Source organism: Tasmannia lanceolata, unplaced genomic scaffold (genome assembly GCF_043159265.1).
Source record: "Tasmannia lanceolata isolate RefF3 unplaced genomic scaffold, GAP_Taslan_0.1 ptg000011l, whole genome shotgun sequence".
Taxonomy (NCBI): Eukaryota; Viridiplantae; Streptophyta; class Magnoliopsida; order Canellales; family Winteraceae; genus Tasmannia; species Tasmannia lanceolata.
The window spans coordinates 23985829-24053441 of record NW_027518688.1 but is presented as its reverse complement, the minus strand read 5'-3'; the positions used below and the strand labels follow the sequence as shown (position 1 = coordinate 24053441).

The window sequence follows — 67613 nt, the reverse complement described above, 5'->3', positions numbered from 1 at the left end:
AGCCAGGAAGAATTTAATAGGGAGGAGCGTATTTTGGTCAAAAAAGGAAATTTCAAAAAATAGGCACCTGTATAAAGTAATAATGACGTAGTCAGAAATTTTATCTCATGGTTCCGTAATTAGAAAAGAATACACCATGTTGGCGTTTTTATATTCGCACCCCTTTGACATTACTCGGTTGGATGTAATAAAATTAAAAGCTTACCTTTTTTAGGTGGTTATTAGTGAGGGCCCACCAAATCTAGGGTAAATCTCGAAGGGATTTTATATTTGCCCCCTTTTCTTTCCTGGGACACCTAGATTTAGTGTATTTTTGGGTTGATATTTACAAGGTGGTTCTTACATCTGTATCTGACTTCTGGCCCAAGCCTTTTTTACGTAGGGCCTGACAAATGTAACGTAGGATTATATATTTGCACCCTTTTCTTCCCTGGGTCACCCAGTTTTAGCGATTTTTGGGTTGATATTTGCAAGGTCGTTCTTAGTACTTCTTACATCTGTATGTCACTGTGGGCCTACGCTTTTACAAAGGGCCCGACAAGTGTGAGGTAACTTTTTGGGGAATATACTATTATTCGCACCTTTTCTTCCGTGGGCCAGTATTTTGGGGTTGACATTGACAAGGTCGTTCTTACATCTGTATATGGGCCCACCAATTTAAAAAGGTCCCTGGAGTGGGCCTGCCAAATGTATGGTAAACTTTTGGGGAAGATATATTCACCCCTTTTCTTCCCAGGGCCACCTGCGTGTAGTGTATACGGAGCATATCACTTCCCAATTTTAGGCCCAAAAAGTTTTGGGACACCCTTTTTTTTTTATGTTATGCTAAGCAAGCAGGGATCGAACCTCTAAGGAAAAAAAAACATTGACTAGTTGAACTAGAGGCTTGACCCCGACAGAATTTTTTATTGGGTCTCATACAAGGCGAGTTTGATTTAATGTTGTTGATCTTACTTCGATTAGATGATCCTAGCTGCTTAGTTGTGTATAATGAAAATTTTGTCAAGGGGAAGAAAATTAAATTATGATTGCTTCCACATTGATCTAGCCGATCATATCTTCATCCAGCATGAGATTAAGACATGTTGTGTTGATCGAAAGATCGTCATCTGACCTCTACATGGTACAATCAAAATACAGTAAGTAGGGAGCTAATACTCATTAGGGATGCAATTTGGGTAGGGTCTGGTTACACTTTTGCTAAAAAATGAATTGGAATCAACCCTAAACTGATCCCATTTTATGGTAAAATCCCAAATAAAATTCCTACAGATCGACCCGAGTTGGAACCCTAATAGTGAACAGCTTGTAAGACATCTGGTAGAAGTTAGAACTAGGTTTCCTTATTTAGATTGTTTTTCCTTATTTATGTTATTTCTATATTCTAGTAGATTTCCTTAATTTCCTTTCCCTATTTTGCTGATATATATCTCTTACTTTACATTCTCAGTTTCTACATAATGTAGATGTTGAATGGATATACAGCAATAAATAATCATGTTTTGTGTTGTAGCACTTTGGAGGATGAGTCTACTCGAATTAACTCACTATTTTTCTCCATTCTCTTCCTTTTCCATTCTTCTTCTTCTCTATATTTCTGTTTTGATAGAACATAGTTTTATCAACATCTCATCTTGATGAATGGAGATGATCATGACCGGGTGGACACGTGGCATATGTGTTCGGTGATCATGACCGTTGATTTCATAGGCTATTACAGGGTGACCTAGAGTCTCCGGGTCGGAAGTCCGAGGTTGAGCCATCATCTTATTCATATTTCATAACATCGAGGCAAGCAAAAAATCAACAGCTTTAGAATCTATTAGAGGACTTATTTTTCATCAAACTTGAAATAGGTCACATTTGTGGTAGCCAACAATTTCTATGGACCAGATCAATGAAGATGTGGCAATGGGTTCATTCATACATCGGTTATTATTTTAATGAAACAATGTTCATCGCAAAAGATTTTTCGATATTCGTAGATAGAATATTTGTGATAGCCAACAAATCTAAGGACTTTGTCAAATTTATGGTAGCCAACCAATGACGTTTAAGGAATCACCCTCCTCTATAAAATTATCCATTTCTCTCTCTCTCTCTCTCTCTCTCTCTCTCTCTCTCTCTCTCTCTCTCTCTCTCTCTCAGACAACTGCCTAATGCTTGAGGATAGCTCTCACTTCCGCTTCATTAGTAGGGGCGCAACCAGAGTCGGGCAGAACCCGAACCCGACGGGTTTAGCCCGATTTTGGCTTGGGTTGATTTGGCATTTTCTTGGCTTGGTTTTGGTTAAGGTTGGAAAAAGCCATCCTGATTTAATTTCGGGTTTGGTTAGGGTTGAGGCCTTCGAGACCCGACCCGACCCGAATCTAACCTCTGTCATCTAATTTTTTTATGATTTTCTTAGGATTATATTTTTCTTTCTTGTATTTTACTGTTTGGCACTAGATGAACCCAACTTGACTCAACCCAAACCCAATCCGACCCGATTTGGAGGCGAGCTGGGTTAGGGTTGAACATCCCCAACCCGAGGCTCGGGTTAGGGTTGAGGGAATGCTATCTCAGGTTGGGTTAGGGTTTGCCTCAACCCGACCCGAGTTGCACTCCTATTCATTAGAGTTTGCAATCCCTATCGGTCCTGAGAAGGCCTACTTTTGTGGAACTTTTCTCATCTCTAGGAACACTACATTTGATTGCCGGAATTTTTTTGGTTCTTGGGATTTTTGTGGAACAAAAAATTTCCTGGGAGATTGGTGGGAAAAAAAACTCCCTGGAAGTATCCCGCTAAAATAGCAATCCCATCGGCATGAGCGAGCACAAGACCGGGCACTTGATGAGGAAGGGAAAGCGACGGAACGTAATGAACAACTGACCGGGGGGGAATCTTTCTGTCATTTATGTTCGGTCCTACCGTCGTTGAGATTGAAGGAGGGACCTCCTCTGGTAGTACCAATAAAGATGTGGGCCACTCTACCCAAGGGTGAATGTATCGGTTCTTGGGAGAATCAGCTATCGATGGAGGGTAGGGTTTCCTTTGACGAAAGGAAAGAGTTTGATTTAGGCTTCTAAAAAAAATATTGCTCAGCATGCAAGTCTTTGGTCGCGGGGCTAGGGGTCCCAAACATCCAGTTGACAGCGAGGTTTCTACCTTGATTATCTGCAGTTCCCAGCTTGAGCTGGTCAGCCAGGGCCAGGCTCCAATAAGGGGCTTCCACCTCAGCCTATTGGTGGCCCATCCAATGTTAGCATTCGAATCGGACTATGGTGGGAAAAAAATGCTTTGTTTGGTTGCTTGAACTGTTGGGAAGAAAAAAAATCTTCTGCAAGCTTATTTTTGGTTCCTGGGAGTTTTTTTTTTTTGTTTTCCTTCCTGGGGTTTCGTGCGGGGTTATTTTGGTTCCTGGGATTATTTTGGACCCACCAACCAAACGTGGGTTTCCTGCGGAAATTCCACAAAAGTCCCAAGAATAAAAAAAATTTCGGCAACCAAACGTAGAGAGAATTGTATTGGGGAGTGCCATTATTAAAAATGGGAGTGTGAATAGAGGTTTAATCTTCTTAATTGAGAAACAATTGATCCGTATTCAGTGAAGAGGACCATAAACTATAGCTTGGCATCAAATACTTAACACTGAAACGTTGATGACTAAGGGTGTGTTTGGCGTACCGTTTGAAATAGCATTTAAAACGCCGTTTTGCAAAACGGCATTTTGGTTCAAAACGGCGTTTTCATGTTTGGTTCGCCAGATCAAAACGGCAAACGGAGGTAATGTGTGTTTGGTTGCAAATGCCCCAAAACGGAGTTTTAGTGGTAAAATGACCAAAAAGGGCATTGTTTGGTTGGCCTCAATGTAACTCAACTACTCTCTCATTAGGCACAATATTAAAAGGTCATTAGGATCTCATTCAAACACTATTAAAATTAAACATCATTGCCAAAAAAAAAGGCTATACCTTTGGGGTTCTTCTCCTTCTTCTTCTTAACGGCCGGATTTGACGGATGAGTGGAGGCGCTGAGGCAGTGAGGCAGACGAGTGGGTTTGCAACTTTGCAAAGTAGATGAAGAAAGTAAGAAACTAGGGTTTCTTTTAATTCTTTTGTCATTAAAAAATCAAAATTAAGAGATCATATAATGATATCAGCAGCCTCATTGTTTTGAATTAAATATTAACAATTTAACAAATTTGTGTCCTCAAGAATGATATTAATACCCCCACTTTTTTGGTATTTGACGTAACGCATAAAGTCGCACGCATATATGTAAAAATGGGTTTTGGTGAGGGCAAACACGTAAAAACCCACAGCCCAAACGGTGTTTCAAACGGCGTTTCAAACGATGGCTGCGCATCCAAACACTCTCAAACGGCCGTTTGGCCGCAAAACGGTGTTTCAAACGCCAAACAGTGTTTTAAACTGTACGCCAAACACACACTAAATCTTAAGATAGTGATTATTATAACATCATAGCATTGGTTTTTACATTTATTGTAACCCTATTTACATTTACACGGTTGATAATCTCTACCCGAGAAGTTTCCATACTGGGAAGTTATCAATGGCCAACTATTTATTTCGACGCCGTTTTGAAGGTAGGAAAAAGAAAATTTTATGTGAAAATTTTTTTGATGGTAAAAGAATTCCGGGTTCTAGCTAAGTTGCAATTTTCCAATAAATAGTGTTTTGTTCGAATTTGTCACATTCAAGAAAAAGCGCGTATTTTCAAAAAGCATTCATACTTTTCAAAATTTCCCGATTACTTCCAAGAAAACGTAATTTTTTTAAGGATTTGCTAGGCAATTTAGCGAAAATCCATTTGGAGCTTATTTTTGCATGAGAGAGCGACATAGGCTCACTTTTTATCAGATTTTGTCTTATTTATTTAATTCAGGTGAGGTGGTTGTTCTCTATCTCCTGCAAAATTGAGCCGTGAAATGGCTTTCCACGAAATTGCTTAGCAAATCCCTTTCTTATAAGAATTATGTTTCTAGGCATAGTTATTTCGTTCAGAGGATGTAGTTAACACTTTGAAAGCTTGATGGATCCATCATAAAAAAGAAAGGAGGATATGAGATGATTATACCTCTCCGGAGAATGGCTCAATTGTGTTCAGAGCTTAGGGTTCCAACCACTTTTAAGCCCGGCCTCTATGGTTACATGTCTAGTCACAGGTATGAGAGAGGCAGTTTCACCTCCATCGTGACTAATTTCATCGCCCAGAAATCAGCCTTTCACTCTGTTGTGAAGGGCTGAGATTAATCTCATTGAAGGGAGTTTTTATATGTTGTGTCTATGTGAAGTCCAATATTTTTAGAAAAGTACAGTGATGCCCACTTCATAGATCAAATGTTGGGCCACAACATAAATAGGTTGTGCCCCATAAATCGCCTCCATAGGATTACCCTAACCCTCCGATCCATAGCGGTTTCTATAATCTCTGCAATCGCTATACAAATTGGAGGGTTAGGATCATCCTATGGAGATAATCTATAGTGTATAGCCTATTTACATTTTTTCCCCGAAATTTATCTAGGAACCGGGGCGCACCTCAAAATTTTATTGATAGAATAAAAAAAAGTATAAGAGGGAGGCATACCACCTTACCTCAAAACCAAAACAAAAGGGAAATTACATGCACCGAATACCTAGAATGCCCAAAGAGTCACATCTTAAGGTGCACCTAGCCCTTCTAGGAAGGTCCTTCCACTACCAGGCAAAATTAGCTAAAGAGGCAGCAACCTGATTAGCTTCTCCAAATTGATGAGACACTTTTGGCCTCAACTCTAAAACCAAATATTGAAGTTCCTGCCAATAATATTTAGGGAAAACTACTAATAACGCCCTAGATCAAAACATATATGAAAAAAACCCCCCCAAAATTTTTATAATTACCAATACTAATCATTTTCTGCCTTAAATAACTTTTGGGTTTTTCTTTACCGATTTTACCCTTCATTACTTACCATAGCAAAAGGTAAATCCCTTAAATCTCTGGCTCAATTCCGCCAGACTAAATGGTTTTGAATACAAAACAATCCTCTCTCTCTCTCTCTGTTTAATGACATTTGAACTCTCAAGGTCTTTTGATCTATCGACTTCACCGGAAAACTTGTCTTTCTTCTTGCTTTAAAATTCATTTGCAACATCTTTTGAGAAAATGGCACTTTGGAGGGTAGCTTGAAATCCAGCAATTGGGTTTTTGTTTCTTAAGCTGTTGCTACCAATAATATCATCCCTACATGCCTTCTTTGTGTCATCTATATTGATGTTCTCATTGAAAATAAAAGATGTTGATAACTTGTTTCAGATCGATACGATAGATTGATCACAGCCGTTCAAGCTGTTGATTCTATTGAGACTCGTACACCTAAAACTGCCCAGTTCATCCCATTGGACTCTATTGAAGATCTCTATCTTTTCTTCGGCTAATATCATGCAGAATTCTTATGTGTTCTTACTAGTATTACTTATGCTAGTGATATATAGAGCGAAAAAGAGAGAGATGATTTAAAATGATTGATGGAAAGAGGGAGAGATTTTAGGCATAAATTTTTTTGTTTCTCATCAAAAGTAACATTTTCTAAAATTAATTGTAAGGGTAAGGGTAAAATCAGTAAAGAAAAACCTGAAAGTTATTTAAGGCAAAAAATGATTAGTACTGGTAATTAAAAAATTTTGGGAAATGATATTTACGCCCCTTTTATCACCAGGGACACCCATTTGCCAGTGTACTTTGCAATCAAAGCCTCTGGATTTTTCCGACATAAAGTACATGAGCCCCCTTTTTGCCATTGATAGGTGTCCCTGGTGATGAAAAAGGGGCGTAAATATCACTTCCCAATTTTTTTGGGGGCTTTCTTGCCGATAAGTTTTGATATAGGGGTTTTTAGTAGTTTTCCCTAATATTTAATAGGCCATGGGGGATCCTTCTTGTCAATGACCATATCAATCAAGGTTTTACTGTCTGCTTCAAACCCTCCCAGCTTTTATTTTCTAGCAGCACTCCTGTGCTCGATCTACGCCGTAGGGTCCCGCCCCTTGGGGATGTTGAAAATGCATCTACACGGTGAGATGAAGAATCCACATTTATAGCCCAACAATCGTCTCTCCCTATCCGATGTGGGATCTTACACTCCTCATTCGCAATGGTTAAAGGTTATAGGCCTCTGTCCCTAAAAGCCAATAGGGTGTCGGGCCTCGTAAATGTAATTTGTCACACAAAAAGTTCTGCACCATTAGAATTTGGCTCCTGTCACAGAATTAGAGTAGCACCCCTTTTGGCAAATAACAGTTGGTTCCACAAATAAAGATGAATCATTTCAACTTTTGGCAATAATCTAAAAGGAGGAAGACGTGATTGTTAGAGCAAAAATCGTATAAGGGAGCAGAACCACCCAAAATTTGGGTTGATCGGTTACCGAAGAGGGGAGCTTTGGTCCGTTCGGACCCCTCTCTCTAGGATGGTTTCCGGGCGGACTGCACACCCCCCCCCCCCCCCCCCCCCCCCCAAAATCTCCAAGTTCCATGGCGCTAAGTTCCATCCCACTATCCCAGAGTTGCTCGATGTTCATTTTTTTGAGTCCAACTCCAACCAAGGAAATGTGCCTTTCCTCATCTGTTTTATTGTTATTAGTTTTCCTTGTTTTTTATTCCCTCTACTTACTTGCCTATTGAGAATACTAAAAGCAGTACACAATGAGTACAACCCTCCCACTGCAGAAGCCCCGCAAGAACAAAATACCCGAAGTCCAAGACGAGGAGAGTCCCTAGGGTCAATCAGAATGAAATGGAAACAGGGTGCATCTGTGTGTTTCCATATGGGCGTTGGGTCCATGGCTCAAGTCCAAGCTCGCCCCTAAATGCCCTCAACCACTTCAAAAAGAGGACGAGCAAGTCTGCATGACTTTATCAAACCCTGTCGCTAGTGCCCTTAAGAATAGGGCTTCCTCCCACTTGCTTAAGAGCTTATTAATATAATATATATAGTATGTATGTTTTTTTTCGGAATTGTTGTTAAGTGATGATTGACTTGGCAAATGACACGCTCCAGTCCCTTGAATGAGGGAAGCATCCCTCCATTAAAAATGAAGAGCGGAAAGTAAAAGGTCTAGTTTTTGTTTTGGTGGTTTGGTTCTTTTAGGATTTTTTCGTTAGGTTGCCAGTAGGGGAGTGATAAAATCGATTCCCCAAATTGATAAATCGACTCCCCATGTGTCTTTCTCTCTCCTCTAGGTTAGAGAGAGAAAAAGGAGAGAGATAGACATTTGGGGAGTCGATTTATCACTGCCCTATTTTTATCCTAGGGAGTTTTTAATCCAAACAGTGAAGTCAAGGGGATTTGCTAGGTTTTTTTTTTTTCTTACAATTTCAAAAGTTCCTGCCAAAATTTAGGGGTGTCATTACCAAATATGGGAAGGGAGAAGAGAGGGAAGAGAGAAAGAGAGAGGACATCATTCCCTAGGAAAGAGAAAGAGGGGACACGGAGTCTATGTCATCCACATAAGCAATCATTACAAGAGTGAGATTAAAAAAATTCTAGTGCTGAAAGGCAACCAAACATGAGATGGGACGAAAATTTTACTAAAAACTTCCTAGGATAAAATTTTTACTCCCCCCCCCACCCCCGCCACTCGCCCACACGTAGGATAATGCGCCCCCTTACGTGATTCGACGTCAAAAAGCGTTAAAGTCTTGCCACAATTCAAGTTAATAGAGTGGCTGTCCACGTGTCTTGATCAGTGAACCAACTAATAAGATACGTGGACAGCATGCATAACTAGTGGGCCAACCTTTACGTGTTCATACGCTCAGTCATCATATAATTATTGGAGATTATTTTTTCACCCCGCTTTAGGATTATGCGCCCCCCCTGTTAAAGTGAATCGTGGCAGACTGTAACCAAAAAAGATACTAACCAGAAAAAGGCGGGTCCCAGATCTACTAATCTAACCAACCAAAAAAAAAAAAAAAAAACCTATTTCTTTCTCTTTTTCTATTTTCTTCCTTTCTAGGATCTAATTTTTCTCATAGATGTATAAAATCCAAAAACAGATCAGCTCAGCACGTTCTACTCTCGTAGCTTATGCTCTTCATTTGGACCTGGTAACGTGATCTCTATTTTTCGATCCTTTTGACAGGTAGATTTGCAGAGACAGAGGAAAGACAAAAAAAAAAGAAAAAAAAATGATTTTAATAATAATCCTTAATTTTTCAAGTAATTTGATTTGTACTGTTGTAAACATCTCAGCAGTTGAAGATTTAAAAAAAATGTGGATTTTTTTACGGTTTTTGCCACTTTTGACGTTAGAAATCGGAATATTCCAGAAATCGTAGGGTTTTTTTTAATTCTATTCGAGAATCAGATATTTTACCTATTATTAAACAAATTCGAGTACGAAATGAGAGATTTTGGCTCTTGTGGAGGGATAGATTGGTGAAGATTCTAGAGATCGTTAGGTTTTCTTGTCACGAACTGAGGATTTACGGATTTTTTCTGTTTCGAGTAAAAAACAAGAGGTTTTAGCGGTAGAATTGTGAAGTTCGTGAAGGCATAAGTTTTTCTGTTGGAGACCAGTTGTTTTTGCAGATCGTTAGGTTTTCTTTTCAAGAACTGAGGATTTACGGATCTTTTTTGTTTCGATTAGAAAACGAGAGGTTTTAGCGGTAGAATTGTGAAGTTCACGAAGGCATAAGTTTTTATGTTGGAGATCAGTGTTTTTTTGCAGATCGATCGAGAAGAAAAACAGAGATTTTGGAGGTTTTTATGCTGATTCGAGCGGTGAAAAGCTGAAAACAGTAGTTTAAGTTAGGAAAAACAGACTTTTGGCGAGATTCTGACATATTTTGGCGGAAAATCCGAGGTTCAAGCGGTGAAAATCTGGAAATTCGAGATATCTTCTGCATTTAGTAGCGGAAAGCGAGGATCAAGACATTTTTGGTAATTTCCAGCTTAGAACATCAGATTTTGAATTTGAAATCTGTGTTATTTTTTAAATCAATGATTCTTTCCCATAGAAAATGTGCGAGATTTTAGATCGTAAGCGGTTTTTGATAAGATTCTTACTTTTTTTGGGTAGAAAACCCTAAGTCTGACCTAATCTGGGAACTTGACAAGGTTACAGTGAGAGGCTGAGGTGTCGATGAGGGAGGGGATCTCGGAAAAGATTCTCATGCTTTTTTTTTTTTTTTTTTGCATATATATTTTTTCCCTTGTGCTGTTTTGTCTGATATGAAACCCTGTCAAAAAGCCAGCTTGCCGTCTCGGTTTCTGTCTGTATCGACTTTAGGTTTTCAGACTCATCAAGGGTCGACGTTTGATCTGGTTTTGGTTTCTTGTTAGGTTTTTTGAATTATCCTTCTTGGAAGGTTGCAGTGTCGTTTTCAGATCATTGAAAGGTACGAGATCTCGCTCTCTGTAAGATTTAGAATAGGATTTGGTTAAATGAATGAGGGTGTTTGTTCGATTTTATATGTTTAGATGGGGCATTTACACTGTTTGCATCTACATTACATTCTTTGGTAGCTCGTAAAAACCTAGATTCTTGTTCAGACGAGTGAGTGTATCTACTTGGACTGATGATGATTTCCATCTTATTTTTTGTCTTCTGGTGAATTACTTTGATTTATTTCTTGGTGGATATATAATAGCTGGTAATTTATTATTTATTTACATTTTAGGTTTTTTTTTTTTTTTTTGGGAGGGGGGCTTCATTAATTGCAATTTAGTGAGCTATTGATGGATTGGCATTTCTTTTTTAATTTCTCTGGAGGGTGCGATGGCGAAAGACCAGTGTTTGATCCGTGATATGGAATTCTCGTTTGCAGGTTAGTCAGTCAGTGAATAGGAGTGTGCCATTTGTTGCAGGAAGATGAGAGGAGCTGTGCTTGTTGCTATTGCTGCTTCTATTGGAAACTTGTTGCAAGGATGGGATAATGCTACAATTGCAGGTGATTTGTTCTCTTATTTATGTAACAATGTCTAAAACCACTGGTTCAAACTAAAATTTTATTTCAAATATATGCTTAGATTGAGATTGAGCCCCTAGCTCAATGGTCAAGGTATTGTTCTTCAACCTGGAGGTTGGTGGTTCAATCCCAGCCTACCTATCAAAAAATATATATATTTAGATGTTTCACGGTTTCTGATTTGCATCAAGAGTCTTTTAAGTGTGCAACACTGTCTTTTGGCAACCATCAGCCAGTTATAGTCCTATATATGTAAGGAGTTCTTTGAACTATCATGTGGATTTGCATTATGGGTTGGGCCACAAGTTTTCTTCTTTCCTTTACATTCTTGTGTTTTTACAATAAAATATTATAATTTTTAATACCTTTAAAAGGGAAAAAGAGAATATGTTACTATTAGGCATCAAATTTTCAGCTGTGAAATACTTTTAATTATCTGCAGGGGCTGTACTTTACATAAAGAAGGAGTTCAAGTTGGAAAGTAATCCATTTGTGGAAGGACTAATCGTTGCGATGTCACTTATTGGAGCTACAGTTATAACGACATGCTCCGGGCCCATATCGGATTGGCTTGGTCGGCGTCCCATGCTGATAATCTCATCAGTTCTCTACTTTCTTAGTGGTTTGGTAATGCTGTGGTCCCCCAATGTTTACATCCTTCTCTTTGCTAGGCTAATCGATGGGTTTGGAATCGGCTTGGCTGTAACACTTATTCCTGCTTACATATCCGAGACGGCCCCATCGGAAATAAGGGGATTATTGAATACCCTTCCACAATTCAGTGGTTCTGGCGGCATGTTTTTATCATATTGTATGGTATTTGGGATGTCTTTAATGGATAATCCCAACTGGAGATTGATGCTTGGAGTTCTCTTCATTCCCTCTATTCTGTATTTTTTCTTGACAATATTCTATTTGCCTGAGTCTCCACGGTGGCTTGTAAGTAAAGGGCGGATGCTGGAGGCCAAACAAGTTTTGCAGAGGCTGCGGGGCAGGGAAGATGTCTCAGGTTTGTAATTCTTTAACATGTCTTCAGCAATTTTTTATAGCTTTAATAGGTTATTCTGTTGGATGGCCTTTGGGATTTTGGGTGCTTTGACTTATCTGTCTGTTAGATGGTATCCATGATATATCTGACATAATTATGGTTCCAGAGATTCCTGTTCATTGATTTTATTGTCTGTACATAAGACCCTTTTAGAGACGTCGGGAAATTGCTTGTGTCGATGCATTAGCATTCATACACAATATGTTTTTTTTTTCTCTGAGGAAAATATGGGTTGAGCACTCCGTAGTGTGTCTCATCATGGATGCATACTAAAGACGAGTTCTGGAGCTGCATCAAAAGAAACATCATTCGAAGCTCTATATTTCCTTTTGAGAGATGCTAGCAAAACAGAAACCCGTTTTGCTAAAAAATTGACTTCCTCGTTTTTCTACACGTGCAAAAATCCACATTGTGCCGACCTTTTGATCAATAGATGAAAACCAAGGAAGTGTGGAAATGAACTCTATGTCATTGATCATCTAGAGCACAAAGAAGCCAGATGCATACAAGGACGGATAGAGGAATTTCTCAGAAGTGATTAAAATCTTCCTCATGACTAATACGAATACAGTAATAAATGAAGAATTAAATAATTTTAAACTATTTATTACATGTATTAAAGAGAGTTTGATTTAGTGCGTCTTACAAATCTAAAATTAAAATCTACCCTATGGTGGTAATGCCTGGAATTCATTATAATATGCATTGTCACTGTCTATCGTTCAAAAAATAAAAAAGAAAACTCTATTGTTACCATCTAGTCTACTCTTTTTTGGTAGCTAGATAGTCTGCTTTTGATGTCAGATCTTACCCTACTGTAAAAAATTTCTATCTTTGCCTTCCCATGGTAACTTTTATTCAGTGTTGCATAGATTCGGATTCGTGTGTCGGGATCTCACACGGATTCGAGGTGTCGGATTCGGCAAACCCCAAAAGTAGGATTCGGATTCAGTAATTTTTAAATAAAATAAATTTTCAAAATTAAAAAAAAAAATTAAAAATAAAATAAAATAAAAATATAAATAAATATATATATATATATATATATATATATATATATATATATATATATATATATATATATATATATATATAGCAAAAGAGAAAATGAGAGAATTATTTGAATTTCTCCCAAAATTCTATGAGAATTACACATCACTTTTTTTGACTTTTTTTTAACAAAGGCACCCATTCAACCCACATATTTTTAATCCTACCCCCTCCTTTATGCTTTTTAACAAAGGCACCCATTAAAGCAACATAATTTCAATCCTAACCCCCCTCCTTTATGCTTTTTTAATTATGGAAACCTCTATAGATTGGAGGGCTAGGATGTATGTCCATGTTTCTGCCCATTTTTCCCCTCCACAAATGGTAGGGTTTGGATGATCCAATGGGGCTGATTTTTGGGCCACACCCTATCCATGGAAGGGCCTTCTAGGTGAATGCTTTGGACCCCCCAAAAATGTGGCCCCCCACCTTGTTTCTGCACTCGTGTGCAGAACCCTTTCTTCTCTCTCTCTCTCTCTCTATATATATATATATGTGTGTGTGTGTGTGTGTGTGTGTGTGTGTGTGTGTGTGTTATATATTCATGAAAAATTTGAGGGTAGAGGGTAGGGGCGAGTCTTGTATTAAGAGAGTTGAAGGAGGAACGGGGTCGATGTTTGAGCGTCAAGGCGCTAGGGTTTTTATGAAAAGAGTACAAGTTGTGCTTTCATATAAAAAAAATTAAGAAGAAATACGTTTAAAGGGAAAATATACAGGATTCACATTTCAAAAGAGAGAACGGTGAATTGGATTCGCCCGAAAAAACAGGATTCGTGCGGGACACGGCTATGACAAGAATCTGGGTGTGTCCCATGTGAATCCATGCCTGATTTGGATGCAGAGACGTGTCGACACGGATTCGGCATATGGGGGCAAAGAATCCATGCAACATAGCTTTTATTATGGAGCTATACTATCTCAACACTTTAAAGCATACTTGGGTTCATTTTTTCAAGCTCTTATCAAAGTTAAAAAACCAAAATATGTGAATTCAAAACAATTACTCAAATTTATGACAAGCTGGATTTCTGTTTCTATGCAGCAACTAGGTGGTTATATATTGCATTAAATTGTTACAGAGTGATTAATTTATTCCAGGGATCATGAAGAATAAGGCATGTTTTCTTTCCAGAAATAAAAAAATAGTCATCTCTCTTTTCTTTTCGTCATATTGGTATTAAAACATAGACAACTGTAATACATGACAAGGGATACTGATCATGCCTTGATCTACAGGAGAAATGGCTTTGCTGGTTGAAGGCCTGGGAGTTGGTGGTGAAACATCTATAGAGGAATACATAATAGGCCCAGCCAATGATCTTACTGATGACCATGAACTGATGGCCGACAAGGACAAGATCACGTTATATGGGCCTGAAGAGGGACTCTCCTGGGTTGCCAGACCTGTCACTGGACAAAGTACTCTTGGTCTTGTGTCTCGCCACGGGAGCATGGGAAGCCGAACTATGTCCCTTATGGACCCTATGGTCACTCTCTTTGGGAGTGTCCATGAGAAGCTGCCTGAGATGGGAAGCATGCGGAGCACACTTTTTCCTAACTTTGGCAGCATGTTCAGTACTGCAGATCACAATAAAAATGATCAATGGGATGAGGAGAGCCTCCAGAGGGAGGGTGAGGACTACCCATCTGATGAAGGGGGTGATTCCGATGACAATTTGCAGAGCCCTCTCATCTCACGTCAGACAACAAGCATGGAAGGGAAGGACATGGTCCCACCACAAGCTTCTCACGGGAGTGTTTTAAGCATGAGACGCCACAGCAGTCTCATGCAGGGGAACACTGAGGCAGTCAGTAGCATGGGTATTGGCGGAGGGTGGCAGCTGGCATGGAAATGGTCTGAGCGAGAAGGGGATGATGGAAGGAAGGAAGGAGGGTTCAAGAGGATTTATTTGCATCAGGAGGGAGCCCCTGGGTCACGGCGTGGCTCTCTTGTTTCGCTTCCTGGGGGTGATGTCCGGGAAGAAAGTGACTTCATCCAGGCTGCTGCTTTGGTGAGCCAACCAGCACTTTATTCCAAGGAGCTCTTGGAGCAGCATCCAGTTGGACCAGCTATGGTTCACCCATCTGAAACTGCGGTGAAAGGGCCGAGGTGGATGGATCTTTTTCAACCAGGGGTTAAGCATGCCTTGATGGTTGGGATTGGGATTCAAATTCTTGAGCAGGTAAAAATCAGTATTGAAATACTTTCTGTTAGCCTTTTAAATTATAACAGGTAGAGTAGTAGACTTCGTTGAACTTTTCTTATTTCCAGCATATTGGGTGATTGTGTATTCTTTCTTGCCAGAAATTTGATTTTCTTTTGATGTATTATTTCTTTATATTTTGTTTTAAATTTCCATTTACTGTAGCAAATTGTTTCTTCCTGTTATTTTTTCTTCATCTGTCCTTTTTCTTACCTGTAATCTGCTTTGTGTATGTTGATTCTCTTGCCTGATCCTGGCTCTCTTCTTCCTCCAATGCTATTTCTTTTCTGTGCATCTTTGCTTTTAATCAATATCAACTTTAAAATATTGTAATTTTCTTTTAATTATAAAAGTTTAAGTCAAGGATTCGATCTTTTGGTATGAGCTTAGTTTTGAACACACATCACATTTACTGCTGGACATGAAAGTGATCCTTTTGGAGAGAAAATAGGGAGCGATTTTCCTTTTTTTTAATCCCTTGGGTTTCTTGTGAAATTGGAAATCAAGATTAGGTTCTTTTAATCTTTTTCCTTTTCCTTCATTTTATCTTGTTTAATGCAAGATTAATACCGAATTTGAGTGTTCTTGCATCCCCTTGCAAGAATCGAGATTTTTCGCCAGAGGTCTGCTCGTGCTCCAAAAATTTCGAAGGCGCTTCCGCGCCCACCTGCATCACTCTAGTTTTCTTTCGCTCGCTCCTCGAACATTGCCTGCAACGGATGATCAAGGCACGAAGCCCGACATGCTATTCCATGTATTCATTTCATTTTCCTTTTACTTTCTATAGCTTATTTCTTCCACAATCTCACCCTTGAACATTCCCCTTTCTTTTTCCTTAGCCAACCATTTTCATCAGTTGTTACACCCTCATTTAATCTTATTAGCCATACCTTGTCCCCACACCCCTCCCCGATCCTACATCACCCTCTGATTCTCTTACCCCATATGATAATATTTGGGTCATAGTTGACGGAAATCTGATTTTATTCATTAGAAAGTTGTTTTTTAACTTGGAAATATTGTATGCAACCTTATTGGATGAATTTAATTTCTCTTAAGTTTAGATTTCCTTTGAAAATCCTTGCCGTATCTGGATTGTGCTGATTTGGGAATACATATTGTTGCATTGAGTTGGAACCCATATATTGCTCGTAAATTACCATAAAGTCTTCTGTGAACCTTAGGTTTGCGCTGTTGTCCGTAGTTTTACAGGATTTCCACCAAAAATTTATATATGAAATCAATACGTTTCCATTTCCAACACTACCGAAATTTCAAGGAGGTGTATCCTTTTTGTTGTTGTTTGGCTAATTTGGAAGTACAGGGACAATAAAACTTTCAAGGATAAGAGTAGGAAGTTGGGGAGATTGATAAATAAATATCTATCTCATCCTTTTGGAAAAAATAGCAAGAATGTATCATCTCACTCAACTAAAGAGATACATGCGAATTGGAGGGATATCATTGGGGAAAAAGGATCTAAAGTTATTGTCAAACTCAAATGGGAGCCTAGTCTCCCGCACCCCTCTTCCCTTTTTATCTCCTCCTCCCTGATAGTTGGATAAAACAAAATTTTGATGGAAGCTCCAAAGGGGAGCCGGATCGAGCAAGTGTTGGGGGATTTTCCGTAGTTCTAAATGGTCTAGTGTTAAAGGCTTTCTCAGGGCCATCTGGAGAATGTGACTAATGAGCCGGGAGCATGGGTATTACTTTGTGGCTTAAAGATTTTCGCATCATCATTAATTGGACAACTTCTTATATAAGTCAATTCAACAAACGTGGTATCGTGGGCGAGCAGAAAATCAACTTGGCCATGGAGAATAACTGGGATTATTGGGGAGAATCTAGACCTTCGCATCGAGATTAATCTGTTGATGCAACACAAGTTCAAATCTGCAAATGAGATGGAAGACCATCTAGATTAGGAATAGACAGGGTGGAGCTACTAATCGGTGATGCATTTCCATTGTAGAGTCTGGTCTGAGCTGTATGTCTTTGGACTGTTTGGGTCCTTTGGGATTACTTTTGAGGACTGTAGTATAACAGATAGTGGATCTGTTTGAGAGAATTTATAGGCGTTGTGTTTCTGCGATTGTCATATTGATGAATTATTGTGTAATATTGATGGAGTATTATCCTTGTTTGTCGCAATAAGAGTAGCAGTTACTGTTCCAAAAAAAAGAAAAAGACCTGAGTTCTGAACACCACAAAATGTACCGAACACACATGCAACCCAGCATATATAATGGACATTTTGCATTATGTACAAATGAAGTCGGTTTACTATTGTGATTTGTAGGCCACTTCTCTGCAGGTTGGCCCTTTTAGTTAAGTGTAGGCTGATCCTTTGACATTTTTTAAAATCATGCATCTTTGTATCTTCAATAATTGTGGTTCCCATTTGAAACCATGTTTTAAATGTTTAATAGATACTAACTCCTTGTTTATATGATATGGATATAGCTTTACCTTAGTCACTTCAGAAGCATTATTGTTTGTTTTGTCCACATTATTATGTCTATTTTCCTTTTTTGGCAGTTTGCTGGCATAAATGGGGTTCTTTACTACACCCCCCAGATTCTTGAGCAAGCAGGAGTTGAAGTTCTTCTTGCAAACTTGGGCATTGGTTCAGATTCAGCATCTATCCTTATTAGTGCAGTAACAACCTTGTTGATGCTTCCCTGTATAGGTGTTGCCATGAGGCTCATGGATGTCGCCGGAAGAAGGTAATTTCAATTTCGCTTTCCTTTTTCTTTCCCTGTTAGCATGCACACATGTATTAAAATAGACTAAAAAGAACAGCTCCTATTTCTACAAAAAAAAAAAGGGAAAAAGTAACCTTGCTCAAAATGACCAAAATAACCTTCATGTCATTCCCCGCGACATTGTGGACTCCCCCGAGTCGCCTCCCTTTTCTCTTGGCTGCGTTCCACGTTTTGCCGCTGTGTTTCGTTTTTTGTCCTAGAGAGTCAATAAAAAGTATTGACTCCTTTGACTCACCCCCTCGTGCCAAGTCGACTAGGTTTTTCTTCGACTGTGTTTTGACCTACATCCGCGGTTTGAAACACTGCTATAGACTAATTATGGCCATTAGGGAGAATTCAAACGATTGAATTCAAACACTGCTACAAACTAATATTAGGGAGAATTCAAACGATTGACTTTTTGAGAGATAGAAAGATGATCATTATTAATTTCTGTACCCTTTGTCATGAAGATGGGGAGTCGGCGAGCCATTTGCTTCTTCATTGTAATTTTGCGAGAAAGGTTTGGGGAATGGTGTTGGGGAGGTTTGATGTGCATTGGGTTTTTCTAAGAGGCATTGCCTAGGCTCTAGAAAGCTGGCAATATGCTCCGTGGGGAATGAAGGGGAAAATTCTTTGGAAGCTATCTTTTCTTGCCATTATATGGTCGTTATGGAGAGAAAGGAATGCTAGAACTTTTAGAGGCATTTCTAAAAGTGTTGTCTTTGTTGTTTCAAAAGCAACGGCGTTAACTATATTTTGGGCGAAGTCATTGCCTCTTTTTAATTTTGTATCCGCATTCGATTTATGGTATGAGTGGTTTGAGGTGTGCTGAAGTGTAGAGAGGAGTACTAATATTGTTCAAGCTTGAGATCCTCCGAAGTATGGCTCTTTTAAGCTTAATTTTGATGGATCAAGTTTTGGTAATCCCGGCCCGGCGGGTATTGGAGGGGTTTTAAGGGATGATAAGGGTGACGTGATTTGGTCATTTGCCGGTCCTATTGGGATTGCCGATTTGAACGAGGCGGAAGTGCGGGCTGCTCATCAAGGAATAAAGCTTCTTGAAGGGGAATATCTTAATAATGTTGTGGTGGAAGGTGATTCTATTAATGTTATCCGATGCTTATCAGGTTCTCATAAGTTTCCGTGGAGGTTTGCCGACTTTTTTAATGAGGTTTTTGATATTATCGGAGATTCTCATGTAGCTTTCAATCATGTTAGGAGGTTGGCAAATGAAGAGGCGGATTCTCAAGCTAGGAAGGGGGTTGGTTTGGAGTCTCTGGAGAAATTTGATTTTCTTCCCCCTTGATGCTGTTATTTCTTGAGTTGTATTGTTTATTTCTTTTCTGTAATCTCTGACCATCTCGGTCTTTTTTAATGAATTTTACCATTAAAAAAAAAGAAGAAACACTGCTGAAAGTATCAACATTTGGAAATAAAATTTCAAATTTTGGAAGGGAGATGATATCCACACTTTTTTTAAGGTCACTCACTTTATTAAACACTTCTCTAGTTGGCTATTGACAGTTTTGTGGAAGTTGTAACAACCTTTAGCAGCTAATTAGAAAAGTGTAAATATATTTAGGAGTACCATTTTTAAAATGAGGGCGTTATTGATCTCATTTACCTTTTCAAATCCTAAAGTTCAAGGGTGCAGGGATAATGCACTTAGGGCCCTTTTGGATGCCGAGAAGATTTTGATTTGGAATTCTCACATTTGCAGCCTTTTTTGCGTTGACATTTGGATCCCGATCAAATCGTTGAATTCCAAATTCAGAGACTGACAGTGAAAAAAAAATCAGATTTCCAAATAAGCTGTGAAATAAGGAATTGGAAATCCACAGATCTGGCACTTTCCTTCACCCTCTTGGCTCCTCAGCCTCTCCCCTGCAGCAGGAAGTACCCCCTTCCCTCTCTGTCTCCCTCAACATGAGCTGGGAGATCTATTCTTTTTGTACTCAAAACTCAATTCCAAATCCAAATACAAAATCTGAGGTATCCAAACGGGCCCTTAGGTTTTATGAGGATCTTTGGTTTGGAGAATTGTGTTTCTGCCATACTTTTCTGAGCATATGTCATCTACTATGGATGAGTATCAAAGATAGCTATGAATTGAGTAGGGGGTCGATGGATTGTTTAGCCATTATTTTCTAGATGAAACCTTGAAACAGTAAGAGCATTGCTCGAAATATTGCCTGATACAGATGCATATCCATTGATATGTATCTGTGTTGGTGGGATCTGATATGATATGAATCCCTTATATCAGAGCTCACAAGAAATTGCAAGCATATCGTCTGATACACATGGTGCATCGTCTGATACGACCAATATTGTGCCCATATGACTGATTTGGGGCCGATATTGGGCCATATTGTGTTTTGTTCATGTGAATACCCCAAACTTAATTTTTTTTTTCAATTCTTTTGACAATTTCAAAAGCAGTTTTGCTTGATTTAGGTTTTATGACCTTGACCAGCTTGGATCTACTATATTCTAACATGAAAAAAAAGAGATTTGAATCGTCAATCAACAGATCAATGTCTAATTCACAAAATTTTGAGTATTTCACTTTCAAGGTAAAGCCTGTATTTCTTCTCTCTTTTATGGATTAGTAGTATTACATCAAAAGCATGCATGATTTGTTACTTATGTATGTTTGCGACAAGATTTGGGATTTTGTTGTTATTTGTACTGATTTTACTGTTTTATCTATTTTTTTATTGTTTGAATTCTTTTCACAATTTTTAATTATAGATTTATATATGGTGTATTGTTTGATTGCATTATTCGTTTATTAGGCTAGATATTAACGTATTATTTATATATATATATATATATATATATATATATATATATATATATATATATATATATATATAGAGGAAAATGATTATACGCTTGAAGCGCATTTCCTTAGGCAAGCTTGAAGAGAGAGAACGTTTCTTACTGGCTGAAATGGTGGGCCCAGAACGTTAAAGAAAATGGAACTTGCGGCGTTACGGAGGTGCGTCTTCGACGCACCCTCGAAAAAACAACAAAAAACCCATTAACGTTCTCCCTCTCTCTCGCTGTGTTTTTTTAGGCGAAAAAAAAAACCCAAACCCTCCCTCTTTCTACGCTCTCTCTCTCTCTCCAATCTCTCTCTCTCTGTATGCACTCTCTCTCTCTGTGTGTCTCTGTCTCTCTCCAACAGATGTGTCTCTCTCGAAACCCTCTTTCTACGCACGCACTCTCTCTCTCTCTCTCTCTCTCTCTCTCTCTCTGTAACGTTGTATTGTAGGTTTAAAAACAACAAAAACCCCATATTGAAGAACGCGAAGTCTCTCTCTCTCTGGTCTTGATCGTTCTTTATCTTGTGGAATCTCTGGCTCTCTCTGTAACGTTCTCTCTCTCTCAAGCTGTTTTTTTTTAGGCGAAAAAGGAAAACCCAAACCCTCTTTATACGCATTCTCTCTCTCTCTCTCTCTCTCTCTCTCTGTGTGTCTCTGTCTCTCTCCAATCTCTCTCTCTCTCTCTCTCTGTACGCGCTTCAAGGAAGAGGGTTTGGGTTATTTGAGGGAAAAAAAACACAAACCCAATTTTCAATTTTCAATTGTGTTTTATCATTTGGGATTTCGATCAAGACTCTCTCCTTTTCTCTTTCGATATTTTTTGGATCTGTAATCTCCTAATAGGGACTTTCCCTTGGAGCACTTTCCTACTTAGGTGAGGTTGCTCAGCTGGTAGAGATGGGGAATCCTTCTGGCGTTGGTATTCTTGGAGACAAGTTCGATTTCCTATCAAACATTAATGGCACGTGTTGGACATCTAAGGGAGAGCGGATTTTACCCCTAACACATGGCGTATGTGTATGGTGATCAGAGCCATCGATTTGCTAATTCACAACCAATTTTGTCCCAATACTGGATTGAGATTGTACATGATTAATCAAGATTTGCAAATATGAATCCAAACTCAAAACATTGTGGGTCCCAAAATAATTTCTCTTCTAGCATTTATTTGTACATTTAGGCCGTTTTTGGCAGCCATATATTTTTATTTTCGGGTAGAATATTAGCTTACTAAGGCCATGTTTGGCAGCATGGATTTTTTTTTTTCATGGAATATAAGTTTCTCAAGCTGTGGGAGAGGGCCAAGGAGGGTGAGATGGGGACATAATATAAAGGGCATGACAGTGGATTAGTGATTAATTAATGAAATCATCTGAGATTAGTCAGAAATCAAAAACTCTTTAGAAGCCATCCTCACAAGTGAAATGACAGCCAAATCCAGTGTATCTATGGCTTCGTGAAGGGCCCACTCTAACGGTATTTTCATTGGAACCCCCATAAAGGGTGTAGTGCTTCAAATCATTTCCCGTTATTTGCAGTTGTGTCTGGAGTCTGGATTATGGACAGATCAGCTCATTTATTGATTCATTTCGCCTTCTCAAAGAAAATTTGTTCATTTTTTATTGGGTCTTCAATTTATGAGCTGATGAAATTGTTATTGATGTGGGTTGCCAACACTCCCAGTAGATGGAGAACTTGAAGGAAGCATTTCTAGGTAATCGACAGTTCAAAATACTAAGTCTAGACACTATATAGATGGTGTCATGGTAATGTCGCAAAAAGAGATTGCTTGGGGTCTCAATTTAAGAGCTGCAGAGAGTGCTATTGTTTTGTGTGTCGCAAACGTCCCAATAAATGACAAGTGGGCTCTCAAAACCCTAACACCATGTTTGATCAGATGGCGGTAAGTAGGACCCTATTGATTTCCTCAGCTCTGCTCTCCTGAAATGTCATCATCCAGGAAAATCTTTCCAGTTTTACACTTCAATATCTTTTTCATGCAATTTCAACCTATATTGAGTGGCAATGCAAATTTAAAACAGCAAAACCAAAAAGCATAAAGAGGTAATTTTTGAATGTGCACCCATTTTATCACTCCCCAAACATTTTCCTTCCATACTTGCATAGAACAGGACTTTTGAGGTATAAAAACTCGGAAACCCAGCAACTCAATTGAGAAATCCTTAGGTACTTCATGTTAAAAAGTTGTAAGCTGAATGGAAACATCAAACCATTTCAAACTGAAATGCCTACTTCAATTGCAGCCACAAACAGACATAATCAGTGCCAATACAGCCAAAACTGAAAAGTGCTCTCCAGTAACTGAGAATTAAAGCCATCGGCGGACACTAAGAACAGAATAGAACAAGTTTGGCCCTCCAGCCTAAGAAATAAGGAAATAAGACTTCTAGGTATTGGTGGCTCTAGTGTAAATCTGGTGGCTGGAGTGAGTAGAAATCATCGTGATCGAACCTCTTGCCATTAGATCTTTGATTGCTGTCCGAGCGAGTGATCCGTTAACCTGAAAATGACATGCCAAACAGCTTTCTATTACTCAGTCATTGCGAAAACATGGTTATTTCAAAGTTTCACATTAATGCAAAAAAATATATTGAAAATACTTGCTCTTCTAAATTCTAATACCAACCTTTGGAACAGCTTTTCAAAAAAAAAAATATACCTACCTTGGAAACCTCTGCTTAATTGACAGGCAATATACTGGAATAGCAATGGATATCCAAGACATTCCCTATTGGTCTTTGACATCTTTTTTTGGGAACTGTAACAAACTACAACATCTAATTATAAAACTGTAAAGAAAGTAGTGTCATTGTTAAAGCATGAAAGTGCATAGAAGTCACTTTCCTACAAATGTGATGCTTTTGATGACACACTGGAAGTGACTCTCTCTCACTCCCTCCCTCTCTCACTTTTCAACTTAGAACTATCTCTCTCACTATTCTTAGAATTATCCTCTTCCCTGCTGGAAATTGACTTCCAATCTCTCTCTCTCTCTCTCTCTCTCTCTCTCTCCCACATATTTAATTCTTCTGTGTCTCTTCCTCCCTCTCATTTTTCAACTTAGAAATATCTCTCTCACTATTCTTAGAATTATCCTCTTCACTAGTTGAAAGTGACATTTCTCTCATTAATTTTCTTAGTGTGTAAGATGGGGTTAGAGAGACAGCTACCAGATTTATGAACAAATTTACACTGTGACATGTTTCTTCTGACCTCATCATTCTCAACAAGCTAAGGACTAAAGAGGGGTGCAAACTGCAAAGTCGGTGGGAAGCAATACTATAAAGTAGGAAACATCCCAGACTGAAAATGAATCACCAACATGTCATGGGACCCACAACACATGGCCTCTCCTACTGTTTCTTCTTTTTAATTAGAGCCACGCCTTGTCGATAACTTCCTTTTTCTGAGTGTTCTATTCTATGTCTCAAAAGGATTTTTCTTTTTCGCCTCAAATAACCCAGGGTTGATAACAATGTCACAGATGTAAAAATAAAAGTAAAAGTATATTAGCAAAGTACTGACCTAACTTCAGGGTTGATAACAATGTTGCGAACCAGCTGAAATACACAGATTCCTACAGCAGCCCCAACCGCCGCAAAGAACGGAAATACCTTCACATACCCACCAGTCCCTATTAGCAGATTACAGATCCAAAAAATATCGAAAGAGAAAAGGAGAGAGTCTTGATCGAAATCCCAAATGATAAACCACAATTGAAAATTGAAAATTGGGTTTGTGTTTTTTTCCCCTCAAATAACCCAAACCCTCTTCCTTGAAGCGCGTACAGAGAGAGAGAGAGAGAGGGTTTGGGTTTTCCTTTTTCGCCTAAAAAAACACAGCTTGAGAGAGAACGTTACAGAGAGAGCCAGAGATTCTACAAGATAAAGAACGATCAAGACCAGAGAGGGAGAGACTTCGCGTTCTTCAATATGGGGTTTTTGTTGTTTTTAAACCTACAATACAACGTTAGAGAGAGAGAGAGAGCGTGCGTAGAAAGAGGGTTTCGAGAGAGACACATCTGTTGGAGAGAGACAGAGACACAGAGAGAGAGAGAGAGTGCATACAGAGAGAGAGATTGGAGAGAGAGAGAGAGAGAGCGTAGAAAGAGGGAGGGTTTGGGTTTTTTTTTTCCCCTAAAAAAACACAGCGAGAGAGAGGGAGAACGTTAATGGGTTTTTTGTTGTTTTTTCGAGGCTGCGTCGAAGACGCACCTCCGTAACGCCGCAAGTTCCATTTTCTTTAACGTTCTGGGCCCACCATTTCAGCCAGTAAGAAACATTCTCTCTCTTCAAGCTTACCTAAGGAAATGCGCTTCAAGCGTATAATCATTTTCCTCATATATATATATATATATATATATATATATATATATATATATATATATAGAGAGAGAGAGAGAGAGAGAGAGAGAGAGAGAGAGAGAGAGAGAGACCTATTGGTGCGCTTAAGCGGGACCCAAACATTTAAACGAATGGGAGGCGTTATAACAACTTAAGCTCACCAAAAAATGGTGAGCTTAAGAGCACCAACAGTTTTCTCATATATATATATATATATATATATATATTCTTCTATTTTATTAACATATGCTATTTATAATTGTTATTGAGCTAGATCTACATGTAATGAGCATGACCGACATATTTATTGCATTTTTCTTTTATCTGCAATATTTTTTAAAATTTAACCTATTAATGAGTATAGCCTTATTCTTGTCTATTTTACTGCTTTTTAACATTGAGGCATGTTAGTACTTATGCAGTTATGTTATTGTTTTGCATTCTTTATTTTAAATTGATTATTTATTTAATTAAAATAGTTCCCACCCTACCAAGTTGAAGGGAAAGTTTTATAAGACAGCTGTGAGGCCAACTATGCTGTACCGCTCATAATGTTGGGCCACCAAGAAGCAGCATGTGCATAAGATGAGTGTAGTGGAGATGCGAATGCTTAGATGGATGTGTGGCCACACAAGGTTAGATAGAATTAAAAATGAAGACATCCGTAAAAAGGTGGGGGTGGTACCAATTGAGGAGAAGATGAGAGAGCACCTGATGGGGACATCAACGAAGGAGGAGGATTTAAAGTTTACAAGCGAAGAAAGAATCGTGGGAAGGAGAATGACTGATTTTTGCATGAGAGATGACGTTCACACATGCCACATGGCGTCCACCCTATGTTGACATTTTTTTCTTTTAGTTGTTTTTGTTAAAGTATAAAAGATATATAAAGATATATAACGCCTTTCTCCAACAGCTTAAGCTTTTGGAGAAGTTGGTTAGTTAACATGGTATCAGAGCCAAAGGTCTCGAGTTCAAACCTCTCGGATAGCAAAAATCCACATGGGATGGCTGGCCCAAAGTGGGACCACATGTGCCACGTGTTTGCGAAGTGGGCCACATATGCGGGGGAGTGTTCAAGTATAAAAGATATATAACGCCTTTCTCCAACAACTTAAGCTTTTGGATAAGTTGGTTAGTTAACAGTTTTTATTATTATTTACTTTCTATTTTCGTCATTTTATTTGTAGCCTATTTTTTAGGCGTCAAATCTCATCCATTTGGCGTGTTTTGGTATTATTAGAAAGGTTTTTCAATTACCTATCTAACTGGCCCAAGATCACATGATTTGGATGCGTTATGAGCAAGTTATAAGTGTTTTTAAGAAGTGATATAGGTCTATTACGAGATTACTATTTTCGGTAAGTTTTTATCTTTATTTAGTTTTGCTTTAGATTAGATGAATGATTGAGATTAGTTTTTAACTTAAGGTTATCTTCTAGGGTTTCTTTTCATATAAATACATCTTATGAAAGCAATGTAAAAGAGACTTTTGAATATTGAATAGAATTGAGAATTTTTTGTGAGCTATTGTGGCTTGAACTTCTTCTTCTCTTCTCCTCTTGGTGGCTTGGAGCCATTTTTCTCTCATCTATTATCTTCTATTATCTTCTATTTCTTCAATCAAATCATCGCAAACAAGGTTAGTAAATCAGATTTTCTTTTTTCTTTGTTCTTGAAACCCAAAAACTAGAAAACCCAAAATCCATAGATCTCCCTTGTTCTCCAAGACCTTGTCATGAGATTTTGAGGGATTGTTTTTATGATTAAACCTCACCCTAAACACCCAAGAACCCTAACTTTAAACCCCTTTTAGCCTTGTTGCAATTTTCAACCTTTTTCAAGCCCTAAAATTAGTTTTAGTAAACCCTAGCCTAAACCTACCACCAAATCAGAGCCTTTTTTTTTTTTTTTTTTGAATGGTAACAGAATATATTAAAAGAAGACTGAGGAGGTCCCCCTTACAATATAACGACACACTTACAAGCCACGAGGATCTTATACAACCCCAGAAAAGTCACTTAGGGCGAAAGAAAATCAAAAAGTTCAAGAACCTGCTTCGATACTCCATCTTTTGCCAACTTATCTGCCACAGCATTAGCAGATCTTCTCACATGCTGAAATGGTACCGGACATCCTTCTAAGAGGTCTTTTATCTCATCAAAGAAATGAAGGAATCTCCACGGAGTACACCTAGGTCCCCTAAGCCATCGTATAACATTAAGCGAATCACCCTCTACAATACAACTGCCTAATCGATCCCTATCCAAACTCAAAATGCCTTGGTGCATAGCTCTTACCTCCGCTTCATTCGAATCTGCTGTTCCAATTGGCACAGAAAAAGCCTTAATGACCTCACCGACACAGTCTCTCAATACACCGCCGATCCCAGCAGGGCCAGGATTACCCAAACTTGAGCCATCGAAATTTAATTTTACTAGCCCCTCAGGGGGAGGGCACCAAAGTTGAGAAGTTACATTAATAATCTCCTGACTATTACATACTACGCCCCAACCCTCCCACAAGTCGAAGGCCGAAACAAATCGGAAGAGCGGAAGAGCCCAAGCCCAAGAGATAGTAAGAGAAATGGCCTTGATGAATAGAAAATAAGGAGATTTAGCTTTCCCTTCGAAAACTCTAGCTTTCCCTTCTAAAACTCTAGAAAATAAGGAGATTTACCACAAAATCAGAGCCTAAACCCTAGATTAACCTTTCTTTTACCTTCTAAACCTTAACCTAAGATTTGGACAGCAGTATTAAACCAAAATCTCATATTTGTCAAATTATCTGATGAGGACATCAACGAAGGAGGAGGATTTAAAGTTTACAAGTGAAGAAAGAACCGTGGGAAGGAGAAGGACTGATTTTTGCATGAGAGATGGACGTTCACACATGCTTACATATACCACATGGCGTCCACTCTATGTTGACGTTTTTCTTTTAGTTGTTTTTTATTATTTACTTTATATTTTCGTCATTTTATTTGTAGTCTACTTTTTAGGCATCAAATTTCACCCGTTTGGTGTGTTTTTGGTATTATTAAAAAGGTTTTTCAATTACCTATCTAATGGGCCCAAGGTCACGTGATTTGGATGTGATTTGAGCAATTTATGAGTGTTTTTGAACGGGGTATAGGTTAATTACGGGATTACTATTTTTGGTAAGTTTTTATCTTTATTTAGCTTTGCTTTAGATTAGATGAATGGTTGAGATTAGTTCTTAACTTTAGGTTATTTCTAGGGTTTTTTTTTCTTATAAATACATCTTAAGAAAGCAATATAAGAGACTTTTGAATATTGAATAGAATTGAGATTTTCTTTTGTGAGAGCTATTGTGGCTTGGACTTCTTCTCTCATCTCCTCTCCTCTATTATCTTCTATTTATTCAATCAAATCAGCACAAAGAAGGTTAGTAAATCAAATTTTCTTTTTCTCTTTCTTCTTGAACCCTAAAATACAAAAACCCAAAATCCATAGATCTCTCTCGTTCTTCAAGATCTCGTTTCGAGACTTTGAAGGATTGTTTTTATGATTAAACCTCAGCCTAAACACCCAAGAACCATAGCTTTAAATCCCTTTTGAGGCTTTTTGAAAATTTGCACCATTTTCAAGCCCGAAAATCCTTTTAAAGATCCATAGCCTAAACCTACGATCAAATCAGAGCCTAAATCCTAGATTAACCTTTCTTTTACCTTCTAAACATTAACCTAAGATTTGGACAACAGTATTAAACCAAAATTCCAGATCTGCCAAATTACCGAAATACCCCTACAACCCAAAACTGGACCGTTTTGAGCCTTTTACTGTTGCTGGACATTTTTTTGTTTTTATTCATTGGATATTATTATTTTCATGCTTGTGTGACATCTATTTCATTGGTACTTGCATTAGCTTTTTAGTTCTTTTAATTGGTTGCATGCGTAGGCCTAGTTTCAGTTTAATCTTTCTATTATCAATTCATCTAACGAATGCTTATCGCTTTCATTGATTTGTGTAAAGTTAGTTCATGGTTAATTACAATATTTGCAATAATTTATGCTATTTAAGTCTCATTATTACTGTTGCCTATGGATTAATTAAGCGTTAATATGCCCTAGGTAAGTTGTTAAGTGTTTTTTTAAGTTTTCGCGTAAGCCCTAAATTGTCCTAAAGTCTTAGTCCCATTAGGAGCGTAGGATTTTCCCTATTCTCGGTATTGTCCTGCATCATTATCAAAATACCCCTACAACCCAAAACTGGACCGTTTTGAGCATTTTACTGCTGCTGGACATTTTTTTTGTTTTTCTTCATTGGATATTATTATTTTCATGCTTGTGTGACATCTATTTCATTGGTACTTGCATTAGCTTTTAGTTCTTTTAATTGGTTGCATGCGTAGGCTTAGTTTCAGACTAATCTTTCTATTATCAATTCATCTAATGAATGCTTATCGCTTTCATTGATTTGTATAAGGTTTAGTTCATGTTTAATTAAAATATTTGCAATAATTTATGCTATTTAAGTCTCATTATTACTGCTGCCCATAGATTAATTAGGCGTTAATTCGGCCCTAGGTAAGTTGTTAAGTGTTCTTTTAGTTTTACTCGTAAGTCCTAAATTGTCTTGAAGTCTTAATCCCACTAGGAGTGTAGGATTTTCCCTAAATTAGGTATTGCCCTGCATCAGCACCGCTTAAGATGGTTTGGACATATCCAACGTAGGCCTTTGGATGCTCCTGTGAGAAGAGGCGACTCGTGCCAAATTGATGGAGTAAAAAGAGGTCGGGGCAGACTGAAAACAGCTTGGTAGAAACAGTGAGGAAAGACTTAATAGCTAGGAACATAACAGAGAACATTACCTTGGATAGGATAGAATGGAAGAAAATGATCCACGTAGAAGAACCCAACTAGAACCAGGATTAGAGCCGGTAAGATTCCTTTTTCCTTCTTCATTAATTTTTTCTTAAGGATTCATTTAGCCGACCCCAACTAGTTTGGGACAAAGAGTTTAGTTGAGTTGAGTTGAGTTGTTCCCACACTTTTATTTCTAGTAGTAAGAGAAAACTTGACAGCAAACAGATAATACGCTAGCTCACACGACCATATTTTGATAATGGGGCGAATTCCCTTTGTTTTACACTATCTGAATGGATGCTGAGTGCTTTTTGGGAATTGTAATAGCCTTTTACAGCTGGCTAATCAATGTAAAACAAGGTAACTTCACCCCATTATCAAAACATGGTCGTGTGGATATCTTTAGCTGAAAATTATCAAATCATCATTTTTAGTTGTAGTAATTATGCCAAAAATCATTAGAAATAATAGTATTACAAAACATTGGTCGAAGCATTTCATATCGCCTGGTTTTCTTAGACTGTGAGAATCCGTATTACCCGATTCAGACATATACAACCGTTCATATTGTTTAGGCCTCCACTGATACCAATATTTTGAGCCTTGAATATGAATACATATGTTTGCTTTAAGGGGCCCATATTCCACCTTTCAAAGATGAAACAAGGATTTGGGCGCTGAATTCTCAAGGATCCTTTTCAGTCATTTTTTTTACTTCTCCTGTGGTTGTTAGTAGTTCATTGTCCCCTATTGCCCGGGTTGAGGTCCTCTGGTCCCTCCTCAAGTCTAGGGTATTTTGTTAGACAGTGATGACAAAAATTGATAGGTGTGATATGCATATGCTCCAGAAGAAAATATTTAGATTGTCGAGTAAGTTGTAATCTTTGTAAAATGAGGAGTCTGCTGATCATTTTTCATCCCTTGAATGGTGATGCGTAAGTTCTGTAGGGCGCAACGGTAAGGTTGCTTCATTTTGACCTGGTGGTCACGGGTTCGAGTCACGGAAACAGCCTCTCTAGAAAGCAGGGGTAAGGCTGCGTACATCTAGCCCTCCCCAGACCCCACAATGGCTGGAGCCTCGTGCACTTGGCCGCCCTTTGAGTTGCTTGGGTTTTCTAGAATCGGTAACATCTATGCTGGGGCCACGCTCTTTGGGGATATTCGAATGCTTTGGAGAGTGTTACCTTTGCTGTTATGTGGCACGATTGGGATGAAAGAAATTTTTTCACAGAAACAGCCTCTTTGCAAAGCAGGGGTAAGGCTGCGTACATCTAGCCCTCCCCAGACCCCGCAGTGGCAGGAGCCTTGTGCACTAGGCTGCCCTTTGAGTTGCTTGGGTTTTCTAGAATCTGTAACATCTATGCTGGGGCCATGCTCTTTGGGGATATCGAATGCTTTGGAAAGTGTTACCTTTGCTGTTATGTGACACGATTGGGATGAAAGAAATTTTTTTTGAACGAAAGAGTAAATCTATTGGCTTGATTATAATAGAAACCAAAATCTCTATTATGAGATGGGGTTGTACTGAGAAGATTTTCTGGGTTTTTTTGGTTGAGTTCATTCTTAGAAATTGGAATGCAATATTCACAAATAGGGCATGGGTAATCAGAGCAGAACCAATGTGGACGGTGGACCCCCTCCTAATTATATTGAATTTGATTCTGATCGTAGTTCACGTGGGAGTGCGGTCCGACCATAGTGTATGGCGTGTTTATACTTTATAGATAATGTGGGACTCGTCATGGAGGCCTTTTTTGGTCACATTGGGAGAATGGATTCTAACTCTTCAGAAAATCTGTCTGATAGTTTGATTGTGGAGGGGGATTCAGAAAGTGTCATGTCTTAGGCTAAGAGATTGTCCACAGTCCATGGAAATTAGCTCTGTTTATAACTGTAGGACCTCTGTCAGTAAGTGTAGGACCTCTCACATATGCTCTCAACTCTCCTATATAGACAGTAGCTTTGCTCAATAAATAAAGGGACTCTGGTGATTACTGGCACTTTTGGCAGTTCCATAAAAATTTTGGGTGGTTTCCATCTATAGCTTTCTAAACAGGGAGGCATGGATGAATTTCCTTATTCCTCATAACATCAAATCCATTGGTTTCTTTAACTTCCACTGTAATTACTAATATTTTGTTTCTCATGCAGGCGGCTACTGCTCACAACAATCCCAGTCTTAATATTATCGCTGATTATTTTGGTTGTGTCAAACATGTTGTCCCTGAACTCTGTTGTCCAAGCTGCAATCTCCACTACCAGTGTTGTGGTCTACTTCTGCACCTTTGTTATGGGCTTCGGCCCGATCCCAAACATCCTCTGCTCGGAGATCTTTCCCACCAGTGTCCGTGGTGTCTGCATTGCCATATGTTCACTCACAATGTGGATCGGAGACATCATCGTTACCTACACACTTCCTGTTATGCTGAATTCTATCGGCCTCGCCGGAGTCTTTGGAATCTATGCAGTGGTTTGTGTGATCTCATGGGTGTTTGTCTATTTGAAGGTTCCAGAAACCAAAGGCATGCCCCTTGAAGTCATCTCCGAATTCTTCGCAGTGGGGGCACGACAGGGTTCCAGAAACTGACCCAAATGCGTTGAGATTGGAATTACATATGGTGTGTGGGGATTTCTGGCAATGTGGGCTATCTCGTTGATCTTCTGGCCCGAAATGATACTGGTTGTGTTTGGAATTCAAAGAGGAAACCAATTGCCAGAAAGGTATGATTCAGAAAAAAGGATTGGGAAGGGGATCCTCTTTCTTCGTTGAGGTGTTTGAAAGCATGGGAACTTCCATTTCTTTCCCCGGTGTTATATCTGGTTTGTTGTTATTGTTCTCTCTTTTCTGTTTCTTATTGGTTTTCTTTGGCCGAGTCCATTGCTTCGCTTTAAACAGGAAATCGTTCTAGAATAGAGGGTTAGCTGGATTCTCACCGGTTTCACCCATTACTTAAGGAGAGTGGAGATGTCATTGACATGAGGGATCCCAGTTTCTCCAAACAAATACTCTTGATCTGACTCTCTGATGCCTGAGTCACAAACAAATACTCTTGGCGACAAAGAATTATCTCGGGATATATTCTTTTCTTATTATTTCGGGTTTATATTGAGAAAAAATGATAAAAATAAAGTTATTTAAAAATTATAAAATAAAAAATATCGTGATATTATTGCGATATTATGACAGGAAATGAAAATATCCTTATATTTATTAATGCTCGAGGTTTTATCAGAATGCCGTGATAAAATCGCTATATTTTTAAAATATTAGAGATATTTCTCAGTCTGATGCCATCTTCCCTGTTTCATGGCTCCGGCTATCCCTCATTTTGCGGGTCATGCAAGAAGGACGGAAAGTAAAGGGGGACCCTCCGCCCTTGCTGTGTGACCGGATACATGTCTACTACATTTACACTGCTTGTGTGGGAATTCAGTTATCCTTTATATTTTTTAATGTTAGGGTGGTTAAATGGGGAGATTTCAGGGGCATATACCCTTCAATTCAGTTATCCTTTATATTTTTGAATGTTAGGGTGGTTTAATGGGGAGATTTCGTGGGCGTATACAATTAGGCTGAAACATGGCCTACAATTAGGCTGTTACCTGCTAATGTATTATTAGATTTTGAAGTGCCTAGCTCTAAATACAGATTAATTTTGGAATTAAGTTGCGTGGATACAGAAAGTTACTTTCAAGATCGATGACAAAACTAACCTTTTTGGCCCGACCTCTTTTAGGGTGTTTCATGCATGTACCAAGTAGCTCATGTTAGTCCAGCACATGGCCAGCCGGCCTAGCCAAGCCCATTTAAAAACACATATTGCTACCCTCTCCCTATCATGGTTTGAAATTTCGGTTTCGGCATATATTTCGGACCTAGCTGAAACCGGAATTTCAGGCGAAATTCTGAAATTTCGGCTGAAATTTTGTAAAGGAATAAAAAATCAATATATATTTTTTTGAAATTTTGCTGAAATTACCGAAATTTCAACTGAAATGAGGTACGTTTTGGTAATTTTGGATTTCGGTAGTTTCGGTTTTGGTGTTGACCGAAATCCGAAATTTTGGATTTCGATCGAAATTTAAAACCATGCTGCCTAGTGATGTCAATGGGCCTGAACAATTTGACGGATCCGATTTGATTAAAATTGGATATAGCCATTAGGTTCCATGTTCAAGATCTAAATTTTTTTATGAATCTATACTGTAGATTTGTGGACATGCAGAGACACGGCTAGGGTTGTGTCTGACGAGTTAAAAATATGTAGGTATTCCTCCGTTGGACTTAGATTGTAACACACATTGCATACTTTTATGGGCGTTGATTTTTCGCACCCCCTATAGGATAAATCGCACACCTGTAACGTGATTTGAAGTCAAGAAGCATTAAAAGTCTGCGCACAAGGGGGGCGTATTATCCAACAGTGGGTGCGAAAAAATCATCTCCCAATTTTATTCAAGGTAGTGAAATATTTTTGTTTGGTCGTGGAATGTCCGATGAATGCTCCGAATCGGAATGGAGGGAGGAATTCCCCAATCAGAATCCTTGCGGACCCTAACCTCAACCATGGTGATCCGATCTAAATCCGACCCCATCACATGTCCACGGTGAAGGGTATTATCGTCTTTTCGTACTCTACTCGACTCGGATATATAACCGGTACTAGTATCAGTAGGGGTATTTGGAAATTCAGCCATGGGAAAGGAAATAACTTCTCAAATTAATCGGATTCATCTCGAGAGCAGGCCCGGTATCTTCGTTATCGGATCCCCCAACGTCGGAAAGCGAACTCTCCTCTCCAGTAATCTCTCTCTCTCTCTCTCTCTCTCTCTCTCTCTCTCTCTCTCTAATCCGTTTGTCGATTAACAACCTATTTTTTCTTTTTTAATTTAATTTTCATTTTTGTCTGATCATAAAAATCTGCTGAAATTTATGGATTAATCAGTTGTTGATTTATGATTACTGTAACTGTGCAATTGGATTTGGGGAATTCTTTGTTCCTTTGGGTCTATATGGGATTAGAACCAAACAAATACTAAGGTTCGAGGTAAATTTGTGTCCTGTTTTTGTGTATAGGCCGGTTAAGTGTGGTGGAGGAAATTTATCATATTTATGTTGGTCAAGGTTGTTTTGGAAAATTCTGAAGAATTTCTAGGATCTGGAGGGGTGTAACTAAAATTTACCATTTTGATTTATCATGGTGTAAATTCTGTGGAGGTAACCCATCCTAGTACTACTCTTGCCCAAGCACGCTTAGCTTTGTGGTTCTGTTAGGCTGCATTTGTGTCGGTACGATAAGGGTACTTGCTCAACGTTATTTGTTGGGTGAAAGATGGTTGGGATTTTGTCCTTGGGCTGTTTGGTTGACAGTAAAATTTAAAACCTGAGAAGTTTTTTGTAAAATTTTTGTCCCATCCCATGTTTGGTTGCCTTTTAGCACTAGAATTTGTTTTAATCCCACTCTTGTAATGATTGCTTATGAGTATGACATGGACTCCTTGTCCCCTCTTTTTCTTTCCTAGGGAATGATGTCCTCGCTCTTTCTCTCGCTTCCCTCTCGCTCCTCCCTTCTCATATTTGGTAATGACACCCCTAAATTTTGGCGGGAATTTTAGGAATTATAGGAAAAAAAAAACCTAGCAAATCCCATTGACTTCACTGTCGGGATTAAAAAGCTCCTAGATAAAAAATTTTACTGGCAACCAAACGGAGCAGAGTTTCATTGATGTTTTTGAGAAGATTTTTGGATATTGTGAAGTGCCACACAATGACATGTCAGCACCTTCTTTGCTCAACCAATAGCGGGGGCAAATCAGCTGGCTCTATCTGGTGTGTCGAGAGCTGCTTTCCAGGTTTTCGATCATCTTCCCTCTCGAGGGGTTTTCTATATTCTTTGCTTTTGTCTGGATGTAGCCTTGGACCACCTCAATCAAGGTTTTTGGCTTTCCTAATTAATAAAGTTTCGCCGTTCAAAAAAAAAAAAAGACATGTTCATAGTGGTCATTCTAAAAAAGGGGCCATTATGCAATGAAGCTTTTTTTATGATGGATTTTAGCTGCAGGTGAAGAGCGTGGATATGGGCGTGCATTTTGACCTCTTTTTTTTTATTGATATTAGTGAATGGAAATCTTGTGGGTCTCTTCCCAAGGTCTAGGAGGCTTGGACTAGGTGACCCCATTCCCAATTTTGTTACTATTGTCGGTGAGGCTTTTAGTTGAACTGTGGGAGTGGTAGAATGAAGGGGTTTGATTTAGTGTTTCTTGGAGAGGTGAGATGGGGGTGTGGATCTCTTACCCACGATTCACAGATGGCATCATTATGTTTTGTAAGGAGTCGGAAGCTCAAATGGCTAATCCAATGATGCTACTGAGGTGGTTTGAGGCAGGGTTGCGGTTGAGAGTTAACGTCACAAAAAGTTCCATAATACCTGGTTTTTAACACTAGATGACAGGCCTGCTCTCCTACCTGACACTTTTGGTTTCAAAACAAAATCCGCCCCTTTATCGTCCTTATGGCTTCGATTAGGTTTGAAATACCATCGAAATCTATTTGGGCTTCAATTGTGTAAAGGATGAAAAAGAAGCTAGAAGACTAAAGAAAAACAGCCATCTATTGTTTGGAGGGAGAGTGACATTGTTCATAGCAGCCATAGTTTATCAACGTACTTCATGTCTATGTTTAAAACCCCAAAAGAAGTTGCAAGGAAGTTGAGGGTAGTATGGAGGAGGGTTTTTTGCATTGATCTTAGGGAGTCAGATTCGACTATTTTCCTTCTGCTGATGCAGAGCCTGAGGGAGTCTTTCCTTCTCTTGTGGCTTAGGGGTAGTAGAGTATGGCCAGCAGAAGCTAACATGAGCTTTTCAGTCCATTTGGTTTTTTTTTTTCACTCTAGTGGAGAAGGGCCAGAAGTTAGCATTATGGAGAAGGGTTTTCTCACACAATCTGCTGGCTTCAAGCCTGTAGGCTTCGGTGTTGCAATGGTTTCAGATGTCCTGGGGCTCCCTCCAATCCCTAAAGGTGTTTTCAAAGTTGGTGGAGACCCATTGCATTTGAACGTTGGCTTCCCTAAACAACTAAAAGTAACCCAACTCAAAAAAATCACTTTATTAAATTGTATAGTGATCACTGGTCATTTGGTTGGTTTCACTTTTGAGTTGGTGTTTGAATTGGTACTGACATCAAGATTAGACACTTGCTATCTTGATTCTTTTGGTTGGTTTCACTTCTAGTTGTCTAAATTATTTCTTGAGTGAAGATTACTTGAATTGTTACTTGCATCATGATTAACTATGTGCCCCAGGACACTCGCTCTTCATTCGTGTAAGTCATACTGTTTCATATGAGTTTTGGTTGAGATGTTGCCTCAGTGCCTCTTCTGCTTTTTGGAGTATGCCAAGGAAACATATGATGTGTTGTAGATAACACAATAGATTCATGTGCACTATCTTGGTACTTAAAACTCCTTGGTCTCTTTAAATTTGTTGTTTAGCTTTGTTGTTTTGGTTGCCTTTCTCTCGATTCACATTTCTTAACTTAATAATGTCTTTTGTGGTTTGTGGAGTTTTAACTGCTTCTATATGTAATCCCTGTCTCTTGTCCTTTACAGGACAATACATCTATTATATTTCTCTATTTTAATTTTTGCTTCTCTTTCGTAGGGTTGCTTCCAGTGGATTTATCAGATGCATCCGATTTATCAACCGAAGTTCTTTGCCATGGGTAAGTGATTTGAATATTGTTTCTACAGCGTCTGATTACAATGCCATTTCTCACACACAATGAATGAGTTAATTTTGTCTGCCATTTAGAGTCTCAGAATAGAAAAGTGAGAGGCAAATTTGTCTCTAATTATACTTTTGCTGTTTCGCTGGACAGGTGGACCATTGATACAAAGTATTATACAGCTGATATCTCTATATGGATGGCTCATCTTGATGATGGATTTTCTTTTGGGGCATTGCCAATTTCAGACAAATTGGCTGCCCTGGTGATGGTTTTCGACTTGAATGAAGTCAGCATCATAACTCTCTCTGTCATCATAACTCTCTCTGTTTTACTTTATCTTGTCTCCAATCTACCATTGCCAATGTCTTAGAAGTTCCAAAAGTTGCTAAGTTATGTTACAAATTTGTGAGCTAATGGAGATGATCTTACATGTCTTGCCATCGTCTGCAGCTATCATCTTTTACCGCTCTCCAAGACTGGGTTTCGAGTATTGATATTCAGAATTTTGAAATATTATTGTGCATTGGGAACAAAGCGGATCTTTTGCCTGGCCACTTTGCTTATGCAGAGTATAGAAGACTTCTGCATAAGCGTGGGGAATCCTCTAGTGATCCTCATCCTGAATATTTCGATTATGGAATTCTCGAGACTGAGGGCAGTAGTTTATTGGGGGAGAAAGAGCCTTGTTGGGAGAACAGGAGAGCATGTTTGGAATGGTGCAGCCTGTACAACATTGAATACATAGAAGCTTGTGCATCCAATGCTGACTTTGACAAATGTAAGGTTCCCTTGTCCCTCTCACAAGACTTGTATTGCAATAGATCTTTTCAGTCACTTTGAAATGCTAGTAAGTGTTGGTAAATGTTTTTGCAAAAGCGTGCAATTTGAAACTATACAAGGAGAAATATGAAGTTCCCTAGTTAATGATTTAATTTTTCACATAATATATATAATTTCTCAGTTTACATTTTTTTATTAGTTGCTAAAATTTGCAAAAAGATGATGTGCTTATGCAGCTTCTTTTGAAACTTGCTATCATATTGTATTGTTGCATTCAGGGTTTCTTCTTTTGCTTCGCTGGTAGTTAGGTACAGGATCCTCGCCACTAATGTTAGGATATGTTGTTTTGTTCCTTACCCAACCTGATGGGAATTAAGTTGGAATTCTTTAGTTGTCTAAAGGTCAAAGTTGTGTAAGTTATATACATATCGCTCCAAATTGAATGGAAGTGTTTTTCTTCCTGATTGAAACCTGGTTACAAAACTTCAAATGGTATTAAAGCCAATCCATGAGGCTTTAGAAGGAATCTTAAGGAGGATGAGGATATTAGGCTAGAGAACTATTTGTAGTTTGGAAGAGTTATATTGTCTTAGGAACGGTGTAGATCGGATAATCTGGGTAAGGGATCATTTGGGTGAGCTCTCTATTAAGTCCCTTTTAGAGCTCTTGCATCAGTAGGGGAGAGACCTTCATATTTGTCCAAGTTGTGGGATACTGGTATGCTCTCATGCCACCAAGTAAGCATTCTGTTGGACGAATTGAAGCTTTTAAAATATTGATAGACAATCATTTTCATAAGTGAAGATTATTTGGAAGTATGTGCATCATGTGTAATGGAGCTGAGTGCATTACCTATTCTTTCATTGTACTTTATAGCAAAGGTTGTTGCACAGTTGCAATTCTCCAAGGTCTTGAAGTGTGTTGGGTGTTTACTGAAAGAGTTTAGGATTTCTTTGGAGGCTGGGCAAACTGGACCTTTTGAACTATAATGGGTTCAACCAATGAGTCGCTTGAGTGAAAGATTAATGGAAGAATAGGTGTAAACAAGCCACCTTATGAACTTTCACTGCGGTATTTGAAGTGCCATCCACATTGTTACAATATTATGTTTTGAAGGAACCAAACATGTGGTGGTGGTTGTTTGTCTTTTTGTAAGGGAGCAAGTGAACAAAGGAAAAGCTGTGATCTTCCATTAGATGTAAGGACCAACCTACACACACACACACACACACACACACACACACACAGAGACAGAGAAGAGTTTCTACACACTGGTGTAGATAAGTTATCTACAGACTAGCTTAAAATACAGTGGGGGCCACATTGTTTGGGTGATCCAAAGCATTCATTTGATTGGCCCTCACATAGATACGGTGTGCCCAAAAAATCAGCTCCATAGGATCATTCTAACCATTCGAACCACAGAGGCAAAAAATTGATCGGTACGATAATGGATGATTTCAAAATTAGTCACAACGGAGAAGAAGAATATAACAGTCAGGAAGCTTGCCTCGAGGTTAGAAGAAGAGATCGGAGAGCCTTCCTCTACCGGAAGCAGTATAGAATTTGGGGTCACAAAGGGCCCTATGGTCTTCTAGTGTTAGAAGAAGTCGTGTCCATCCCGGACATCTACAACGTCCTCCCACGCCTTTTTTTTTTAATAGAAATATGGGACAAACTGAAGGAAAAGACTGACCCATTCGGTGACTTTCGCGGTCGCCCTCACTGAACCGACTTGGATCTGAAGTCAGATCAAGTCTTACCGAAATAGGATTTCCTTTTCATGCCATATGCGCTTAGACTTTACTTTTTCCCCATGATTTCCGATACAATATTGGTTCTCGAAGGTCTTCGTTTCCGTGTAGAAGCAAACTCTCCAAATTTATAACCAACCTTTCCTTCAGTGATCTTACGACGAATATGAGTTTTTCCATTGTAAATGAGTACGGAGTAATCAATGAATTCCGACGAAATAAAAGATCTATGTGACCAAATTTTCCTGCTAAAAAACTTTTCTTTTTTATTCTGAATTCAATACAGGAATGCATCAACAAACTGCCCTTGCATATAGATCGTCGTGGCATGAACTAATTTCTGTGTTTCCCCACCCCCACTATTGCCTGAAATCTAGCATTGGTGGGCTTCCCCCAAGGTGACACCGAAGGTCTACCTCCTTTCGTGCGCCCCTCACCTCTTCCATGAGGATGATCCACTGGATTCATTGCAACACCACGAACAATGGGGCGTCTGCCTAACCATCGGCTTTGTCCTGCTTTTCTAAGCTTACGTGCACCATGGTTGGAATTGGAAACTATACCAATAGTAGCTCGGCATTGGGAATCAATGAGTTTTTCAACACCCGGAGGTAGCCGCTGTGGACCCCGATCCGAGAGAGGCGGGGGACGGGCCCCCACACGCTGTCTCAGGATCATCCACGTGAATGGAGAGCTCTACCAAGGAACTCTCGAAAGAAGTGCCCCTCACAGTCTGAGTGGCGATACAAAGAGAGATACCTCTCGATTTGGGGACTAGCCCAGATTCGAGGCGTACCTTAAACAAAGAAGAGTCGCCATCCAAGGAAGTGGGCCAAGGATCCCATACCATGCTCTGTTGCAACGGATAACCAGAGATTATAAACGAAGGTTCGTGCCTGATTACGAATTTGGAAGGTCCGAAGAGCACCTCGTCCGCCCAAGTGCAAGCACTTGGTCTCTTATGCCATTTATTTATTGATTTTGAAGAGTTTTGGGCGAAAGTCATCTGAAATGGGAACGAATCTCTCCGAGAAGACGTCTATCTAATCATGCATGTCTCGGAGATGAATAATAACCACACATAAAAGAGATGAAATAAGTGTCACCTAGGAGTAGCTAGGTGGAGTGTCATACCTAATTGGTGTCTGAGTTCTGGTGTGCGAACACATGCATGCTACAGCTAAAGGTATAGGATCTGTACATGAAAGTAAGAAAACAAGCAAAACACACAATATAAATCAACTCTATACATGACTGGACAAGACGAAACCTAAAACTCTAATGCAGGACTTGACTCGGACCAAGATGGCCGTCCATCCCAGCTGCTCTACGTATCCCGGCCTCGGGAAGAATCGGAGTCAACGTAGTTGGATTCCCTATTCTAAACTACTATGCCTAACCATCTAGAACCGCTATCCTAGACTCGATCCACTAGACTCGACTGATTTTTAAAGCTTTTTGCACGATTGCTTAAGTTCATGTGAATTGTAAATTTTAGGACTCTCTATATGCCCTAACTAATGCAAGTTGATTAGCCTTAAGCTAATGCAGGTGGGCCCTACATCCTATGTGTATCTAGGCTGTCCAACCTAATGAAAACCATGGGCTTACTATATGCTTCCTAGTCTAGCCATCGGTTCAACTAAGTGTCTAACCGATCAACTTGAGGCCTCATAACTCTAAGGACACTCACACGACAGGACACACCATATCAATACAAATCAGGACAGACTCCTAACTCTAAAACACCCCAAACAGCTAAGACAGACTCCTAACTCTAGGGGAAGATATTTTTGAAAAGGTTTTGAAGTATTTTTGAATTTTTGGAAGATTTGAAATGTTTATTTTTGAAGAGTTTGGCTGGACTTGAGATGTGGATCTCAAGCTGCACTACGTACCCTATGGAAAGGGATCAAGCCAACGTAGTTCGGAAATAGATTTTCCTACTACTCTCCTAATGACTCGAGATTTTTGAGATAATTTGGATTTTTCAGATATTTTGATATTTTTGAAATTTCTAAATGTTTTTGTTGTTTTTGACACAAGAGGACAGAATCCTATCATCATAAGGGTAGGATGGACTCCTAATATCCCGCAAAGGTTGGACAGCATCCTATGCTTTGCGGGGGAAAGGCAGAATCACAACTCTGCAAGGGTTGGACAGCATCCTATACCTTGCAAGAGTGGATAAAAATCACATGATTTGATGGGAGGTTGGAAAGAATCCTAACCCCTATGATGATAGGATTGACTCCTGAAAGACTGAAGGACTGACTCTTATGCTAAAGACTGACTCATATACGAAAGGACAAATTCCTATTGCACAACTCTAAGAGGGGAGTGCTAATGAGACTAGGCTAGTCTCCTAAAAGAAGAGGAGATAAAAGGATGCTAGTGGGACTGGGCAAGTCTCCTAAACACAAAGATGGGCTCCAAGTAACCTTATCATTGCCCTCGCAATGAATGGGTTTCTAATGTCTAGGGGATACACATATAAAAGACTCGTCAAGTCTTTTGAAAAGAAGAGGGGAGTGCTACTTGGACTGAGCAAGTCCCCTAAATATGGGCTTGGGCTAGCGCCTTCATTGCCCTTTTCAAAAAGAAAATGTTAGAAGAGAAACACAAATAACATCATTAATTCAAAATGAACCTAAACAATAGAATTTATTCTAGAGAGAATAAGGAAAATGACAGTTATAATGAAACATTTATTAAGTCCAAATGAAAAATCCAATTTTTAGTATCCAAACAGATTCATACAGAAAATAACTTGACTTTTAAAATTCGTGAATGTAATGATGAAATTAACACAGCCATTCGTATAGCCCAAAGTGTGGATTAAACTACAAGAGTGGATTTTATGACACATAGAGTGTGGATTAAACTACAAGAGTGTGGACTGATTTGTAATATTTGGTGACCCCAAACAATGCAATGTATATTATTTTACTCTTTAAACATACTAGGCCTATGTTACTTTGACAAACAAAATGGAGTAGGCTCACATCAACAGACGACAAAATGGATGACCTTACCTGACCGACCAAAGTATGTTTTCAAGGCAATACATCATAGCAATTAACAACATAAATAAGAAATGAGAGTAAAATAAAAGATAGAATTAGGAGATCTTACCTTTAAAACTGAAATTCTAAAGAGATTCAGATCGAATGAAACAGAACTGAATGGCAGAGACCTTTGAACTCCTTTGAGCTAATGACACCATTAATGGATAGCAAGCTTCCTGTCTTTATGCTCTAATGCAGTCAGACTTAACAAAGATTGCCGGATCTCATCAATGCCTCTTAAAGAAAAATGCAAATGTATCAAATCCCCAAATTTTTAACACCCCTTTAATTTTCAGAAGCTTTCGAGCTACGAACATCCCTTTTCAACTCCGCAACTCTTTTCATACAACATGCCTTAGATTAACCAGGAACAGCAGCAGCTATTTTCTCCCACCTCATAGAAACATCTTTCGGAAAAACCTTCAAAGCATTAAGAAAAGCAATATCTTCTCCAGAACTCCAATTCAAGCCTCCACTCTCTTTCTTCCCGTCAACATTCTCCATAACCGATGTTTCTCCATTAACAACCTCTAATTGTTTACTCAAGGGTTTCCTTTGCTTCAAAAACTGCGCGAACGGATCACCACCACCAGGTCTCTTTTCAGCCATCGATTTTGCCATCTTTATCACACTCTCCAATCCATGACGCCCTTGAAAAGAATCCGCAATCAATTCCCAACGTCTCGGCTCTCGTACAGGATGCTTTGCGATCTGTTTTTTTTCAGAATCTCAAAATCCTCCTCATTCCACTCCTTTTCCTCTCCGATCACATCAGATCCATTTCCATTGCAGTTTCCTACGGAATCCCCAACCTTTTTCTCTGTTTTATCTGAATTTACCAATTCTACAATAGGATGATTGGAATCAAAGTGGAATTTTCAGATCTACGGGTTTTAGGTCTCCGATTAGGGTTTCTTTTCTTTTCTTGGATTCTTCAATCTCCGGCGGATCGAGATCCTGCAGAGGTGGCTCAAGAAGGTTGCCTTTTCCGACACAAATATTGCTGCCGGTGACGGAGATCGGAGCGAAGGATCCGATAAGGAGATATAGAGAGATCCAGATGAGAAGAAATTGTAGGGTTTAGGATTGAAAATAGAAGATGGCTGAGAATGAGAGGAAAGAGGATATTGAAGCGCATAGGGCTACTTGAAGCTAGTTGATTTTTTGGATCTCTTGTTTTGATGTTGAAGAGGATGAGATTCGAAATTGGAAAAGAAACCTAGGTTGGGTTTCTTCGTCCAGGAACTCCATTTCTCTGTTGCAGAGATAAATCACAGAGGAGGAGAACAAGATGATCGGAGCTTGCCGGAGCAAACCAGAGAAGATCGGAAAAGCAAAGATGAGCAAAAGAGATTAGGGTTTAAAGGTAGAAATCTGAGATTTAGGGTTTGACACAAAGGTATGGAGAAAAATCTAAGGTTCTACAGAAGAATAAAGAAGATGAATAGCAAGAGGATGCCTACCGGAGAATGATCGGAGTTTTGATCGGAAAAGAGTAGCTCGCCGGAGAAGATGAGATGATCGGAAAATCTTCAATGAAGGATCGCGAATCTCGATCTGGTTTGATCTTTCGAAGCAGAGATTCTCTTTCTCTCTCTGTAGCTCTGTTTCTCTCTTCTCACGGAAATCTCTCATTTTCTTCACAGATCTCTCTCAATCTCTCTTTCTCTCTTTCTTAGATCTGATTTCTCTCTAAAGCTTTTTTTTTTTTGCAAATCTGATTTTTTAAGAAGGAGAAAAGAACTAGAGCTTTGACAGAGATCGGCCGGAGCTAGGGTGTTGCCGGAGAAGATGCCGGAGATGAGAATCGGTGGATTAGGGTTTCGCACAGATCTCGTTCTGTCTCTCGGATTTTTCTTTTTTCCCTTTTTTTTCTTTTTTTTCCCTAAAATGAGCGAGCTGCTCTTATATAAGAGGAAAATGAAAAAAAATTTCACCCCTATCAACTTACTTGGACAACCCCCCCTCCATTACATTTATCACTACTCTTTTTTTACTATAAGGGGTGGCCTAGTCAAGAAAAAAAAAGTGGGATAAAATCATTTTTCCTCTCCCTCATGGGATTGATATGGGCACACCTCGCCTTGATATTTCACACCCCTTTTGATGGTTTTGGGATAAAAATAAGGATTGGGGTGCAGCACGGGTTAAATTTCATAGAGTCATAGCTAGGACCCTAAGCTATTCTAGGGTAGAATTTAGGACCCTAATTGACTGATTCAGATGGCGTTTTGCACAAACATTGAGGGTTTAGGGCCTGGTCAAAATGGGGTGTCTACAGCCGCACAAGACATTGTGGTGCTGGTTCCTTCATTATTTTAGCAAAGCTGGATTTCGGGCAATAGTGGGGGTGGGGAAACGCAGAAATTAGTTCATGCAACGGCGATCTATATGGAAGGACAGTTTTGTTGATGCATTCTTGTATCGAATTCAGAATAAAAAAGAAAAGCTTTTTGGCAGGAAAATTTGGTCACGTAGATCTTTTATTTCGCCGGAATTCGTAGATTGCTCCGTACTCATTTACAATGGAAAAACTCATGTTCGTTGTAAGGTCACTAAAGGAAAGGTTGGTCATAAATTTGGAGAGTTTGCTTCTACACGGAAACGAAGACCTTTGAGAACCAATATTGGACTTGGAATAAAGGGGAAAAAGTAAAGTCTAAGCGCATATGGCACGAAAAGGAAATCCTATTTCGGTAAGACTTGATCTGAATCGTAGTTCAGATCCAAGTCGGTTCAGTGAGGGCAACCGCGAAAGTCACTGAATGGGTCAGTCTTTTCCTTCAGTTTGTCCCATATTTCTATTAAAAAAAAGGCGTGGGAGGACGTTGCAGATGTTCGGGACGGACACGACTTCTTCTAACGTTAGAAGACACCCGGGACCAGAGCATGTCGTGAAAGAAGCACACTGGGCGGGCATGCTTCGACCGTGTCTCCGGGGCACAGTTGAATGTGGATATCATGAACGGGAGGTGCAGGTAGACCTGGCAAAAGTGACCCGTGCCCGCGGGTTGACCCGGCCCACTTGCAAATTTGCGGGCACGGGTCTAAGTTTTCATGACCCGTGAAAAATCAACCCGCGGGTGACCCAACCCGCAAAAACACGGGTCGGGTCGGGTCAACCCGCGGGCACCCGCATTTTTACAGTATGTTTAAATTTTTGTGAGAATGTTATCGTCACTCACGCTGTTTGTTTTTTTATGAGGGAACTCCTCACTTTATAAAAAGTACGGTATGTCCGGCACCCTAGGATTATCCAAACCGTCCATTAGATGGGCCGTACCCTAAATAGGTTATGCTCCAAAATTATTTCCATCAGTTGATTCTAACCCTCCGATCTATAGAGGGTTAGGATCAACCCTCTAACATCAAGATTGGAGGGATAGGATCATCCTATGGAAATGATTTTTGGAGCATAACCTATTTAGGCTATGGCCCATCTAATGGACGGTTTGGATCATCCTATGGTGTGGGCCATACCATACTTTTAATAAAGTGAGAGTGCCCAGTAGTGTTGTTAACATTTCAATGTGATTTTTATTTTATTATAATTTGCTATCAAGCTTCTCTTTTGGTAATTTCTTGGCAAGTGGGCATTGTGGGTGCACATATACGCTCATCGAAAATGTTGGTAGCAAATGTAAAAAGGTAAAAAAAAGTAATCATTACACCAGAAAAAAGTAAAATAGCGAAACTATAAAGTGTTAAATGAAAAATTACGTAGAAATGGTGATAGATTGTAAAATTACCAAAAAAATACAAACAACCTGTAGAATGTTATGACAATTACAGGAAAATTATATGCTGTCAAATCAAAATAGTGATTACAATCCCATATTTGCGGCATATTTGCGGGTGCCCGCGGGTGCGGGGCCGCGCGGGTCACGAGAATTTTGACCCGCAAAAATGCGGGTCATTTGATAACCCGACCCGTATGACCCGCACCCGCATCACCCGCGGGTTGACCCGGCCCGGCCCACCCGTTTGCCAGGTCTAGGTGCAGGACACCGGGCCGATAAACCCGGGCAACCACTCCCCTATGTGCCGATCACTAGCGCATCCAGGGCCTCGGCGCCCAGCTCCGCTGGAGAGGCCTAGCCTGATCTGAGAAGTGCTAATTCGGTTCGGATAGACTTCATTCAAGAACGCCACCGCCCCTTGAATCAATAAGAAAACAAGTGCTAAGTTTCAGATCAGTGAATAAACCGAAACGAAAGAAGAGACGTTTCTCGCTCAGTGCCTGAAGCGCACTATTCTCCGCTTCAACAAATTAGAGTTTTCGGTTGAACCGGTGAACCACACGAGCTGGTTAGTTGCGTGGGACAGAGGGCTTGTAGTACCTGCTAGCGCAGCTATGGAGTGGAAGGGAAGGACCCTAAATTGACCCCCTTCTTAGAGAATATCTCCTTGAGTTTTAGCTCCTAGTTTGGAACTATGGTCAAGTAGTCCCTTAGCTGCCTGTCTTGATTACCGAGTCACAGTAGCTAAGCGTAAGTAAGCGTGGGCAATAGAACGGAATGGAATGGTTGTTGCATTTATCCAAGCAAGGAGCGAGGTAGTTGACTCGCGGGAATAAGGGAATGTGATTTCGAAAAGAAAAGGATTGAATGGATGAGCGGAGCACTGAGTGTAAGCGAACGGACCGGGCTTGTGATATGCTTGAGAAGGGGGTAGTTTTCTTGGATGGAGATGTCCGAGTGTCAGCTACGGGAGCAATGAGAGCAAATTTGGTAATGCGGGGGTTTCAGCGAAATGAGACTCTGGTTTCCGTGTATGGTATGTGTGGATTGTAGCGCAGGGCTTGACTGGAAGAGTAGTGAAATTGCAAAATCAGAAGTCTCACTATAGGCTAGGCTAGGAGCCATCGATTAGCTCGGCTTGTCCTATGTTTTAGCTTAACTCAATATCTCGTATCGGCTGTTGTGGTTGGGTTGACCTTCAGATCTCTGGTCTAGCGGCCGTTAGATGTCTTTATAGCCACCGTTACAGAATTGGAAAGATTTGAAAACGAGATGTGAACACAAGCTCACTTCCGGTTCGCGATTCCCTTGTGGCTACTTACTTCGGGTCTCAGGGCAAGTATCCTTTGAGTTGTTTTTTGCTCTGATCTCCGATCCACTACGGCTGCGGCTTTCAAATGAATGGTTTGGATCACCCAAACAATGTGGGCCCCCACTGTATTTAACCCGACCGAGTAGATAAGCTTAGCTACAAGACCGAGTAGCAACACTTTTCCGATATATATATATATATATATATATATATATATATATATATTGAATGATGTACCAATAGATATATTTAGTCACTAAAACTCTTTCCTCACGACAAGTTTTTACTTCAATTGGCAAGTTGGGTATGTCCTCTATTTGGAAAAATGAGGCATACCATGACCCCTATTGTGCTTCATGTAGTCTTCTCTATTTTAATTATCTTGTATTTCTTATAAATAGAAAGTGGTTATTTATCCAAAAAGGCCAAGGTGGGAATGGGCGGCCTACTTATTGTGTTGTACTTTCTCTTGTCAAAAGTATTTTTTGGTTGGTAAGCTGGGATTGAACCTCCGATCTCAAGGTTGAAGAACAAAGTCTTAACTACTTGAGCTACAGGCTAAGCCCCATTCTCTTGTCAAAAGTTATTTAGTTGTATAAGATACGTCGCAGTTTCTGTTTTAGACTGAGTTTGTGTAGTTGTGTGTCATTAACGTAGTAAGTTCTGGTTAAGTGGTCATGGATCGATGAAGATGAGAGAAGTGGTTTGTCTTCCCTGCTTGTTTTCTTGGTTCATGGATGCGGCATTCTCCGTTCCTCCATCCTGATTGAAAATTGGAAGTTTTTCGTAGTCTGTCACACTGCAACACTTCTAGACATGACCTTGCACGTCTATTCGCGCCCACTGGCTTGACTTTGATGGTGTATTGAAGGTCACCCCGTTTGTTGGACTAGTCAATTGGTTCTATTTTCCGACCCCTTGGATGCACGGAATGTTAGTTTGCAGATCAATGCCTTTTTTAAGCTGAGTTGTATTCAGTGCCTGCTTAATGTTTGATTTGTTTTTTTCAATGCAACATTTCTTTGACTTTGAGTAGGGCTAACAAGGAAGGTTTTTTTTTAAAAATTTGTGACAGGTTTGTCGGTTGATGGAGATTCACAAGGAGTAGAGCGAGTCTATGGAGCTCTTTCTGCTTATATGTGGCCTGGAATGGTCCTCAAAACTGGAAACAATATGCGCGAATCATCCCTTGTTGATAAAGAAGGTGCTTCTTCATGTTTAAATCATCAAAGTCTTACAAACTTTTGTTATTGTCAAATCTTTTTTAGTAATCAGATGTTACTGAATTCGTCACTAGTACAAGATTTTTCAATCGTTATATTTTGTTCTCCCCTGACAGATTTGTCAGATGAAGAATCTGATTACGAAAGCGAGTATGAAATTCTATCCCGGGGTTCGGCCGAACCATGGGATAACATGGATGAATCATGGGTTGCTCTGAATGATTTCCCTGCGCCAATCAATACAGGAGACGAGTGGTCGGATTTTGCTGCAGCTACAGATGTGGGAGATGGATCGACTTATGGAAGCATTCCAATCCACGATCAAGATCAAAAGGTCATAACAAGTGATGATGCAGCTGAATCTCAAATTTCATCCTCCAAAGCCCAAGTGCCAGAAGAATCCGAAATTAAAGCACCCAAATCGTCTGATTCGAACAATGAAATGCATTTGGGTTATGAGGATTTGGAACAGTTGATGTGCGAGATTAGCCTTATGCGCGAGAACTTGAAGTTGATGCCTGATTTCCAGAGGAAGGAAACGGCCGCTAAGGTGGCCATGAAAATGGCCTCCATGTTCGCAGACAGCAGTGATGATGAAAGTTTCAAGTGATGGAAACATTTATGTTTGTATCATTTTTTAAAAAAAATTGTGAGCAACTTAGTAATTGAGATCACAAGAATACACAGACTACATGGAGGACAAAGATTGCCCTGAAATGTTACAGGCCTAGAAATACCATCCTTTAGCCAAAGATCAGCCATCTTGTGGGCACTACAGGGATTCAAGAAAAGGGCAAAAAGGATGATACTTTTAGGGCAGTGATAAATTCGCCCCCTTCTATTACCATATTCACCCCTTATTCTTCAAAATGGACTGTACAGCCCACACCATAGGATGATCCAAACCGTCCATTTAATGAGCCACAATGTAAATAGGTTGTGCCCCAAAAATCATTTACATAGGATGATCCTATCCCTCTGATCGATAAAGAAACTGCATATACTCAAACCTCTATAGATAGGAGGGCTAGGATTATCCTATGGAAATGATTTTTGGGCACAACCTATTTACATTGTGACCCATCAAGTGGACGGTTTGGATCATCCTATGGTGTGGGCTGTACAGTCCATTTTGAAAAATAGGGGGCGAATACGGTTATCGAAGGGCGTGAATTTATCACTGCCCTACTTTTATAGTTGCAGATATCCCAGATCTCATTGATAACATCATTATGCAAGTAGAATATACTCATATCATTATGGGAAGAATCATTAGTCCTTCCCATTGATAGTCCGGATTATGCAAGTAGAATATCACCCAGTGCCCCATTAGACCCGGATGGGGTCGACCAGTGACATCCATCAAAATTAAGCTTTAGCATGTTAGGCGGGTGCGCCTGGAAATATCTTTTTAAACTGTTAAATACCTTATACGTATGAATTTCTATGGCTGTTAAAGACCTTATATCTATATTCTATAACATTTTTAAACTCTATCTTTACTTTTACCTAATAAAAATTTAGTCATAAAAGCTCATTTTTTGCCAAATAATAAAATAAATGAGGCTTTCCACTGATTTTTTTTATTTTTTTTGGGAAAATGGCAGCCAATTTTATTGGAAAAACAAAAGGGAAGATCGAGATCATCAATACAAAGAAAAGCTCGGTACCAAACAAAAAATCTAGATCTAACAAGATTACAGAAGACCAAGGGGGAAGAGAGTCATAGAGCCAACAATTCGTTTGAAACTCCATCTCTAGCAAGATGGTAGGCAACCGAATTTGCTGAACGATGGACATGCTTGAACTCAATAGATGGGGATTTCAGCAATCAAACATCTCAATCAAACATCTCATCGAACAAACTATCAAATCTCCAAAACGAACTCAATAGATGGGGATTTCAGCAATCAAACATCTCATCGAACAAACTATCAAATCTCCAGAACGGTTTCTGAGATCCATTAAGCCAACGAATCACGTTGAGCTAATCTCCTTCAACTATCACATTCTTTAGCCGATCACGCTCTTCCAACCTCAACCCTTGATGGACAATTGATTCTAATGAGTAAAATTGTATTATTATTTATTACAAAATAGAAAATGAAAGCGTTCATTCTTATCCAAGTTAATTTTTCATTTTTACTTTTTCTAACTTTATTCTTCTTCTTTATCTGATTTTTAAAATCAATTCACTAATTAAATTGAATCTGGCTAAGATGTTGATCAATGGCTTGAGATCAGCTGATCACAATTTAACCAGATCAACAGATCCAGACTAGTTTATTGAGGAAAAGATAAATTTGGGTAGTTCTTGCATGATTGTTATTTTTCAAAACAAGCTCTCAAAGTTTTAAGCTGTCCCTGTATCTTAAAGTTAAAAACCAAGCCATTCATCCAACATCTGTTTATAATAGATGAGCCATAGCTAAAAAATCATTCTGATAAGGAAATCCTTGTCACTTATACAGGGAGACAACAGTATAGGATGAGGAATTATATCCTTTAGATGTGTTTAATTCTTACTTTTGTTGGTAAATGAGTTTGCTATATGGGCCATTGCTTGATTTCCAAAATGGCTATAAATGAGCATAAGACAAGCCAGAAATTTCTATTTACGGATGATGGGTTCTGCTACTTGAATTGAAAAGCGGGGTTTAGTTTCATTACAGAGGTGATGTTTTCTCTTCTTTGCCATAGCTGGTATTACAATACAAAGACATACATAGAACATCAACGAAGGGTGGCTCTCAAAGAGAAAAAACAAAACAAAAAAAATCTAAGGTTTCTTCAGTTCCTCAGATGTGGCATTGTTTTCAAAAGAATCCAACTCTGCATCAGATTTCGAAGTATTAATATGACTACCTTGATGATTGGCAGAATTCTGGTTCTGTTCCACCTGTTCCTGCGCTTTGGAAAATGACTTGAATGGTCTTTCAAATTCTCTAATGCTGCTCGGATCGATTGCCATTTTATTGAGTTTTTGCTCCTGAGAAGTTTGATCGAATGAAACGGAATTAATTAAGTACATGCATGAATGTATAAAATTTTATTCTGACGATTATTTTATTTTATTTTGAACGAAAAACTGAAATAAACCAAGTGGCCATTTGGAAATGCGGATTTAGAATCTTGTATCTCCTCAGAATCCTGAATGGGAGACGAGAGGAGAACATCCGTCGTTTTCTGATTTCTCGCCCTTCTTTCTGTTGAGCGAGATAGTAAATCGTCCCGTGTTTCCAGGTTTTAGAAATCTCAGGATGGAGAGATTCTTACTTAAACCTTCATCTGCAACCTACTTCCCCTCACATCTGCAACCTACTTCCATTGTAAAATCCAGAATTTCATGCCGCTTCAGCATCAGCTTCAAACTAAACCTGGATTCTAAAATCCACTTATCCAAACGGCCCCTAAGAGCACAAAACATTAGATAAGAGGCAGAGATTGCTCCAAGGATAATGGGGTTCTATTTACATCCTTTTGCAGCCATTTGATTAGCATATATCCCTCAAAAAGTGCTCCATATGTATGTATTACATGTATTAGAGATACATATGTTTAATAAAGGGGTTGACACGCAATGAGAGTATGGATCTACTGCCCTGTTTGTTTTAGATTATGACAACCGATTGTGGAGTCCGCAACTGATTATTGGACCAAAATTGCACTAAATTTGAGTCCAATAATCGGTTGGGGACTCCACAATTGGTTGTAATAATCTAAAAGAAACAGGCCCTAAGAAATTAGAACATGGAGCAGTGATGGAAAGCTCCGTGCTGGTAAGAAATTAGCTAATAAGAAAACACAGAAAATCAAAGATCATGGGAAATCACAGTTCATGGGATTGGTAGATAACTTAGGAATAAGAATTACAGAGTCTTGAGAGGACTTGATTCTGCAGCTTGAACTCGTGCCTGGATTGTGTTGTGTAGTGTTCATAAGGGTCCATGGGTATAGCTCATAATCTTCATTGAGGTTTGCTGTTTTTTCGTGAAAATAAATGTGGAAATATAGGTTTGCTGTTGGGCCTCTTGAAGCTCAATGCTTCTGAAGGAGGCATTCATGTGATTTTAAGGTTTCAGGGTTCAACCCATGCTAGAGAACAAGTTTCTTCCACGAGAATGACTAAAAGAGGAAAGTGCAATCATCTAGTATTGCGGGCCAACCATATAACCTGAATCACTAGATTGGGCATATGCATTTTCATAATTTCTTGGAGACACATCTTGAAATTCCTAACTTGAGAGGCAATTTGTCTTCCTCTAACATAGGGAAAGTGATTTTGAATCCCAAATGCTTCAGGATTTACTTAGAAAATTTGGCAGACAACTAATAAACTTGAGAAAAAGCAAATTTTGAATCATAAAATGCATTAGCTCTTTTTTTTTCTTTTTTTCTTTTTTTTTTAAAACATGCATTAGCTCTTTTGCTAACACTAGGACTCTTGTAGTGGAAATTTTCATCTTTGAAAAGCTCACTAGATAATTATGAAAAAAAAAGTCTTGAGTGCTTACACTTTGTAATGCCTCTAGTTTTCTCTGCAAAGCATCGTGCTCGGCTTTAATACGAAACGGAACACCATCCTTTTGGTAGACATTGTTCTGTGCCAAGTTTTCATCAATGTCGGTCACCGTGGTTGCAAAAGGATGATTGGCTGGAATCCATCTAATTGTATCAGGGTCGACATCTGGTGGTATTGCATCCCCTTCCTTGAGAAAAACAGTTGGTCTCTTCCACTGGTATGCACGTGATCTCCTTTTCTGATGGACCGACTGTTGGTCTTCGGTAAGGGTCACTGGTGCCAAGCGATAAACCTTTCCACACATTTCGACAGTTGAATTGCCCTTGCCAACCTTCACCAAGGGGTTATTGAAAGGATCATCATACTTAAGAGGCCTTGATCTGTTAACAAGAAAGTGCATAGGAAACAGAATATTACTACCATTTTATTATCCAGCAAAGATTTACATAACAAAATGAAAGTTGCAAGCTCAAAATTCAAAAATGCAGGTTTTGAAGACTGTCATATAAGAAGGTTATTCCAAAGGGGTAGATACATTTATTCTCTTCTTATATGTAGCATTCCAATCATCAAACTACAGATTAGTTTGACAGTATTGATGATCCCCTAATTTAAGGAGACCTTCCCATAGGGAGAAAGAAAACACAATCGGGCGACATCCAGATTGGCGTGCAAGACAAAATCCAAAAGCTAGTTCATGAAAAGTTGAAAACTAGGGACAACTGAAAAAGCATCGGAAGCAATTATATGCAAGGATTGGGAGGAAGAAAAGGATGCCACATCAAACATCAATTACACTGGTTGTTACCTTAATTGCTAGCAAAAAAAGAGAAAAAGAAAAAGAAAGCAGAACAATAAGAAAGTGCATTAATATGCTGATAGCGTAGTATGATGTTGAAATCCCTATCAAACCAGACGTAGGATCAAGGAATTCAAAAGTGGCTCAAACTTAGATCCAATTGTTACCTATGTCAACTACATAGCTGGAAACAATAGTAGTGCCCTACCCGGACACTTGTAGCAGATACCTCAACTCAACTCAACTCAACTCAACTAAGCCTTTGTCCCAAACTAGTTGGGGTCGGCTAATGAATCCTTTACAATTTTTCATGAAGAAGGTGAAAGGATCTACCTGGCTCAAATTGACGAAGTCTAATCCTGCCACTAGTTGGGTTCGTCTACATGGATAATTTTCTTCCATTCTATCCTATCCAAGGTCATGTTCTCTGTAATGGGTTGTAGCAGATACCAAAAAAAAATTACAATTTTGAAACATTATGTCTATGCGAAATATATCCAAGTTTATGAAATATATGATACCCCTTGTACAAAAACCTACAGCCAGTATTCATCTCTGTTGTGAAATACAGCCAAGTTTGCAAAATATATAATAACATTTATCCAAAAACTTGCATCCTGTGTTCTCATGTCTAGACAATATGGAAATTGATTGCTGAAGTCATCATAGCAAGTGTCTAAAAGTTCAAAAGTTTGATTCAGAATCAAAACTTGGAAAAGGAGATAAAAAACTAACAGAAAAAAAAAAATTATGAAATTAAAAGGGTTTCTAAGATACAAATTAAAATTATAAAAGTGGAATTATGAAAATAAAAACATAGAAGGAGAAGGAAATCAGTCACGGGATCTTGAAAACAAAGAGCAATTAATACGTACAAAGTTATGTGTTATAGACAGAAACGCAGGCATTTTTGGTCATATGCGACATAATGACGTTGGTATACTGAATATTCTTTAACTAAAATTATTTGATCTTGTAATTGACTTTCATAAAATAAAGGGAACTTGCCACAAGATAGCCACATTATGCTCTTTGTTGCAAATGGTTGCATAAGTGAAGGAAAAAATATCAGGGTTACAGCACTAATGGATATCATAGAATCGACATATTCAAAGTCATCGTTCTCGCCTCCTTTTAGAACTTGGAGAATTCCAGCCCCGCCTAGAGTTTGCGCCTTCACTTGGACGATGTGCCTAGACAAAATCCTCACAGTGGACCACCTTCGAAGTTGCAGGAAAATTATAATCAATCATTGAGCCTAATGCATTGAGGCATGAGAGAGTATCAGTTATTCATTCATTGCAGGATGGCTAGAGTCATTTGGGTGTTTGCCCTCCAGATGTTTGACGTGGTCTAGGGCTTCCCTGCACATATAGAAAATATATTTTTGGAATGAGCTTTCCTCCTCAATGGTTTGTTAAGCTCAACTTCGATGAGTCTTCTTTGGGAAATTCGGGTTTGACAGAAGTTAGGGGCCTTTTGAGTGAGTCAGAAGCCAGGACCAAATGAGCCTTCTCTAGCCCTTTGGGCATTTCGGACACTACCAATGCAGGAGGCAGACCTTGATTGTCTCATAGTGGAAGGAGACTCCCTCAATATGATTTGGTGGTTAAGAACTGGAGCCTCATTCCCTTGGAGATTCGGGGACACAGTAGAAGAGATTTTGAATAGGTTGGCAGAGCATTCTATTAATTTTTGCCATGTTAAGAGGTCCGCGAACTATGATGCGGACCAGTTAGATTGAGGCAGGGTTGACAGGCCGCCCTGGATTTTTTTTTTCCTCCTCCTTGAGCCTTATGGTTTTTCCTTTTGTTTGGCATGTTCTTGACCACCTCAGTCATTTTATTTTTCTTAGTAAAATCGTTCCCATTCAAGAAATGCAGTGAAGAAAAACTATCTACAACGTTGGAAGGCCATGAAAAGGATAGCCACAAGTTTCCTTTTCTTTCTCTTTTTTAGGTAAGGTCATCCACAAGCTGAAAGGCCATGAATAAAAAAAAATTCACATCATGGATGATGAAAATAAGGCTTTTTAAAAACATAAATTAATCGATACACATTACTAGCACTTGATTAGAACATAACACGTGGTGCATGAGCCATGAAAACAAGGTATCTTAAAAACATAAATTAATCGGTACATGTTACTAGCACTTGATTAGAACATAACACGCAGTGCATGAGCCATAAATACCAAATATTTCGAGTGAAAGGCTATTACAGTCTGCTTAAATACAGTCTATAATCCTCCAAGAAAGAAGAAACTTAAAAGGTTCAAGAAAGAGGAAAGTTAAAAGGGTTGAGAAACATACATGCCTCTTCTATCAGATCTCAACTGGCCCCGCTTCACAAGATCAACCACAGAGCCACGCTGGTTGTACCTTGTCTTCCTCACCGAGATTTCTCTTACAACAATCACCACCATTGAGATGGCAATAAATAAACCTATTGCAAAGTTTGTGCCAGTAGATCTTTTCATCTGAAAACAAACATAGAAGACTACAAGAGTTAACATAAATAGAAGATTGAAAGTAAAACCAAAAAATAAAACTGATCATGTAGTTAAGTCAATATACAAATAGTGGCGACCAAAACATGCAGAAACATGAGTTCACTATAGTAATCAGTTTGTAATATAAGTTCATGTCACTCCAAACTAGAAAGAACCCCCAGCCCCAGTTGGGTAAATAGGAAAGCGTGATAAAAAATAAAAAGGAAAAAATAACCATCATAGGAAGAAAGCTGAAAAAAGTTGTCAAACATTATGACGCAGCCAACTTCAAATATCTCCATTTCTCGACAGATGTGGAAGTCATATGGAATTTTTTAGAATGGGTGAAAGGTGCCCTGGTTCTACATTTTCTAAGCTCCTTATCACCACAAACAAGAGTCCTTTGATCAATTCAAACATTGAGGATGGTTTATACGAATCTGTTCAGAAATGGAAAGGCTTATGTAATTTGCCCAGCAACAACCAAGGTTTGAATTCAAGCATCATGGAAATAAAAAAAATTCGGTTTTCGTGGAAATTTCAACCGAAATCTTATAAATTTCGGTGGAAATTTTTCAGTTTATCTTAAATTTCGGTGGAAATTTTGAAAGTACTTTTAAAATTAGGGACTTTTACGATTCAGTGTGAACTTCGTTTCGGTTCTGGCTGAAACTTTAAACCATGGCAACAACAATCAGAGCAGGGACATCAACAAGAGTAAAAATAAGAAATTTGACTAAGGCATCTAGGAATTGTGAGAAACTAAAGTGGCATAACACTCTAAAATAAATATTCATGCAAGTATACACCCAGCAGAATCTGAAGTGTCACATAAAAATTTCACTACTTAATTCCTAATCAATGGTGTTTGGCTAAGAGAGAATAGATACTGCCAGCAGGGAGTTGGTCAAACTCCTGCCCTGGGCCATTCACTACGCATCCAGAACACAGAAAGAAGCTTTATTTCCAATTCCCATATATATTGCATTTATAAACGTCCATTTTACGTTGAAAGAAACAGAGCCCTAGAAACATAAGTTACTTCACATTTGTTTCCAATACTCCAATTTCTGTTTTTTAATCTGCTTTCAATACTCTAGAGTGCACGGACCCTCTTGTATTCCGTCTGAGAACAGAAATTTACATCAATAATTTTCCATTAGGCCACGTTTTAATACCCACAAGATTTAGATTTGGATTTCTCACATTTGCAGTTGAGATTTGGAACTAGACCAGATCCTTAGATTTCCAAATCAGCTACACCATTGAAAAAAAAAAACGATTTTCAAATCTGTTCTGCAAGACATTATTTGGAAATCAATTTGTGTGGAAATTACCTTCACCCCCGCTACTCCTCGACAACAGCTCTCTCTCTCTCTCTCTCTCTCTCTCTCTCTCTCTCTCTCTCTCTCTCGTACAACATGAGCATGAGGATGATTGATGTATTTTGTATCCAAAACTCAAATCCAAATCCAAATACAAAAACATGAGGTATCCAAGCGTGGCCTTAGGTCTTTTATGCAATATCTCAAAATACAATCTTCCCTTCTTTCCATGACTAAAAAAAATACGCTCTATGAATAAAAAGAAACAATATACGCAAGATACATATAAACAAACAAACAAACAAACATAAAAACAGAGAGAGATTAAGAAATTGTACAGTTAGAATAATAGGAGGAAGAGCATTGATAGATTCTCGCATTCTGCTAAACATTTTTTCAGGATCCGCGCGTCCCTCCATCTCAATCTGCTCTCGGACACGCTTTTCATTGGAATTCTCAGAATTTTCAGCAGCCCTCACCGAAAACATCCGTCTCAAATTTTTTCGATTCCATTTCAAATTAGTTGAATTGAAACGAACTTCCATTTGAAATTTAATCGCGTTTATGGAAATCCGATGCTTCACATTGCATATTACAGGCTACAAATGGGGGAAAAATAAGAAGAAATGAATTGATGAATTGATCGTAAATTGAGAAAAAAAAAAAAGGGAAAATGAGAGAAAAAAAACGGATTTACCTGCGGAGAAATGGATTGGAAGCCCAGAATAGAAAAATCGGTTGAAATCGACACCATTTTGAGAGGAAAATCTCATCTGGACAGAGAAAAATAAGGGTTAGGGTTTCTAGGGTTTGGAAAGTTGGAACTTGAGAGTACTGAGAAGTGATTTTCTAATGACATAGATATATAACTAAGGGATAAATACATTTACCTCCCCTCTAGTTTCTGACACATCCACTTCTACCCCTATGGTTTAAAAATTGACAAAGACATCCCCTCTAGTTTCGTTTTGTTATAAGTATCTCCCTTCCGTCAACTTGCCGTTACGTTAACCCGACGGAACCGTAGAAAGTAACCATAGTTAATATTGTATGGATCAAAATACCCCTGTATCTGTGTTCTCTGAAACACCACCCCCTCCAAATCCTCCACCACCACCAACACCACCCCCGGCACCACCTCCTACACCACCACCCGCGCCGAATCCGCCACCCTGTCCAGACCCACGACCAACTCCACCACTGCCCCTCCACCGCCACCCCCAATGCCTCCTCCTGCACCACCTCCTACACCACCACCCGCACCAAATCCTCCACCCTGCCCGGATCCACCACCAACACCACCTCCTCCACCCCCTCCAAATGCTCCACCACCACCCACACCACCCCCGGTGCCACCTCCTACACCACCACCCGCACCGAATCCACCACCGTGTCCTGACCCACCACCAACTCCACCACCACCACCACCTCCCAAACCACCGCCAGCACCACCACCACCGACTCCACCACCCGCACCAAATCCAGTTCCGTCGATAAAAAACCCAAAGATAAAAAACTCAACTGTTGTTTTCTTCATTTCCAGTCAGTCAACTTAAAACAGAGGGCAAATGGGTCATTTCACGTGCGCTGTTTGCACCGTCCAGTGAAAAAAACCCAACGAAACTAGAGGGGATGTCTTTGTCAATTTTTAAACCATAGGGGTAGAAGTGGATATGTCAGAAACTAGAGGGGAGGTAAATGTATTTATCCCTATAACTAACGGATATTTTATATGGTGTACGCCCTTATAGTCCCGTATTTTTAAAGAAGTATTGTACGGACCACATCATAGGATGATCCAAACCGTCCATGTGATGGGTCATAACGTAAATAGGTTGTGCCCAAAAAATCATTTGATTCCAACCATCACATCTACGGAAGAACTGCATATTATGGAAACCTCTATAGATCGGGCTAGGATCATCCTAAGGAAATGATTATTGGGGTAAACCTATTTACGTTGTGTTCTATCACATGAACAGTTTGGATCCTCCTATGATGTGGTCCGTACAGTACTTTTTTAAAAATACAGGGCTATAAGGGCTTAAGCTGTGTTAGGGGGGCTTCTTGTGAAACAACAAATTACACCAAAAGCTTAAGCTGTGTTAGGAGATGAAGTTATTTAATGTTTTATACTTTTAACAATCTTGGGAAGGTGACCACTACAGGGTTTTGCTAGATCAAATCTCCTTCCAACATCTTCTAATATCTGTGGCTGAGTACATACAGAAGATAGGGAGAACTTTAGCTTAAGAAATGACTAAAGATAGAATCTTAGCATAGGAAGAGGATCCACTGGATTCTTAAACGTTGGAGCATTCCTCTCTTTCCAGAGCACACAGATAGAAACCAACATAACGAACTTCCAAATGAATCTTCCCTTACTAGACCACAGCACAAAAAATCAGGTTTCTGATATGAGATGAAAAAACCCAAGAAATCCCGAATAAGTTCAAAACTTTGGCCCAACCTTCTCTAGCATACGTGCGTTGGATGAACATATGGCCCACTGACTCACCCAGCCCCACTCATGGGGCATAGTTATTGGCTATGAGCATTTGGCAATGACGGAGGTCGTCTACGGTCAGGATCCTCCACAAGCAAGTTGTCCATCCCAAAGCCCAAACTCTATTTTGAACTGGGATGAACCAGGGGGATAACTTTAACGAGAAAGGTGTTGAAGATCCAAACCCTTCTGTCACTTCTTTTCTTCCCAATGTAGTGAGGCGCTACCAAATGCATGAGAGAGGCAACCCAATCCACTTCTCTGCCAAAAAAGTTCCTTCTGAATTCAATATTCTAAGATATTCTCTCCTCTAAGAAAGCAATCCAGGACAAAACGCTTTACCCATAGATGCCACTCTAAAGAGATGAGGGAATAACACCATTAGAGGCTCATGAGTACACCATTTATCACTTTAGAACTTCACTATCTCCATTATAAACCCTTTATATCATACCTTCTTTAAATTTAAATTCCTGCCTCAAAATATCCCTCGAAATGGTGACTGCATTCTGTCTAAAATCTTCATTTGATGTCCACTTCCAAGGTTTTTTATATGCTCTCAATGCATCATAACCTATATCATTCTTAATGAAGGGATAGTTCTAAAAGGAAAATACTCAGCCTTCTGAACAAGCACAAACATGACCCGTTGATTTATGTACAAAATGATCGAGTCCGTTGATCTAGCGAGTCACCGTTGTGCTGGTCCAATTTTGATCAAATGATCCTAGACCCTTGATCCAGGATGATAAATGGCAAGCTCTTTTTTTCGAATTTTGCCGTTTTTTCTTGATTGGCCATCTGGTTGGCAGCGGTTAGGAGTGCCAATATCAAAACAAGAGTGTGGATTATGGTAATTGAGGCCATTGATCTAGCCCAGACACCCCGGTCCCACCATGATTTAATGATCCTATCCTAACGACAGAAAAAGGGGTAAAGATGCTTAATTTTTGTTGGTCAATTGGATTTCCATTAGCAGTGGACTAGACCCAATATACAAGCATAGTGGTGGACCCACAAAATCAATGACCCAGATTCCGTGTACAGTGGGCAATCCCGAATGAAGTAATCCCATGGATAGTGTTAAACTTGTTTAAGCAAGCATAGCATTATCTCTGCATTTATTGCAGGAGTGAATATTCTCTATTTCTCTTAAAATACTCTTTTATGGGAGAGAGGTAATGATAATGCTGCTTCGCTTGCCAACAAAGGCATTTTTAGCGTAAAGTCTAATGAACTGAGACCGTTCTTAGTGCAAGATAATATATTGAAGAATTTCATCAATGTTGGCCCAACAAACATGTTGCATATTCCTACATTTTATATGACAACATAAATTTAATATTGCCACCCATAAATTTTTATAAACAGCACGCATGTTGATTTGTCCTATTTGATTATTTAGGGGTTGCTGATAACTGCCCCCAATTTTACCATGAACGCTACCTTTTGGCGGTTTCCAATCTAATGTTGCAAAACTTCGCATTTTTTCCGAAAAATGTATTATTCACATTTTTTTTTTAATAAAACTTTAATCCTTTGGAAATTTTAAAACATTCATTTTGGTTAAATTTTTAAATAGCATTTTTAAAAAATTGCAGAATGGATGGGGATATTGTTAACGCCAATTTCCGGTTTTAAGATCGTGCGGTCGGTAGATATCGTAATTAGAAATCAATGTTTACATTCAACAAATTAGATAGAAAAAATAACAAAAGGTAATGAACTCGACTAGAAGACATAGGAAAAAATGGAGATAGAGATCTAAGAACTCGCACCGGAGAGAGCTCTTTTCTCCACCTTTAGAATTCTCGCGAATGTTTATGTTCTTTTCCCCCTGTCTGAGCGGGAGAGTCCTCTTTTTAAAGGGGATCATACATATTACATTGGTGTAAGACCTATGTGTCCCTTCCCAATTGGTCAGGAAGTTAACAGAACCCTCTTCTGTGTATACACGAGTTGAAGCTTAACGCCTCCATCACATGGTCGTGAGATCCGATCTCTAACGACTACAGCTGACGTGGCGAGGGAGATCGTAGGGTTCTTTATTGAAGGAAAGTGAAGGGTGATCTATTACAAACCATTGGATCGTCTTTTGACACGTGTCCAAATCATGAAGGACAAGCCCCAATTTTTACCCCTAATAGATATCTATCCCATCAGGATTTGTTTTTTGCTTCCTATTTATTTGCTCCTTTCCTTTATATTTGTCATTTTCTTTTCAATTAGGCTCCGTCTGGTTTCTTTCCCCTAAACGGAAATAAACGAAACAAATGTAACCTATCAATTTCTTTTCAACCCGCAGGAGGCAACCAGGAGGCAACCAAACAGAGACTTAGGGGCTGTTTGGATACGTGGATTTTAGAATCCAGGTTTTTAGTTTGAAAACAGTGTAATAGAGGATTTATGATCAAGCTGCTATATGTTGTCTTGACAGCGTTTCAAGGATTTTAAGTGAGAAATTCAAGTTTTAAAAATCTCTCTTGCTAAGATTTTAGAAATCTTGCATCCTAAGATTTCTAAAAAACCTGGAATATGGGAGGATCTGCTACTCTCTTGCTGACGGAAAGAAGGGCGATAAGTAAAAAATAGTCAAAAACGACGGTTGATCCGCTTCTTCTCTTGTCTCTTAGCTACAATTCTGAAGAAATCCCGGATTCTAAAATCCTTGTATCCAAACGGCCCCTGGCTCTTCTTGTGTTAACATCCTACGGTCTTGGGTGAAATTTAAGACATGTTGCACTTACATCTAGTTTTGGATTAAATAAATAAATATTAATAGATTATCTGAACTAAACAATAGCTTTAAAAAATCTAATTCAATCATATGTTGATAAGCTCCGAGTGCCTCATAGGAACTAAAAATAGGATTCTTTCTGTCTTGGTGGTGAATGGTCCATGTTGAGACTCTTTTGATTATATGACTACTCTGTATAAGAGGCTTAAAATATTTTTAATTTGAGGAAACGGATTGTAATTTAATTAGTTTTTTTGTCATTCTTATTTTTTTGGGCATTTTTCTATCCTCTATTTTTTTTTCAGAGCTAGAGATGTTTTATAGCTAGGGGTGTAAATGAATATTCAAAAATTCGATTACCGTCCGCATCCGTATCCGTTTAAAGCGAATATTATCCGGATCCGTTTCAAGCGGATATTATCCAAATCCGTTTATGAGATATCCGGCTCTTAGCGGATGCGAATCTGGTAAATGGTATATCCGATCCATCTAACATCCGAATCCGAGAAGTAAATCATTTTTATTTATTATTAATAATATCATTAATATTTAATTTTAGTAATGACACACTATCTTTTGTTTCTAAAAGAAAAGTGAATTTTCTTTAAAAAAAAAACAAAAACAAAAAGTGTTTTGGGTAGGAAATGAAGTAATCTTTCATTTTAAGGGCATTCTTGGAGTTTGACATGGCTTCTTTATAAAGCAACAAATGTGGGCTGTAGGATGAAAGAGACAAATGGATGATGGTGATTGAAAGATGTCACAGTTTCTAGAAAATTCTAATGCAAAAACGCCATCTAGGTCATTGATGGTAAATGGATGGCTCAGATCAATTTTTCAACTTAGAGTTATGTAAAAACCCAAAATGCAATTAAAAGAAGGGACTTCTAAGGTTTGCAAGGAGAAGCAAGAGAGAGGAGAAGGGAGAAAGCTGAGACACCATCTTCGGCATTCCTTGGTGCCTCCAACCCAACCAAAATCCACCGCTGCCCCTCTCCACCTTCTCACAGCCACCTCCATCACCACTAGACACCTCCATCTCTAACCCAATCCCATCTCCATCCCCATTTATCTTCATTTTCCACAATCAGCACTCTCACTGCCCCTGTTCAAAATAGCTCAAACCAATTCCATCATATACAAAAAGAAAAAAAAAAAAAAAAAGCAAAAACAAAAACCTAAAGACTACTACCAACACCATCATCCATCCCCAAAGCCTCTCTCTCTCTCTGCCTTTGTTTTAAAAAGAAGAAGAGGATCTCATATATTTTAGGGTTTGAGAGTTAATTTTGTGAAGAGAAGGTAGAGGCCTGGTTTTAGGGTTTGGAAAATTCATTTGTGGAGTAAGAAGAAGAAAGATAAAGTGCTTCAATAAAATGTTCGAATTTACCGGATAAACGGATACGGATAATATCCGAATTCGAACAATATCTGGCGGATATGAATTTGGTAATAGATATTAAATATCCGTCTAATTCGAATCCGAATCCGAATTCAGATAATATATACTGTAATCGAATTCGGATATAGCCATACCCGATTCGAATTCGATCCGTTTACACCCCTATTTATAGCTATGACTGAGGTGGGCCCAACACTCCGGTGGGCCCAACACTTAGATGATCCCAATTTGACTTGCATAATTTTTTTAGAAAGGTTTGGAAAGGAAAACCTTTTCCCGAATTCCCTATCACACATGAAAAGATTGACATGAAAACACGTTTCATGTTTTGTTTAGTCCTTTAGCGAAACCTTCAACCATATTATCTCCCTCTAAATCTTAAAAAGGGCACCAAAAAAATAATAAAAAATTCAAGCTAGTGTTTGAATACGATGGGCCCACAACATCATTTCATTTTTTTTAATAACGGCACTCCTTTCTTAATTACATTTTATTAGTTAGCAGTTAAAGGCTGTTAATAACACTATTCCCCCAAAGAGATTAAAAAAGTGGGGAGTGGTATTATAAAAACATTTGGAGATGTATGTAGAGAAGTTTAGAATAAATGTTGTGTTGGAAAGGCAATCGGTTTCCTGTTGAATTCAAAGCTTTTAATGCTTTTTTCTTCTTTCTTCGTTTCTTTTGGCTTACAAAACTTGGGAATATTTTGGACTTTAACAAGATGGGGACTATTCATTTCTAACTTACCAAGATGGGAATATTTTGGATCACAAAACTTTACTATACGGATAAAATCTCACAAAAACAGTGAATTAATTCATCACACCTCATTTTCATCACACCCCTTTTCTGTTAAGTCACACCCCTTCTCATTCCCTATTATGAGAGGGGTGAAAGTGACCAAAAGATTAGGTGCCGTAATATCAGTTCCCTGTGTTAGAAAACCCACCTCTCCTTTTTGATATTTACATCCCTGCTTTGTTTCTTTTTTGAGAAGTTTTTTCTACCTAGAGAAATGCCCAACTCACAACAATACCCTGTAGGATAATTCCCACCCCTTGTAACGCTTTTTGAGATCAAATCAGGCTAAAAGAGGTGCGAGTTATCCTAAAGGTATCATCACCCAACAAATATAACATCTTTTTTTAACCAATAAAAAACACTAAATTCCATTTTTATAATTTACAAACAACAGACTTGAAAAAAAAAAAAAAAAAAAAGTGTCACAGATTTTACAAAACAGTAAAAAAGAGAGATCTAGGGTAAAAACCTATTAACATCATCTTCCCTAGCTTTGGAAGCTCCTTCCGTCTCAATTCCACCAACAGAACTCTCTGGAAACCCGCCACATCTCTGACACCGACCGACCACAAGAATCTGACGGCAGGAAGGGCACGATGAGTGGGACCCAAGCCACGTGTCAATACAAGGAACATGGAATCCATGACCACAATGAGGAAGAACACGGATCTCGTCACCGTCAACGAATTCCGTCAGACATATAGCACAATCCGCGAGTTTTCCGTTAACGGCGCCGTTATAAGAGAGTTTTGGAAGGGAACGGAGGATTTTCTTCTTTAGACCTTTGTTGGCCGGAATCTGTGCAGGAGGATTGCCGGCGCCGGAGGTATATCGCCGGATCCAGGCGCATCGGGCTACGAGAGCGAGTCCGACTACGCAGATTAGGGCACAGAGGAGAGCGGCGAGGATCACGACTACATCGGAGTCTACGGTTGGGGGTTCCGGTGGCGGAGCCGCCTTTCTGGCGGCATCCTGGAGAAATCTTACCGGAGAAGGCATCAGAGAGAGAGAGAGAGAGGGGGGAGAAGGGTTTGGTGGGTTTGGAGGTTTTGGGGGTTTTGGGGGTTTTATAGATAGATGGGAAGGAGTGAGAAATGGGCTTAGTTATGGAGAGAATCACGAAAAGACCGAAATTGAGGTGAGGGTGTTTTATACATGTTTCTTTTCCGTGTTTCACGAAAAGGAAGTGGATTTAACAGTAAGAGTGATATGAGCACATTATGTTTTGATAATTGCACTAACTCATCTGTTCTTTTATTATTTAAAGTGTCTTTCAGTTCCCAAAAAGCTCTTACAAATCCATTAAAATATAGAAGACAAAGCTGGGGAATTGGATTTGATATTTACACGCCTTTGTTGTTGAAATTTCAGCGGTGTAGGTATCAGTTAT

At 39.1% G+C, this 67613-nt stretch overlaps 4 protein-coding genes and 1 pseudogene across 7 annotated transcripts; 2 read left to right on the top strand and 3 right to left on the bottom strand.

Moving 5' to 3' along the window:
- The first annotated feature begins 8958 nt into the window (after positions 1-8958).
- Positions 8959-32930, top strand: TMT1 (tonoplast monosaccharide transporter1). Of its 4 annotated transcripts, XM_077390821.1 has the most exons (8): positions 8959-9099; positions 9723-9934; positions 10337-10392; positions 10822-10944; positions 11405-11971; positions 14297-15243; positions 17803-17990; positions 32189-32930. In XM_077390821.1, the coding sequence occupies exons 4-8, from the start codon at positions 10866-10868 to the stop codon at positions 32622-32624; spliced, it is 2217 nt and encodes a 738-aa protein (XP_077246936.1). In that variant the 5' UTR covers positions 8959-9099; positions 9723-9934; positions 10337-10392; positions 10822-10865; the 3' UTR covers positions 32625-32930. The 4 variants fall into 4 exon arrangements, with proteins under 4 accessions (XP_077246936.1, XP_077246937.1, XP_077246938.1 ...); XM_077390822.1 differs by lacking the exons at positions 8959-9099; positions 10337-10392 and having other exon boundaries at positions 9183-9934; XM_077390823.1 differs by lacking the exons at positions 8959-9099; positions 9723-9934; positions 10337-10392 and adding an exon at positions 10421-10550.
- Positions 32931-34492: 1562 nt separating this feature from the next.
- LOC143886293 (uncharacterized) lies at positions 34493-50331 on the top strand. Its single transcript, XM_077390233.1, has 6 exons — positions 34493-34839; positions 37697-37757; positions 37914-38049; positions 38214-38541; positions 49493-49621; positions 49757-50331. The coding sequence occupies exons 1-6, from the start codon at positions 34734-34736 to the stop codon at positions 50248-50250; spliced, it is 1254 nt and encodes a 417-aa protein (XP_077246348.1). The 5' UTR covers positions 34493-34733; the 3' UTR covers positions 50251-50331.
- LOC143886924 (transcription factor MAMYB pseudogene) lies at positions 43642-45000 on the bottom strand (annotated as a pseudogene).
- Positions 50332-52224: 1893 nt separating the features above from the next.
- Positions 52225-59633, bottom strand: MCD1 (multiple chloroplast division site 1). The gene is made up of 5 exons (XM_077390820.1): positions 59475-59633; positions 59116-59376; positions 57274-57440; positions 54155-54542; positions 52225-52629 (listed from the first exon to the last, which is right to left on the bottom strand). Exons 1-5 carry the CDS (start codon positions 59529-59531, stop codon positions 52420-52422), a joined length of 1083 nt encoding a protein of 360 aa, XP_077246935.1. The 5' UTR covers positions 59532-59633; the 3' UTR covers positions 52225-52419.
- Positions 59634-64737: 5104 nt separating this feature from the next.
- On the bottom strand, positions 64738-67292 carry LOC143886720 (RING-H2 finger protein ATL8-like). Its single transcript, XM_077390819.1, has 2 exons — positions 66693-67292; positions 64738-65125 (listed from the first exon to the last, which is right to left on the bottom strand). Exons 1-2 carry the CDS (start codon positions 67220-67222, stop codon positions 65095-65097), a joined length of 561 nt encoding a protein of 186 aa, XP_077246934.1. The 5' UTR covers positions 67223-67292; the 3' UTR covers positions 64738-65094.
- Positions 67293-67613: the final 321 nt, after the last annotated feature.

Bases quoted from the DNA above. Each gene is read 5' to 3' on its own strand.
- LOC143886293 (XM_077390233.1), top strand. From the start codon at position 34,734: ATGGGAAAGGAAATAACTTCTCAAATTAATCGGATTCATCTCGAGAGC. The intron at 34,840-37,696 runs GTAATCTCTCTC...TCTCTTTCGTAG, and splicing joins AAAGCGAACTCTCCTCTCCA to GGTTGCTTCCAGTGGATTTA. The intron at 38,050-38,213 runs GTCAGCATCATA...CATCGTCTGCAG, and splicing joins TGGTTTTCGACTTGAATGAA to CTATCATCTTTTACCGCTCT.
- TMT1 (XM_077390821.1), top strand. From the start codon at position 10,866: ATGAGAGGAGCTGTGCTTGTTGCTATTGCTGCTTCTATTGGAAACTTG. The intron at 10,945-11,404 runs GTGATTTGTTCT...AATTATCTGCAG, and splicing joins GGATAATGCTACAATTGCAG to GGGCTGTACTTTACATAAAG. The intron at 11,972-14,296 runs GTTTGTAATTCT...CTTGATCTACAG, and splicing joins GGGCAGGGAAGATGTCTCAG to GAGAAATGGCTTTGCTGGTT.
- LOC143886720 (XM_077390819.1), bottom strand. From the start codon at position 67,222: ATGCCTTCTCCGGTAAGATTTCTCCAGGATGCCGCCAGAAAGGCGGCT. The intron at 65,126-66,692 runs GTTTTTACCCTA...TATTTTGAACAG, and splicing joins AGGGAAGATGATGTTAATAG to GGGCAGTGAGAGTGCTGATT.
- MCD1 (XM_077390820.1), bottom strand. From the start codon at position 59,531: ATGGTGTCGATTTCAACCGATTTTTCTATTCTGGGCTTCCAATCCATT. The intron at 59,377-59,474 runs GTAAATCCGTTT...CCCCATTTGTAG, and splicing joins TCCAATCCATTTCTCCGCAG to CCTGTAATATGCAATGTGAA. The intron at 57,441-59,115 runs GTACAATTTCTT...GTTTGTTTTCAG, and splicing joins TTCCTCCTATTATTCTAACT to ATGAAAAGATCTACTGGCAC.